Consider the following 72,089-nt stretch of genomic DNA (forward strand, 5'->3'; position numbering starts at 1 on the left):
CTCCCCCAAACCCCTCCAAATACTCATAAAAAATGGCTCGAAACAAATTCTAAAGCAGCAGAACCCACAAAAAGACAGAGTGAAACAAATGTCCAGCCCAAGACAGCATGGATGATCGATCAGAAAGGTGTTATCGCGCCGGGCTGGGAGCGCAGCACAGCGCGGCGTGGGCGCGCAGGCAGCACCAAACCTGGAGCAGGCCTCAGAGGACTGAATTGCTGGCAGCTGTGGAGGGTTCCAGACTCCTCAATCCACGAATGTCAAAGACAACTTAGAAGGTCAGTGGGAAAAGTCTGTTTCTGTTGGTGGTCAGAAGAAGGCGTCTCAGCTCCATTCCCCAAGAGCCGTGGCGGGGGGGGGGGCAGCTGCTTCCCGAGCTTTGGCCCACAGACTGAGGGGGAATCCAGTGGCTGATCAGAGAGGGACGGCAGGGATCTCTTTGCCAGTGCTGAGGCAGGAATCTCTTGCTTTGCCCGTGTGTGGATCTGGGTCACAGTCCTGGGCGGCAGTGCTGGAGTGAGGAAGAGCGCTGGCATGGTGGAGCTTGTAGTGGCTGTGGAGAGAACCCCTCCTCACAGTTACAGGACAGAAAGGAATACTGTGTCACAGGCCAGGAAAGGAGTAAACACCTCACCCCTTATCATACCACCTTGGAAGAACTGAAAATTTACAGGTCCCTACAAGTATCTCTGAAAACAGCTACACAAACCCCTGAAGCTTGGGACAGTACACTCTCCACATTGGAAGCAGACTCTTACCTTAACAAGAGTTTAAAACTCAAGTAATTGGCGGGATCATGAGCAAGCAGCAAAAAGAGTCAGACTATATTATCTTACTTTGGTGAAAAAGAAGATCAAAATATACAACCAGAAGAAGACAACAAAGTCAAAGCTCCTACATCCAAAGCCTCCAAGAAAAATATGAATCAGTCCCAGGCCTTGGAAGAGCTCAAAAGGGATTTTGAGAAGCAAGTAAGGGAAGTAGAGGAAAAACTGGGAAGAGAAATGAGAGTGATGCAAGAAAATCATGAAAAACAAGTCAACAGCTTGCTAAAGGAGACCCAAAAAAATACTGAAGAAAATAACACTTAAAAAACAGCCTAACCCAAATGGCAAAAGAGGTCCAAAAAGCCAATGAGGAGAAAAATGCCCTAAAAAGAAAAATTGGCCAAGTGGAAAAGGAAGTCCAAAAGATTACTGAAGAAAATACTTCCTTAAAAATTAGACAAGAGCAATTGGAAGCTAATGACTTCATGAGAAATCAAGATAATGTAAAACAAATCTAAAAAAAGTGAAAAATTAGAAAACAATGTGAAATATCTCATTGGAAACACAATTGACCTAGAAAATAGATCCAGGAGAGAGAATTTAAAAATTATTGGACTATCTGAAAGCCATGATCAAAAAAAGAGCCTAGACATCATCTTTCAAGAAATTATCAAGGAAAACTGCCCTGATATATTAGAACCAGAGGGCAAAATAGAAATTGAAAGAATCCACAGATCTCCTCCTGAAAGAGATCCCCAAAGGAAAACTCCTAGGAATATTGTAGCCAAATTCCAGAGTTCCCAGGTCAAGGAGAAAATATTACAAGCTGCCAGAAGGAAACAATTCAAGTACTGTGGAAACACAATCAGGATAACACAAGATTTAGCAGCTTCTACATTAAAGGACGCAGGGCATGGAATATAATATTCCGGAGGGCAAAGGAGATAGGATTACAACCAAGAATCACCTACCCAGCAAAACTGAGTATAATCCTTCAGGGGAAAAAATGGTCATTCAGTGAAATAGAGGACTTTCAAGCATTCCTGATGAAAAGACCAGAGCTAAACAGAAAATTTGACTTTCAAATACAGGACTCCAGTGGAACATGAAGAGGTAAACAGGAAAGAGAAATCATAAGAGACTTATTAAGATTGAACTGTTTACATTCCTGCATGGAAAGATGATATTTGTAACTCATGAGAACTTTGTCAGTATTAGGGTAGTTGAAGGAAAAAAATTTATGTATGTATATATAGATAGATAGAGGGCACAGGGTGAGTTGAAGATTAAGGGGTCATATCTGGAGAATAAAATTAAGGGATGAGAGAGGATGATACTGGAGAAGAAAGGGAGAGGTAGAAGGGGGTAAATTATCTCACAAAAAAAAACAGAAAAGAAAAGTCTCTCACAGTGGAGGGGAAACAGGGGAAGGTGAGAGGGAATGAGGGAATCTTATTCTCATAGGATTTGGCTTAAGGAGAATAACATACACATTCAATTGGTATGGAAATCTGTCTTACCCTACAGGAAAATAGGGGGAGAAGGGGACAAGAGAGCAGGGGGTGATAGAGAGGAGGGCAGATTGGGAAAGAGGTAATCAGAAGCAAATACTTCTGAGGAGGGACAGGGGTCAAAAGAAAGAATAGAATAAATGGGAGGGCAGGATAGGATTAAGGGAAATAGAGTTAGTTTTTCACAACATGCCTACTAAGGAAGTGTTTTGCATAACTGCACATATACAACCTATATTGAGTTGTTTGCCTTTTCAATGAGGTGGGTGGGGAGGGAGGAAGGGAGAAAATTTGGAACTCAAAGTTTTAAAAACACATTTTAAAAAAATGTTTTCACATGCAACTGGGAAATAAGAAATACAGGAAATGGGTACAGAAGTCTATCCTGCTCTACAGGAAAATAGAAGGGAAGGGGATAAGAGAAGGGAGGGGAGAGATAGAAGAGAAGGCAGACCAGGGAAGGGTATTCAGAATGCATGCCATCTTGGGGTGGGGGGAGGGGTGAGAAATTTGGAACTCAAAAACTTGTGGAAGTGAATATTGAAAACTAAAAAATAAATAAATTCATATTAAGAGAAAAAAAATTCCCCTTAGTTGACACTAATATGTGGTCTCTGAAATTACCTCCAAAATATCCTGTATACAGCATGTCCCAAAAGACTTAGCAGTTTTAAAGCTGTAAAAGCTTGTTTCTTCATAGTTTTTTGCATGCATGTTGACTCCTTCATTGGATTGTTAGCTCCTTTAAAGCAAGGGTTGTTTTTGTCTTTCTTTTATTCCTGCTACAAAGGAACTAATGTGGGCAAGTCCATACACAGTGATGACAATTGGGTCTTAAACATAACCATTTATTTAAAAATAAGGTGAAAGAAATAATATCATGGGTACTTATGAGACAAATGAGAACAGAAAGTTAATATCTTTATATAAAAACAGCAAGACCAATGACCCCTGCTAAAGTAATAAAAAAAAAATTCATCATCCTTCACTTATAAATATCTTATGTACTGTCTTATATGGTTGATGTATGTATCTTCATTCTATCAATCGCATCTCACACCATTAGTTTTCTTATAAGGCTGCTTTTTAGTTTGTATAGCATAAGCTCTCATAGCCCTCATAATCATCACATCACTGTAGTAGTGTATAGCCTTCTTGGGCTAGATGTTGGCACACTAATATTAATATTTTACAGTTTTGCCAGCTCTGGCTGATTCAGAAGCAAAATATCTGTTCTCAAATGGCAGAGTCATGCCAATGACAGTGACAGGAGTCAGTGAAGTTCATTTTGGTCTAAAATTATAAGGTCAGATCAAAGTGCTTCCCCTAGCCTAAGAACAGTTATATACTCCAGAATCTCAGTGGCCTTTGGCAATCACATATCCTTCACTAATCTGTTTAGAATGGCATTTTGCCAAAAGTTACTAAACTGCATGTTCTTAAGACTCAGTAATATCACTGATGGGCCTGCAACTCAATGAGATCAAAAAAAGTGGGAAAGGTTCCATACATAAAGTATTTATAGCAGCTACCTTTTTTTAATGTGACTGCAAAAAATAAAAACTGAAAACTAAGGGGATGACCATCAATTAGCAAATGGCTGAACAAACTGTGATATATAAATATGAGACAATACTATTGTGCTGTAAGAAATGAGGAAGAAGATGGTTTCAGATGAGACGGGAAAAGACTTGTTTAATGTGTTGATGCAGAGTGAAGTGAGCAAAACTAAAGGAACAATTTATACAATAATATCTGGATTATAAAAATGAATTTGAAAAGACGAGAACTATGATCGACCAAATGATTAACCATGATTCTAGAGGACTAATAAGGGAGAACACTGCCTACCTCATGACAAAGAAATGATGGACTAATATGCAGAATAAAAAATATATTTTACATGACCAGTAAAGTAATATATTTTGTTTGACTGGGCTTATGTGATACAAGAATTTTTGCTTCCTTGTGGGTAGGAGAAAAATGCATGATAGGTGAATAAAATTTATTTTTTAAGTCACATTGTGTGCATCAGGGATAGTACTGAATGTCTCCCTTCATGAGTTGCATACACAAAGGTGCTGCTATTCCTGTAACTATTCAAAACACCCAACAGAGAATGTTCTTGGCGCCAGTTTCTTTTCTGAAACTAAAGTGGGTCAGGGGAAGGTGGGATTGGGGTAGAGCCAAGATGGCAGAGAAAAGGCAAGGACTCAGCTGAACTCTCCCCCAAACCCTTTCAAACAACTTTAAATGATGCCCCAAAACAAATTCTGGAACAGTAGAACCCACAAAAGGATGGGTTCAATACCCATCAACACCCAATACCAGATCAGTACCACTGAAAAGAAAGGTCTGTTGCACCAGAGTGAGAGTGGAATGCAATCCAGCATAGGCCACACCCAGCAAACAAGTAGTAGGTCTTGGGAACTACTGGTTCAGTGACTGCAGTGGCTAATTCTGAACCTCTGAGCTAACAGTTGGTAGGGAGATAGACATCTTGTCAGAAGAAGGTTACAGTGGTCCCCTTTGCTGGCACCAGGGCAGGACTTCGTTGCATTGCCCCTACATGTATCTGGGTCTCTGTTCTGGGTCTGAGTACCAGGTCCAGGAGGAGCACTAGCACATCAGAGCTTGCAGCCCCTGGTCACAGTTTCAGTGCAGAAAAAAGAGCTTTTGGTCCCTAACAGATCAGAGCATAGGTCAGGAGAGTAGTAAATACACCTCTCAAGTCATGCCACCTTGGAAGAGCCAAAAACTTACAGGTCACCAGAGTTATCATTGCTGCACAAAAACCATGAAACTTGGGACAGAACCCCACTTTAGCATACAGTTAAAAGTCAAGAAATAGGCTGGAAAAATGAACAAAGAGCAGAAAAAGTTCCTGACTATAGAAAGTTACTATGGTGACAGAGAAGATCAAAACACAAACTCAGAAGAAGATAACAAAGTCAAAACTAATACATTAAAAACCTCAAAGAAAACTATGAATTGGCCCCAGGCCATCGAAGAACTCAAAAAAAAGATTTTAAAAATCAAGTAAGAGAGGTAGAGAAAAAGATAGAAAGACTAGTGAGAGTGATGCAAGAAAATCATGAAAAAACAATCAACAGCTTGGTAAAGAAGGCACAAAAATACTGAAGAAAATAACACCTTAAAAAACAGATTAGGCCAAGTGGTAAAAGAGACTCAAAAATACCGTGAAGAGGAAAATGCTTTGAAAAGCAGAATTGGCTAAATGGATGGAAAAGGGGGAAGATACAAAAATCCACTGAAGAAAAGAACTTAAAAAGTGGAATTGGTCAAATGGAAAAGGAGGTATTAAAGGTCAATGAAGAAAATAGTTCCTTAAAAATAAGAATCAGGCAAGTGGAAGCTAATGACTTTATGAAACAGAAAAAACAAAACAAAATCAAAGGATTAAAAAAAAATAGAAGAAAATGTGAAATATCTCATTGGAAAAAGAACCAACCTGGAAAAAAAGGTCCAGGAGAGATAATTTAAGAATTGTTGGACTCCCTGAAAGCCATGATCAAAAAAGGAGCTTACACATGATCTTTCAAGAAATTATTGAGGAAGACAGAACCAGAAGGCAAAATAGGAATTGAAAGAATCACCTCCTAAAAGAGATCCCAAAATGAAAACTCCCAGGAATATTATAGCCAAACTCCAGAACTCCCAGGTTAAGAGAAAATATTTCATACAGCCAAAAAGAAATGATTCTAATATCATGGAGCCACAGTTAGGAAAGGACAAGATTTAGCAGTTTCTATGTTAAAGAATGGGAGGGGTTGGAATATGATATTCCAGAGGACAAACGAGTAAGGATTGCAACCCAAGAATCACCTACCAGCAAAAATGAGTATAATTCTTCAGGGGAAAAAATGAATATTCAGTGAAATAGAGGACTTCAAGCATTCCTGATGAAAAGGCCACAGCTGAATAGAAAATTTGACCTTCAAATAAAAGACTCAAGAGAAGCATGAGAAATTATAAGGGATTCATTAAACTTAAACTGTTTATATTCTTACATGGGAAAATAATGCTTGTAAATCCTAAAAATTTTCTCATTAAGGGAGTTAAAAGGAGTATACATAGAGGGCACAGGTGCGAGTTGAATATAATGGGATAATTATCTGAAAAAATAAAATTAAGGCTTGAGAAAGGTGAATGGACTGGAGAAGGGGAAGGGGAGAGGTAGAATGAAGTAAATTATCTGACATAAAGTAGCAAGAAAGCTTTTACAGTGGAGGGGAAAATGGGAGATTGGGGGTAGGGAATGCATGAGCCTTACTCTCATTGGAATTGGCTCAAAGAGGCAATAACATACACACTCGTTTGGGTATAGAAATCTATCTTACCATACAGGGAATTAGGAGAGGAAGGTGATAATGTGGGGCGTTAGAGGCGGCTGAAAGAAGGGAGGGCAGATTGTGGAAGGTAAAAGTCAGAAGCAAAATACTTTTGAGAATGGACAGGGTGAAAGGAGAGAGAGACAGTAGGATGAACTGGGAAAAATAGAATGGAGAGAAATACATAGTAATCATAAGACTGAAAAAAATTACAGCAAATTTCTCTGAAAAAGACCTTATTTTTCAAATCTTTAAAGAAGTGAGTCAAATTTATAGAAATAAGAGCCATCCCTCAATTGATGCATGGCCAAAGGATATGAACAGGCAGTTTTCAGATAAAGTAATCAAAGCTATCTATAGTCATATGAAAAATGCTTTAAATCACTAATGATTAGAGAAATGCAAATTCAAACAACTCTGAGGTACCATCCCACACCTATCAGATTGGCTAATATGACAGATTAGGAAAATGACAAATGTTGGAGGGGATGTAGGAAAATTGAGACACTAAGGCACTACTGGTGAAGTGGTATACTGATTCAAACGTTCTGTACAGCAATTTGGAACTCTGCCCAAAGAACAAACCATGCATATGCTTTGACCAAGCAGTACCACTACTGGGACTATATCACAAGGAGATAAAAAACTAGAAGAAAGAGGACCTATATGTACAAAAAAAAATGATAATAGCTCTTTTAGTGGTGGCAAAGAATTGGAAATTGAGGTGTGGATGTTCATCAGTTGGGAAATGGCTGAGCAAGTTGTATATGATTGCGATGGAATACTATTGTGCTATAAGAAATGATGAGCAGGAAACACTCAGAAAAACCTGGAAAGACTTACATGAACTGATGCAGAGTGAAATGAGCAGAATGGGGAGAACATTGTGTACAGTAACAGCAATATTGTGTGATGATTAATCATGAATGATTTAGCTATTCTCATCAATACAATAATTCAAGAGAATTCTGAAGGACTTGTGAAAAATGCTTATCCATCTCCAGAGAAAGAACTGATGGAGTCTGAATACAGATAGAAGCATACTTTTTCTTTACTTTCTTTATATTTCTTTTTTTTAAATCTGTTTTCTTTCACAGCATGACTAACTTGGAAATATGTTTTGTATGACTGCACATGTATAATCTATATCAAATTGCTTGCCTTCCCAATCGGGGGAGGAGGGAAGAAAGCTAAGGAGAGAATTTGGAATTAATTTTTTAAAAATGAATGTTAAAATTGTTTTTACAAGTAATTGGGGAAACATAAAATGTTATTTAAAAAATAAATACATAAAGTGGGTCAGGCTGGTAATCTGGGATTTCACCAAACCATTGCATATGCTTTAAGGGTTTTGCTTACATTTATGCCTTGACATTTCCATGGGATAGCTCATAGTTCTCTACAGCTTATATGCTTGCTCAACTGACAGGACCTCAGCCCTCTTAGGCCCAAGTGCCAAAAGATAGACTCAATCTTTGCTTCTTTACTTCAAACTAAATATAAATTTGAAACTGTCACCCACAGCATTTTGACAATTAGGCTGTTAATCATTTCATAGGGATTCAAACACATGGTCTACTCTAGAGATTGACCTATAGGAGAAGAATGAACCCATAATGCAGCTCTTGTACAAGATTGCTCATTCTACTAAATGAAACCCACCTGCCTGCTGAGTTATGTCAGCAGCTTTATAAAACATAGAGAGATTACTCTCTCGTGTATGTTGCATTGTTCACTATCATGATTCAGAAAAAAGAGGCTGATGTCTTTCTATTGGAGATGCAGAGGACTTAGGAAGGTGACTAGGATAGTGAGGGAACTGGAGGAACAACTGCAGGAAGTAGATGGTTAGCCTGGACAAGAGGGGTGGATTAGGGAATCATGATAACTGTATTCAAGTATTTGAAGAGCTGTCCAGTGGAAGAGGGATTTGCTTTGTTCTGCTTGGCACTAGGGGGCAGAAAGAGAAGCAATGGGTAGAAACTACAGAGACAGTTTTTATCCCAGGATAAGAAAAAAAAAATACAGCTTTCCAATGCTAGAGTGACAGCATCAGGATGTTATCGGCTCCCCTTCACCAGAGGTATTCAAGCAGAGGTGACCTGATCACTTCCGTATTGTAGATGGAATTCCTCTTCAGGTATCAGTTAGATTAAATGTCTTCAGAGGTCCCATTAAAGTCTGAGATTCTTTTAATATCAGTGACTTAATTCTGATTGCCTCTTCTGAAGATAGCTCACAGACATAGTATACAACATAAGTGGGGAACTTGGAATTACTAGCTGAGATTGGAGATGAAGAAATCCCTGGCCATAGTCCTTCCTTGCTAGATCCCAAGGTACCACAGACCCCTCCTTCCCTTCATGCTTATTTCCTGATCTATTCCTTAAGTGCCTATGTAATTATGGAACCTAGGGACTCCCTAGAGGCATCCCTATAAAGCTTAGGGCAGTCAGAGCCAGCAGAGTCTGAGGAGTGTTGATTTGGACAATTGCAGACCCTCTATTCCTTATCAGAACTGTCTTGATGAAGTAGGTAAGTCCTGGGTCTCCAAACCGCCTACCCCCCACTAACCACAGGATCACTGACCCCTTTCTAGGGAACTTCAGTTCCATCTTCCCAAACTGACATGAGACAGTCTTGGAGGTTACTAAGGAGGAAGACCTTCTCTATCATCACAGAATGACATAATAAAAGCTCAAAAGGCCCTTAATGGTCATCTAGATCAGCCCCTAACCAATGCAAAATTCCCCTCTGGGTTCTCATCCAACCTCTTCTCACAGTGATAGAGAGCTCACTATTGAAGTAGCCAATTCCATTCTTGCACAACACTAATAGTTACAGGATTACTCTTATGTCAAGCCAAAAAACAAACTCTTACAGCTTGGACCCAGAGGTCCTATTTCTCCCATCCAGAGCCTGAGAAAATGTCTACTGCCTCTTTCTCATGAAAGCCCTTCACATATTTGAAGGCAAGTATCATGGATTGTCAAGGACTGGTCTTTTGCAGATTAAAGCACCCCAGCTCTTCAGTGTTATTCCTGCCATGACAGCATTTTCCGGGACATCTTTGCTCTAATTGCCCTCCCTTGGTCATATTAGTTTGTCATCATGGGTCTTAAAATGTAGTGCCCATAACTGAAAACAGTACTCCCCAGAGCTCTGGCCAGTGGGACCATTTACCTCCCTGGATCGGGTCCTATGGATGTAAGTCTTGTCTGCTACTCCTGCTTAGTCTCTCAGCAGACTCATCTGGATTGTAAGTTCTCTATTAATGTGGGGAGTTTCATATGTGTCTAGATGGCAATGATAGAATTGAGTATATGTAGCAATGGGTCAAAAGATTTCTGCTTCACCTCAGGGGAATTGACTGTAGCAATTGATGGATCAATAACATTTACCAATTTCCTACTATGTGCCAGGCACTGTGCTAAATGCTGAGGAGACAAAGGCTGTGGAAGTAAGGGAGGATCCAATTCATTGGTACCTGTAGATGAAGGGTAAAGGAAGCTAGAAGACCAGGAATCTTCCACATCCCTCATAGCCTAAAAGTAAGAAATATTCTTCTGATAACGAGAGAAATTTCTATTGTGCTCCATGGTAATAAGAAAGAGGAGACAATGTGGTTGATAACTGAAAGAACACTGGCTTTGGAGTCACAGGCTTTTGGTTCAAATCCTGCCTCCAATGCACACTACCTCTCTGACCCTGGACCAGTCAGTTTGACTCCTTGGATTTAGTCTCCTCACCTAAAAAATGAGATTAGATGGCTTCTGAGGTTCCTTTGGCTTTACATCTACTATTCGGTGAAAGAATCTGCATCAGACATCCCTCTCTTGTTTGCCTCCAGCTCCCATAGCATGCTCAAGACAGCTGGACCTGGAGGCAGGAAGACCTGAGCTGAAATTCTGAACCAGACACTTACCAGCTATGTAACCCTGAGCTTAAACTGTTCACTGTTAACTTCTCTGGTTCTTCCTTTCCTTATCTGTTAAATGGCATTTAAGATCTCTCTCAGCTCTAAATCTATGATCCTGTGATCCTCCAAGCACTTAACCCTGTGATGTTCTCCTTTAGTAAAGCATTGGACCTCTTCCTCTGAAGCCCAATCCTGCCTCCACAAGATTAGCATCCTTCAGTCAGAGAGTCAGAGACCACATTTTGCGGAGTCATTAGAGGAATTAGAAAAAAAAAAGAGCCTCCTATCTAAAGCTACATCTGATCTCACTACTCTAATACCTGAGGCCTTATAGGATGAAGTGATTCTCATTTCTCTGTCGCTGTCTCTGTCTCTCTCTGTCTCTCTCTGTCTCTGTTTCTGTCTCTATCTCCATCTATCTATCTATCTGTCTCTCTTTCTCACACACACATATCAGGTGGGAAGGAAAATGAAAACCTATTTTTTTGTATGTCTGGTTCCTAATACAATTCCAGGCATATAATGTTTGCTTAACATAAATTAGAGTTGATTTGTTAATTATCTAATGCATTTAATGATCTTGTAGCTCATACTTCTGTCCTCAGAGTCATAAAGGTTCCAAATCTCAGGATTGTCTTTTATAGTCCTGCCAGCCCAGCTTACATTGCATAAGGCTACCCTACTTTTCTGTATGCCTCTACATCCTCACCATCCCCATTGCCACCAGCCTAGCTTGAACTGTTCACTGACATTAACCTGAGTTACTGGGATGGCTTCCTAACAAGTATCCCTGGCTCCATTCTGACTTTCTTTCACCTCTTCAATGCACACTGCACATTCTACCAGAGCTGCCTTCCTAAAGGACAGGTCTGCTTATTCTGGCATCTGAAGGGTTTGCCTTAATGCTCTTGAAAAATTGCTCATCATCTTTGGTCCGTAGCCTCCTCATCTATGAGATAGAGATAGTAATACTTCTGCAGTTCCCATTATGAGAAAGGCCTTTTGAATTCTAACATGCTATGTAAATGTGAGATAATGGTGATGTCCATATACTATTCAAAAACCTAGCCAAAGCTGTAAGGAAAGTTTTTTTGTAATCTTAAACCACACTACAAATGTGATTTATTATTAGCAAAGCATTATATGACTCACTCCCCTGTTCAAAAGCTTTGTATTCAGTTCACTGTGTCCACTATCCTTTACTGGGCAGTAGGGGAGATTTGAAGATGTACAAGAAATGGTCCCCGTCCACGTGGAGCTAACAGCCTAGTGAATGGCAGAAAACAGGGATAGATTTGAGGAGAAAACAGGGAAAGATGTGATGAAAAGTCATAACTAGTGGAAATTTGTATGAGAGAACATAGGAGGGTGAGAATACTTCAGGTTAGAGAGGCATGGAAGGCTTCAAAGGTAAAGATGCATTTGACCTAAGCCTTAAGTTAATCATGGATGTTGACAAGTAGAAAAGTGGGTGGGAACTGAGGGCATTCTAGGGATAAGGAATAGCTGGAATGAAGGCCAAGGATTGGGCAAGTATAGACTATGTTCACAGAATTTAAAGTTGTCCAGTTTGACTTGTGTTAAAAATGAAAAGCCATTTCTGAAGTCTTCCCAGTAAGGGAACCATAGAAAAATTTGGCTCTAAATCTCCAAAATATAGCAGCTGTTTTTATCTATATGAACCAGGCAGAAGCCGTGCTGAAATAATACCTAAAGGAAAAAGAGGCTGAACTTCCTTAGAAATGAAGATGAAGCCTTATCTATTCTATGAATGTGGAGAAACACTGTATGTCCAGACTGAAAGAGAAGGAAGGAGGTGGCATTGAGATCCTGAAGATACGGTGAAACAGCAGTTAAAGGAGATAAAAATCTCTTCATTTCAGTAAATTGAAATAACTTCATTTCTGGGCACCATATTTGAGGCAGGACATCAAGAAGATGGAGCTTATTCAGGTGGGGATTATATCTTGGAAGATGGGTGGATAGCAACCATGATATATGAGGATTCATTGAAGCAAATGTGGATTGTGAGTTTGGAGAAGACTTGGGGTGGTGGGGAAAGGGTGGAAAAGATTGCTTTCTTCAGACATTAGACGTATTGTTCTGTGCAAAAGGGATTAGATTTATCCTCTTTGACAGCACAGGACAGAACTGGAAAAAGTTGGTGGAAGTTGCAGAAAGAGGGATTTCAGTTCAATGTAGGGCATACTTGTAAATAATGATAATTTTCCAAAACTGAAATGAATTGACTCTGGAAACAGTCATTTCTCTATATTAGGGAGATTTAAGCAAAAGTTGCATAACAACTTGGGGTTGTTCTGGAGGTGATTCTTGTTCATGCACCAGTTACACTAGATTATCTGTAAGGCCTCATAGCATTTTACATTTGAATAAAGCAAGGGCAGGTAACATACCAGGAATAGGGATACTAAAGAAGATGAGAGTAGTAACCCCCAAAATGACATGAGCATGATGAAGAAAACTAAGGATAACAAAGGGGGTTTTGTCCACTGTTAGATTTCTGTGTTTTGGGTTATATTGAAGGAAAAAAGAGGATCAAGGAAGGGATAACTAACAAGAGAGAAAACTCAGAGATGCTCAATTTTAGTTTTGCTTCTGCTTTCTCTGTCAAGGAGAATATCTTTGGACAGGAAAAAAAAGAAGACAAGAAGTATCTAGATAGTATGTAGCTTCTATTTATGAACTGAAGTTGTTTAACACACATAATGGAATATAAGATTGATTTGACCAGATTGTAGAATGTGAGAAAGGGAATGATGTGCTAATGAGGTTGGGGCTACAGTGTAAAGGACTTTAAAACAAAAGAGTATGCATTTCCTTCTAGAGCAGGGGTTCTTAACCTGGGAGCCATGAATTTGTTATTTTAGGAAATGTTTTCTAACTGTGTTTCAGTATCAGTGCTTTTATTTTTAATCCTACTTTTTTTTATTTTCTACATTTAAAATCATTACTTAGGGAAGGGTAAATAGGCTTGACCAGAGTACCGAAAGTGTTTGTGACAGAAAAAAGTTAAAGAAGCATGTTCTAGAGGTAATGGATGACCTGTGGAGTTTAATGAGAAGAATAATGGCATGGCTAGAAATGAGTTTTAGAAAAATCACTTTGATAACTGAGTAGAGCAATTAATTATAGTGGAAAGAGATATGACACAAGGAAATCCAATAAGAGGCTGTTGGATAAGTCCACGTGGATAGAGGTCTCCAGTGGAGTGATCCATGGATCTATGCTTGGCTCTGACCTGTTGAACATTTTAATCAGTGTTATAGATATAAGTGTAGATGAAATGTTTATCCAACTTACAAGTGACACAAAGCAAGAAAGGATAACTACCAATATGCATAACAGTCAGAATCCAAAAGAAAATTTGATGGACAAAAATGTTGATCCAAATAAAATGAGATAAAGATAAAGAATAAATAAATTAATAAAATAAGATAAAATAATTTAATGAGGGAAACACTTTCACACTTGGTTTAAAAATATTTTCACAAGTAAATGTGGATGAAATATTGTTAAACAACAATTCATGTGAAAAAATCTGGGGTTTTAATAGACTTCAAGCTCAATATGAGTCAACAGTGTGATACAACAACCAAGAAAGTTAATGTGACTGTAGCGTACATTATGAGGGGCATAGTGTCCTAGGAAGGAGGGGATGATACTCCTGTTCCCTGGTTAGATTATATCATGAATACTGTGTTGAGCTCTGTCCATTACAACTTACTAAAGACATTCACAAGCTATATATTGAATCCAGAAAAGGACAACCAGGAGGGGTAATAACCTCAAGTTCAAGCCATTGGAGGTTCAGTTTAAAATCTAGGGGTGTTTACCTAGAGAAGAAAAAACCTAGGTGTGATAGCTGTCTTAAAATGATCAAGCGGTGGGCTGTCATGTGGAAGAGGCATTATCTTTGTTTGACTTAGTCCAGGAAGCAAGGCATAATGGATGGAAGACATAATGCTTGGTATAAGGAAAAATCATCATTGAAGTTATCCCAAAATGCTGGAAATAATGGGGTTCTCCTCATTAGGCATCTTCAAGTAACAGTTGAATGGTGACTTTTCAAGTATGGTGAAGAGGAGATTCATTTGGGACTATGGTTTACTATTTAGTAAAATAGTTACTAAAGTCCCTTCCAGATCTAAAATTCTGAGATTCTATGATTCCTGTTCTAAGATTCAGTAATTATATTTTTCTGAACCTTAACTTTTCAGGCTATTTCTCATAAGTTTATGAGTAAAGTTTTTTAGACATAACTAACTCAGTTCATTAAGAGTTTTGACCACATCCTAGTTTTGGAGATTGCAGAAGGAAGGAAGCCTCCATTCTCAGAGAGGATTTGAAGTAAGGGTCTATTAGAGAGTAAGGAAACAGTCAAGGTGTGATTTTCTGTGGTTATGAGGGCAGCAGAGGAAAGAAGGACAAAAAGCACAGAAGGTAAAGAAAAGAGTAAGGGAATAATAGGAGGGAGAGGAAACAAGCAGGGCAAGGTGAACAGGAATGAAATGCTAACTGGGAGAAAGGGGGAAGGGAAGAAGAATGAAGAAAAGGAGGAAAAGGAGGAGATGGTGGGAAAGGAGGAGGCGGAGGAGGAAAAGGAGAAAGAAAAATAGGAGGAAGCAGAAGAGGAGAAGGGAGAAGAAAGAAGAACAAGAAGAACAAGAACAAGAAGAATGTAAAGAAAAAGAGGGGAAGAAATTGAGAATTTGCTGCTCCCTGTTCTTGAGTGTTTATTTGTAGTGTCAAGGGGGTTTAGTAGTAGTAGTAGCATGAGGAAGCTGGGGGAATGTAAGGATATAGGCAATGCACTAAACTAATAATTTAACATTGTTTTCATTTACTATTATTAATCAGGAAGGGCAAAAGATCCACACAGGTTAGTTAGGGTTAACAAGAAAGACTTCCTATATGAGTTGAGTTGTAAATCTGTCTGAAAGAAGGTAATGAACAAGGATTAACTGAAAGATTAAGGGAAGTTATTCTAAGTGTTGGCAAGACATGAAAGATAGATGTCCAGGAGACATACCTCATTAGAACAGAAGGTACATGCTGAGCAATAGAGTAGTTTTAGATTGTGGTGATCTTGAATGCCAGACTGAGGGATTTGATCAACAATAATCTACCCCTTCCTTTTCTTTCCATGAAATTTGACTGTATAGCTTGAAAAAAACTCCCAGGATGGGAAGTTCTTCCACTAATGGCACAGGGTCACCTCTCTTCACTCTAACAGGCCTCCCAGGGCTTGAAGACTCCCAACACTGGATGTTCCTTCTCCTTGGAGTCCTCTACACTGTCTCTATTGTGGGAAATAGCCTAATTCTCTTCATTGTCAAAGAGGAGCAGAGTCTGCACCAACCCATGTACTATTTCTTGTCCCTGCTTTCAGTCAATGACATTGGTGTGTCTTTGTCCACATTGCCCTCAGTGTTAGCCACTTTCTGCTTCCATACCAAGGAGATTGCCTTTGATGCCTGCATGGCACAGATGTTCTTCATTCACTTCTTCTCTTTTACGGAGTCTGGTATCTTACTGGCCATGAGCTTTGATCGTTATGTGGCTATCTGCAACCCACTGAGGTATTCTACCATTCTCACTGATGCTCGAGTTGCACAAATGAGCCTGTTCATTGGTATCCGAAGCTTCTGTGTGGATTTTCCAATGCCTTTCCTCTTGAAACGTCTGCCTTTCTGTAAAGCCAACATCTTGTCCCATGCTTACTGCCTTCACCCAGACCTGATCCGTCTACCCTGTGGGGATATTACTATCAATAACATCTTTGGTCTGTGTATTGTCATCTGTACTTTTGTCCTGGATTCTGTACTCATCCTCCTTTCTTACATTCTCATCCTTCACTCTGTGCTGGCTATTGCCTCCCAAGAAGAGCGGCTTAAAACTCTCAACACTTGTGTGTCTCACATATGCGCAGTACTAATCTTCTATGTGCCTATGTTGGGTGTATCCATGGTTCACCGATATGGGAGATATGCACCACCATATGTGTATACACTGATGTCCCTGGTTTACCTCTTTGTCCCTCCCATGCTAAATCCTGTCATCTATTCCATCAAGACAAAGGAGATCCATAGAAGGCTAATCAGGTTATTCTTTGGGGTTAACTCTGAAGAGTAGAAGCTGGGGGAAAAAAAACACCAGCATCAGCCTATCAAGTTCACTGTGACTTTAAGTCTTGGTTTTATAAGCTTTGCACAAAGATACTAGTGGGAGTCATTTGTGTAAACTCTAATATACTCTGGTTTTTGGAGACTATGGGTCATGACATCATGTTCTGAGCAGACAAACTTCTCATATTGGTAATTCTCTGAGTCATAGCCTCTTGTACTCATTTCCACTGTATTCCGCTTTTTTTCTCTATATGTACCATGAGTTTCATGCCAGTTCAGCATTTTTCAGCCACTTAATCTTAGAAACAATCCTGATGTGAATTACATCATTGACAAGATTGTATTTTCTCATAGAAATAAATTTCCCAACAGGGAAGTTCCTGGGCAAGGTCTTGATTTCAAAAAAAAATGTATTCATTAACAACTTTTTTTTTTCTTTTAAGCAAAAAGAGAATAACTTTAGTATAGTTTTAGCTTCCAAATACCACACTTATGTTAGGGATTAGAGGACTGACTGACATCTTGGGATTTATAGTTCAAAGGGACAAGCATTTCCCTATTGAGACAAAAGTCAGAATAAAGTCATACCCCAGAGCTCTTAATGAGATACACACAGGTAAGGAAAGTGAATAAGAGGAATCAATCAATCAGTTAATCAATAAACATTTATTAAGTGCCTACCATTTTATGTACTTAGGTTTATGTGCCAGACACTGTGGTAATTGCTAGAGGGAAGGGGATCTTAATAGCTTTCTTTCAGGAACAAAGAGTCAACCTTCCCAGTTCTGCTCAAGCCTTAGAGAGCTTAGCCAGAATCATTCTGGTACAGAGGAAACAAGGAAGAGATGAAAGAGAAAGTAGGGCTGAGCTGTGGTAGAAAAGGGAGAAATCAAGGAGGACCATCGGCTGCTTTTGGAGCCAAGGAAGGAGCCAAGAAGCTCATAGGTAGAATCTACCAATTGTACCCACCTCTTCAAGGATTCAGGGAAGTTCTAAGAACAGGTCTGCTCTTCCCCTACTCTCCCTCATGATACCTGTCTGTTAATAGACTCTATGAAATATCTGCTGGCTTTTTTACCCAAACATTTCCATAACTTGAATGCTGCTTTAGCCTTTATCAAAGGGTCATGGTTTATTTAGAGATAAACAAAAATTTAAATTAGGACAGAGCCACACCCCTAGGTAAACACGAGGAACTTTTCGTAATTGGGTACTCTAAACTACTGAGGTGGTGCATCTGACTTTTCCTAGAATAGAAACTTTGGAAAGTAATAGAAAGCTTAGAGTAGGCAATTAAAAAATGTTTATTGGCTGTCTGACCAGATGGGGCTGAGAGGCCTGGGGGAAGAGAAAAGAAAGCAGTGATATGGAGTGCCTGCAGTTCAGCTAAACCCTCCACATCAACCCTACCCAACCACCATTGTTACAAAGTTATAAACTTAAGTACATGAAATGGGCATAACCACAATAATATATGTGTAATGAATAGGTGATGGGACTTGGAATCCAGAAGGCCTGGAGTTTAATTTGTCTCTGATACTAACTATTGTTACTGTTTTACCAAGAGGGAAATATTATACATCTCTGGGTATTCAGGAAGACTAGCATCTCTGGTGTGAGGGCTTGCTGAGCCATTTTCAGGTCTGCTTTCTACCTCTACTGTCCACCTGCCACCCAACACTCACCTGTGACTCCAAGAAGCTGTAGTATCTATATCCTCCACATGTCAGTAAAACCATTTCCACAAATTGACTAAACAAGGTTGAGGGTAACTGACAGGCCTCAAACCCAATGATGAGGTAGGGGGAATTTCTATCCCAAGCATATGAAAACTTTCCCTGGGGGAGTGTATTGAATCATAGATGAGAATAATTTGTTCCACTGGAACATAAAGCAGGATCTGTGGAGCACTTCGAGAGAGCATCGAGTATGTCAAGGTCATCCACTATTTCCCTAAACCATCGCCAGCCATCTTGGCTTTTGCTCTGCCACTGGACTTTGATGATTCTGGAAGAGAGAGTGAGGCTGAAGACTTCTCCCCACTATGCCTCATTTAAATCCAATTTACATGCAAATCAAAAAGTCATTATACATTTCTGAGACTTGGTTCCTCATCTATAAACTGGGAATAGTAATTATCTCACAAGAGTTTTGTGGAAACTAAAATGCAATAATAAATGTAAAGTGTTTTATAAACTATAAATTGACCTAAAAATGTACACTATTATCATTCTACAAAGTATGTAAAAACTAATGAAATATACAAGTAGATTATCATAAAACATATGTGTTTATAGTGAAATCTTGCACAATCCTGGGAAAAGCTTCATGAGCTGCAAAGCCTGATAGACTAGTTAGGCAGAATTATTAACAGTGTATGGACATTGAGCTCTATGTCTTCAAAGAACTGTGAGGCTGTTGTGGCATCAGGGAGGGGAAGGAGAAATGGAGGCATCAAGGAATTCTGAGGGAGAAGAGAGGCAGGTCTAAAGGCCAGGACCCATAGCCTTCCTCCATTCCTTTCCCAGTGTAGATTCTAGGCAAGTCAACAAGCATGAATTACTTACTAGGTTCCAGGCACTGTACTAAGTGCTGGGAATAAAAATACAAGTAAATAAGACATTCCTAACCCTCAAGGAGCTTACATTCTAAAGAAATAAGACAACCTACAAAATGAAGCAGTAAAAGGTAGGAGAAGGTATGCATTTGGGGGCATGGTAAAGTCTGAAGAGTCAGGAGTGGAGCCTGGAGAGGAAGGAAGACATGACTGGCCTGGCACAATATTAAAATGGAGTTTCTGGGAGGAAGCAACCAATCAGAGTAAGGGGCTCCAGGGAGAAGGTAATTCTAGCGTGAGAAGTCCAGAAGTGGAGCGAACTTCCAGGATGAGGAGGCTTCTGTAGAGGCATGGTAGAGAAGGACCAGAGAGTCAGGAGTAGAGTAAATGGAGAGGAGGAGGGTAATGAGGCTTGTTCATTGTTTTGGTCCTGACCCTCTCTATTTCTGGCTGACTCTGTGACCTAGGACAAGTCACTTTTCCTTCTCTGAGCATTGATTTCCTCGTTTGTACATGTAAAATCAATAAATGAGTCCCAAGGTCCTTTTTAGCTCTTAGAGTTTAGGGTCTAACATGGATTCAGTAGTGGAAAGAAGTCTGAATTTGTACTTAGATGACCTGATATCCTGTGTTGGCTGTGCTACTTACTACATGTATGACCTCACGCAAATCCACTCACTCCTCTGGGTGTCAGTTTCATTACCTGTAAAATGAAGGCTTTGGGCTAAATGGAGTCTAAGGTCACTTCAAGCTCAACCTGGGAACCTGGGAACTTGTGACGTTCATTCATATCTTGGTTATTTACTGTGTAACCTGGGACAAATCATTTCACATCTTAGGTTATCAGTTTCTTCTTATGAAAAATGAGAGAGAAAGTCTGTAAGAACTCTTGAGTTCTTCATTTATGATCCAATGACAACTCTTGTTAAAGAGAAATGATTAAAAAAGTATGCATCTTCTTCTCTGTGAGGACATGGTGAACTCTTTGGATGTGTCTAGAGTATTGGATAAGATGTGGGACACAGTTGCTGTGTTGGTTGGTTTTCCTTACCTTATTGTTATTTTTTTTAATGTTGCAAGAAATAGTTCAAGTGGCTTGGGGGCAGGAGAAGGGTATATCAGAAATGACTAGGATATAAGAAATAAAGCATATCAATAAAAAAAAACTTTTGGAAAAATGACCCAGAATGGGCATAAGTAGGCAGCTACATATTACCAGTGACAATTTCTGTGCAAAAAAGCAGAATGTGAGACATGAATGACATGTGTGATTGAGAATGGAGATAAACCAGTCCTGCAGTAAGTCATGCACACATTTAGTAAGCACCCATTGTTCACATGTCACTGTGACAGACACTAGCAGGGATATAAAGTTTAATTATGGCAAGTTCTTATCTAAAGAGGAATTTGTAAATGGAGCCATTACACAGAATTCCTCATGTGGTTGGATCCTATCTATAGTAGCAAGAAGAACTGGTTTGAGATACAAGTTGGATTATTAGAATAGTCACATTAAACACCAAGGTGGATATCATACTTGCTTTTGTTATAGAATAATTCTATTGTTCGTTGTTCCAAATTCATACTAACAAAAAAAAAGCAGGATGTGTTTATCTTTTCTAAAACTATGTAAAGCACTCTGATCTAGCCTATCAGCCACCCCAATGGCATTGGCACAAAGTGAAGGTGACTGAAAGAAGTGGTTTAGAAGCAGTAAATTCCATGGATGGCATTGTGAGCTCCCAACTCTGATCCTATATTCTCTATTGTCTTGTTAATGCTTCCATGCTTAGTATCCCAATTTATTTACAAGCCTAATAATTTTTATACTCTTATAGGGCCTTTGGGCTTAGTGTCAGTTTTTTATTTAATGACCCTTGGTTGTCAAGGAATCCATCAATATGCTGCCATTACTGTGAAAAGATTGTTCATATTTAAAATTCTTGGAAATTTAAATCATGCCTGAAATTTAGTAAGCTCTTCATAAATGCTTGTCTACTGAATAAGAAGTCCATTAAAAAAAAAACAACTTTCCAATGCACTTTTTGGTCTTCTTCAATGGTAGGATTTCAACTTACACTGATTCACTTTGTATGTCCTCTGCATACAAAGCTGTACCTGTGTCTTTGCTAACGAGCTTTGGAAGCATATGAAGAATCAGGTCTGGCTTATACTTTTTGTGAAAAGTCCAGCATTGTGTTAGGGATCTATAAGGATATAGAGGGCCACAGGCTGCTCAACAGGTCTCACTGATGGGTGAAGGCCCCTCTCGGGTGTTGATCTTTGAGCAAAGGTCACCTGGTTCGGAGCTCCATTGTATGGATCTGTAACAATCTTTAACTCCCCTAGTTATTGTATGGTCATTAGCAGTCTATTCTGGAGTTGGAGTCAGATAAGAGCACAGGACGTGCATGCACTGTCCTTGAGCACAGCATGGGCTATATGTCATTGTAACTTGAGAAAGAGTTCCTGTTATTTTACTATATAAATAAGTGCTTTGCTAAAAATAAACGGAGTTGTTTCCATTTTGTCTCCCGCCTCATCAATGCGCATTCGAGATAGAAGGTTAAGCTGGTCTTATTCCTTCAAAGTTAGGATCCTGGCTCCAGTGGTGAGCTGAGTTAGCTGTGCACAAGCAGCATTGTCCTGCAGATGTGTGTCAGCTCTCAATGATGCTGGAGCTAATTATGATGTCAATGAATATCGACAAGTGATAGTGTGGGATAAAATATGTTAAGGAGAAAGAAACTCTTCAGCACACTAATCACAAAGATTGAATCGTTTAATGGGTGTATTAGAGAAAGGGTACAAAAGTATTTGAGACCCATTCTGAGTGCCATCATACTCAAGTCTTATGTATACAGTAGGCACATCCAACTGGTGGCAGTGGGTTGGTACCTACATTTTTAACTCAAAAACTTGTAATGTAATAGCTCCCTTCTTTTGCTCAGCACTACTATAGTGTTACTAGAGGAAAAAGTGCCCATGCTGACTCCATATTAAGCCTTTGTCTATCATGTACCTTGATCCCTAGGCCAGTAGGAGAAGTGGACTTCTTCCTTTCTTTCTTCTGGACAGCCAGATGAGCAAATACATAAATTGTTTGGTTGTATTACTTACTACAAATGAAAAAGTACAAACTATAGGAAAATGGAAAAAGACAATGGAAAAAAGCAAATAATACATAAAGTCCACCTAGCTAACTACCTATAATATAGATAGATAGTTGGGAATACACTTTAGCAGCTAATTGGAGAACAGGATATGCTCCTATTTACATAAGTGCATATGTAATCATATACATATTATATATGCATAACAAGACAGGAAAATTAAATCACTTGCTACAGTGGAGAAAAATAGTACTGTCATTCACCATTCCAATCAAAGATTCATTGAACACACCTTTATTTGTAATGGGAGCTAATAATTTTGTACCTGTTCTAAATGCATGTCAAGTGGCAATTCTCTTGAGACAGTCTCTCAGTTTCAACATTTGCTATACACACCATGAAAAAGATTGTGATATTGATATAAGGGTGATTATGATAACTGATATGATGATGGTGATGATGGTGATGGTGATGGTGATAGTGGCCAGGTACTCTATTTCTCCAGAACGTCTTCCCCTACTATTCCTTTCTCTGAAGACCTGAAGCACTTATTTTTTGTATCACTAATATGACATTTTCTTATGCTCCCTTGTGTGACTAATTATTCATTTATACACATATCCTACTTCCTCTATTAAACTATAAGCTCATCCAAAGATGTCTATACTGTATGAGTCTTTCTTTCCCTAGTATCCTACACAGAATAAGCACTTATCAATGTTTATGGATTATAATGATGACAGTGTTACTAATGACCTCCAAAGCAGTCAGTCCCACAACATTTAAATCAAGTAAGTCACATGCCTAATTGGTGAAACATTAGAACAATATTTTGTCTGATATCCTTTGTTTTGGCATTATAGATAATGGAATTTGGAACAGGACAGAAAAAAGGTAGATGTTTGACATGAGCACATGCTCATACCAAGGAGCATGTTTGCCAAAGCAATGCACAGTGGAGATACAAATCATGGGTATGTAGAAGATAAGCACAGCACAGGTGTGTGACACACTTGTGTTGAGAGCCTTGAACATCTCGTGGAAGGCAATGATCAGCACAAAGTGAAGGATCATAACATAGGAGATGATAATGAAGGATAGATCCAGTTCAAACAGAAACATCCCAGAAATTCTGTTGAAAGTTATATCAGCATAGGCTAACTTCATCATGTCTGGGTACAGACAGTAGGAATGGGAGAGTATATGGGATCTGCAAATGGGCAGCCTCCTGACGAGGAAAGGGAAGGGAAAGAGGGTTGTAAAGCTTTGAGTTGTCACAGCCAGGCCCATCCCAGCAATCACCTGGTTAGTGAGGACAGGGGCATAGCACAGTGGATTGCAGATGGCTACATAGCTGTCAAAATTCATGGCCAACAGAATGCCAGACTCCATCCTGGAGAATGAGTGAATGAGGAATATTTGTGCAAGGCAGGCATCAAAAGAATGGCCCAGCACTGAGGCAGAAGGTTCTAAATCCAGTGGGAAGTATAGCCAAGGGCATGGCCACATCACTGAAGGAAAGCATGGACAGGAAATACTACATGGCTGCATGGAGGCTGGACCCCACCCAGACTACCAACAGGATTATGATATTGCCCCCAAAAGCCACTGTGTACATTATGCACAGGGGCCTAGCCAATCACTTCTGAGTGCTCTCTAGGCCAGGGATCCCTGTCAAGAGAAATAAAGTGGGTTGTGAGACACTGAACAGTTCATGGTGAGAGACCAGGAAAATCTTCATTGTCAGATCTTCTGTTACAGAGACATCAGAGTAACCCTTTTAGAGGAGAATCAAGAGATAGGGAAATTATAGGCTTACATTCAGAATTATAGAGCTCTAAAGAATTTAGCTATTCTCTAGCTATTTGCACACCTCCAAAACCTAATCAGAGCTTATTTTACTGCATTTAGTGGTCACAAGTTGCCTGTCCCCTTCATTTCCTCTCTCCCAGTGCAATTGTTATAAAATCACTTGGCTTTACATCCTGTGGAAAAAGAACAATGTACTCAAACAATAAAGAGTCATTGTGAAAATACTGTAACACATAGCATAAAAATATATTAAACATAATGACAAGTCAATATATCTTCAAAATGTTTCTGATTACCAAATAACTAGGACTATGAGTTCATAGCTCCCCAGAAGCACCTTATTATGTAGTGGTGTGGGGTAGGGAATTGACAGAATGTTAGACACACTCATGTAGTGAACACAAATGATGTTTGTACCTCACTGCTTGGGGTAGCAGTGTGTCTTGTCACTAGATGAGTACATTATACAAAGGGCTGCATTCATAGAATGTATCAGTAAGGGTGCAGGCTCTCATGCTCCATAGTGATATAAACTCCTCAGGTTCAGATGAGACATGATTCATGAAGCACCAGTCACCACTGCTCACTGTTCTTTCTGTCAAGTTTCATCTTTTCTTAAAAATTCCTTTGTCTCTCCTCTTTTAAAACCTTTCATGAGTAGAGACATTCCTCATGTATATCCCTAAGAAAAGTCATCTTCTGGTTTCTTTCTCAGTAATCATGCCCATTGTCCCAAAGCATTCTGGGAAATAGTCCAAATAGAGTACTTGTCTACCTATTCACAAATCTGCCTGGAAGCCACATGGAACTCTTTACAGAAGTAGAGGAAATCAAAAGAAGTATGATCATAAGGTCAAAGAGGCATAGATTTTAAATTGGAAGAAATCTCAGAGGTCTTCTAGTCAAGCCATTTCATTTTACAGCTAAGGCAACTGAGCCCTCAGAAGGATAAGTGACTTGTAAAAGGTTGTAAAGGTAATAAGCTTCAGAGGCAAGTTTGGAATCTAGGTCCTTGAACTCCAGCAGTGGTGCTCATTCCATTAGACCTTCTAGTACAAACCATAGATTAATAAATTGAGTCTGAGAGAAATAAAGAAAATTCCCAATTGTATGTGGCAGAACCAATACTAGAACTCAGGACTCTTGATTCCCATTTCAATACACTTACTTCACTAAGTATCTAATTGGAAAAGGACATTTAATAAATTTATTAAACGCATGGAATGCTTTATAAATACCTTGTGTCACCGAATTTATCACCAGCTCCAAGCAAATAGATATCCACTACAGGTCCCCATTTCACTGATAAATCATGGTTCATTGTTCTCTGTGAGCTTCATCATACTCAACCAATAATCTCATTTGAATACACACACATACACACACACTTCTTTATGGTCCTCAACACTTGACACTCTATCACTGTAACCAAGGAAAGGCTTCTGCCCAGCATCCCTACTACTTCTTACTACTGATAGTCAATTCTCAGGAAATACAATATTTCCATCCCCAGGAGAGCCTAAGGTCAAAATGCAAGTGACCTAGGAACATTAGCCCAGCAACAGTCATTAAATTAGATTGTAGATGGACTTTTTAAAAAGAAGTGCCCTGGGAGTAGTATGAGGGTCAAACAATAATAAGCACTGTGCAATCTTCTCTAGTATTCTTCTTTAAGTAAACTCTACCATCTACATTGTCCTACTTGCTATTCTTTGCCCTCAGTACTCTATTTCTTCTACTCTATGCCAGTTTACTAACTGTCATGAAAGAAATGATTATTCCTCTCTTATTTTAATAATTAATTACTCAGTTAGGACCAGGATTTTTTTCAGACACCCATATGTTGTTCAGACTCTGAAGGTCATTGTTGATGGATGAGATTGTCCAAATCCCTGTGTGTGCCACCTTGGCCAACTAGAGAACCTTACAAATAATTTAATGTAAGGTGAATTCTGGCCCATTTTGTTCCACTCAGGCAGACTCTGATGAGGGGGTGGGGTAAGATCCTTTGTCTAGGTTGTCCTAGGGTAGAAGTGTTGGGAAGCTGTCTGACAGTGAGAGTCATCAAAGTCACATTCCCCAACTCTCATTAGAATGGGTCTACCTCTCAGTATAATATTCATTCTTTTCATTAATTGCTAACCAATCAGAGTTGATTACCACCCTCAGGAACAAACACTCTTCCAAGGGTTCAATGTGTTCCATGAGGGATCTTTGGCATTTAAAAGTGCTACTGATCCCTTTCATTAATTATCCAGTAGCATAATTAATAAAATAATTAATTCCCCAGAAATGATGTTTCTGGAATGTTTTATACATTGCAGTCACCTGTGCCTGGAATGCTCTCCCCCCTCACTTGAGTCTCCAGGCTTCCCTTGTCTCCTTGAAGACTCATCCTAAATCCCACCTTTTGGAAGAGACCTCTCCAGTCTCTCCCTGCTCCCCTGCCCCCCCCCACAGTAGACCTCACTGCCAGTCACCTCCTCTCTAAGATTACCTTCCTTTGACATTGTAGATATCTTGTGTATATGTTTTTCTTTGCATTTTGTCTTCCCCATTCAAACATGAGCTCCTTGAGGATATTGTTAATTCTTACCACAGGAAGGAGGCACTTAGTAAACACATCATAAATGCCTACTGATTGGCTGCCTAAGCAGAATTTAGAAGTTTGAGGAAGACACACTTTGTCAGTCAAAATATGGCTGCCCATATACCTGTCCCTCAGCTATGGCTTGGATGTAGTACATTTCACAGAAAGGACAAAGCTTGTGGCTTGAAAACCAAGGATCCAAAAGGTCCCAGGAAATACTTTACCTAGAAAGTTGGTTATGTTACAGAGTGCTTGGTATCTCAAAGTAAAGGGGTGATTTGCCAGCAGGAATGCTGGGTAGTGGCCACAAAAGGAGAAAATTAAAAGATGCACACTACATCAGAACTGGAAGATACCTTAGGAGCATCTAGATAGAGCAGGAGCTCTCAAAATGTCTTCTGGGTAATGAAGATTTTCAAGACCCTCTCAGGATGTCCAAAAGGTCAGGACTATTTTAACAATAATACTAAGATGTTTTAATTTCTAATACATTCATCCTTAATAGACATAACACACACAAACAATAGTTGGGTTTTTTTTGGGGGGGTCAATAATTTTTAAGAATTTTAAGAAAAAAAAAGAAATAAATTGGTCCTGGGACCAAAAAACATTGAGAACCCCTGATATAGATTTATTTCACAGAGGAGCAAAGTCATGCCCCAAAATCATGCAGCTAAGTTATAGAAGATTCAAGATATGAATCCTAACTTTCTGACCCCCAATGCCATGTTCTTTGTGCCACACCAAGCTGCCCTGTTCAAGATGCTATCCTACCATCCCACCCAGGCTCTATCTTTGACCCTTCCTGAACTTTAGTGGAAGTTATCTTAGGAGTGATGAAGGAGACCAGCCCAGAGGGAAACCTAGGACTTAAGAACCAAATTATCTTCTGTCTATAATCAGGTAAGATGACATGTTTCATAACTGTAGAGCAGTTCTGATTTCCCTATTTCCCCAGTTATTAACCTAAAAGTTCTCTAAGTTCTTCATCTATGCAAATCACCGAAGAATTCTTTGTTTTCTATTCACTCTACTATTCTACAGCTTGTTATATTCAAAAGAGCAACTTCTCTCACTCTTCAATAGTGCTGAATATTACTTGGCATTTAAAAACAAGCCAGTGATACATTCTAATGTACATATATGGGTAATGGAGCTCATATCTGACACCTAAAATATATGACCAGTGGTTAATATCCCATGTAATTTTCCAGAAAAAATTATCCTCTTTGTTTGGTACCAGTCAAGAGTCAATTTAAATTTAAAATCTAACTTTAAAATATTAAAAATATAACTCCCTAATACTAATTCTTACCATATCACCAATGCTTACCTAAATCTATATTTACTTAATCCTAAAACTCTTCCTAGCATTAAAATTTACCCTTAATCTAAAAAAAGAATTCTATCCTCATTAATCCTATTCTTTCTCGAAACTTAGCTTCTCATAAAAAAGTAGCTATTTCATAACTATCTCAACCTCAGCCTCACACTATATGTACATATTTATGTATGTCCATATATACATATATATGTAATAAAAACATTTTTTAAAAGAGGAAATGGAGAAAAGGGAAATAATAAGATAAAGCCTAGTCTAAGAGATGTGGTTTGTAGGTGCTGTTTTGTTTTTGCCTGTGTATGCTGTGTTTGCCCACATAGATCTGTGTAGATGTGACCCACAGGGAGGCAAAAATATTTATTTTTGGCATCTGCCCTGCCCTTTCCAATCCTTCTCCAAGGAAGTCTAGTGAAAGTAAATTTTAAGTTCAAGCTTCATTCTGATGCATTTCTCCTTAGAAAGGAAAAAGTATCCCAATCTATATATTTAAGGCTTGACTCTTTTCCCACCAAATACCAGTTCTACAATGAACACAACATGTAGCAAATAACCAATACACCCATTTATCCAAGTCAATGGCAAAAAATAAATCATAGAAACAATATGTAGGAAAATATATACCAGACAACATAAAGTGAATGAGCTCTCCCATTAGAAGCTAGATAACACAACTTAGCCAAGACACTAAGTCTCAAATCTTACCCAAGAGTAAATTCCTCAAATAATAAGCTGAGGATAGGGATGATACAGAGATAGCCAACTATTCTACATGTTGGCTTCTTCCCAGAGTATCCTTCTTTCCTTTTTTGGGACCTAAAGAGAAATTGGAATTGCATATTTTCTTTCTGCCACCTGAAATCCAGAAAAATAGAGCTCTCTCCTCTCTAGCTCTCACTAACTCTGCCTGCCCATGTCAAAGGCACAGGGTACTGACTAATCAGTCTACTCTAATGAGGAGAGAGTCCCATGCAATTGGTCCTTTGAGCCAAGTTTTACACCAGAATGGGGCACAGTTAAATAGTAGCAGTATTAGACACCAAAAAGGAAGAATACCAATATTTTGAAATAAAGTAGAAAAAAGGTCATGAATTAAAAAAAAATAAAAATAAATACCTATGAAATAAAAAAGAAACCTTTAATCACTGATTAAAACCATATCTTGAAAAAAAGTCAACCAGGAGAAGTGGATTAAAAAGAGAAACTGAAGTAAAATTTCTGAATCAAGTTTTCAAAAAAGGAGAGAAAAAAAGCATCCAGAAGAAAATATGGTGACCAGAATAATAAAAAAAAAAGAAAACAAAGAATTTACCATCACAACAGTAGAAAGCCTCCAAAAACAAAAGCAAGCAAGCAAACAAAAAAAAAAATACAAGGGAAAGGAAGAGGCAGGAATCATAGATTCAAGGTGATGATTGCAGGTCCAGGATACAATAATGGGTCCAGAGCAGAATGTACAGTTAAATATAACAGCTATAAAACAGCCCTCTTTCTGACAGGAACATCCACAAGAGTTCCACATGAGGAACTTTAGTAGCTTCCATTTTGAGCAGATGTTTCCATTACTGGGCTGAACAGACCCATGATGTGTTTGACGAAGCACCACTTTGGGCATGATATGTCAGCCAGCTAATCTGCTTGGTGACTTTTCTGATTTTCTCCTTCCAAACTTCTCCTCTGATCAGCTAGTCCTCAATAGCAACTAACTTCAGGCTTAGCTGATGTCTTCAGCTGGTATGGTGTTAAGCTTTTGTAGGAAAAGGGGACAATCTTTAAGCTCTTGTAGGAAAAGGGGACAATCTTTATCCTAAAGTAGGCCAAGAAAACCAACAGGCATCAGTTGAGAGAAAAATCTCTTGTCTTTTTTTTCTTCTCTTCATTTTTTTTTAGCAAAAGTTCATAATAGAGAAGAAAGTATGTTTTTATTCTTTACCTCAAGCATCAAGTCATAATTGAGAGCATAATACATTCTCTCTAGTCATTTTCTTCTCAACAGCAGATGGTAGCAGAGAGTATCCCAGGCTTTTATTGGTCAAGCAATCTGCCAAGCAACAAGTGACTCTGGAGATTAAGCATTAAGGTCTTTCTTTAATGCAGTTCTGAAATCTACCCTTTCACTTCTCTTTTCTTTCTCTCTGGGTTAAGACTCTGGATCCTTTCTGTAAACAAATCAACCTTCCTTTATGGCTGGTAACCAAATTCTTATCTTCTTTCTATAATCGGGTGATATGACATGTTTCATAACTGTAGAGCAGTTCTGATATCCCTATTTCCCCAGTTATTAACCTAAAAGTTCTCTAATCCTTAAGTTCTTCATCTATGCAAATCACTGAAGAATTCTTTGTTTTCTATTCACTCTGCTATTCTACAGCTTGTTACATTCAAAAGAGCAATTTCTCTCTCAGAATCCTGAATGAAATTGAACTTCAGTAAATGTTTCTCTCAGAACTATAGGCAAAGCTGTGACCCAGACCAGTGAAAGGTCAAGACATATTTAGTTCTCAGCAACTGGTTTTCTCAGAAATAGACACGCCCCCAGAAAAATGATTTCATTCCCTTAAAAGAGTCACTTCATTAAATGTTTAATTGATCATTATATTAAATATGATGATGGAGATTAGTCATTATTACTATTATTATGCTTTGTACTTTTAATAAGGCAATTAATCCTTACTTCACATGTCAGCACTCTACTTAAATGAGAATGCTTAGTAATAAATAAGTGACCTTTGGAATATCTTCCAAATATACGATATTGTTGTTCCAAGATCTCTATTTCACTTCTGATTGAATGTTTGTTGTATTTTACTGCTGCTTGACATTAACTTACTTTTGCTTTATTCCAATTTCAATTTTCTTCCATTCTCTGATAAAATGAGTATAAGACCCACTACTGCTGCTTTTGGGGAGTGACTCAGACTGTGGGGAAGGGGGAAGGTGGCAAAGGGGGCAAGGAAATGATTTTTGCACTAGTGATAAGGAAAGCCATACATTTATAGCCAGGAAGTTGCCCATGTCCTAAAGTTCCCCAAGACAAGGGAATATTCCTTCCCTTTCCCTGTTCCCTTATAACTCTTAGCCAGCTGTTTTGGAACTTTTTCCCTCCTTCATGGGTTACATTCATGAAGGTGCTGCTAGACCTATAACCACTCAAACCACCCAGCAGAGAATGTTCTTCTGTGAAACTAAAGTGGGCCAGGCTGGTGATCTGGGATTTCACCAAGCCATTTTTCATGCTTTGAGATTTCTGTGAAGTATCTCATAGTTCTCTACAGCCTATATCATGTTCAACTACCAGGAACTCAGCCCCTCTTAGGCTAAGATGCCAACAGATAGACTCAATCTTTACTTCAAACTAAGTATAAATTCCAAATTGTCACCCACATAGTTTTTTGAAATGTCAGATTTTCATTAAGCTGTTGATCATTTTGTTGGGATTCAAAAATATGGTGTACTCACAGATTGGCCTATAGTAGAAGAAAGAACCATTAATGCAGCTCCTGTACAATATTGTTCTTTCTTCTAAATGAAACTCACCTGCCTGATGAGTTATAGCAATAGCCTCTTAAAACACAGTCTAACCTCTCTTACATGTGTTCCATTGGTCACTATCAGGACTCAGCAAAAGAAGCTGAAGCATGTCTACAGGAGATGCAGAGGACTGCAGCAGGGTGACTAGGACAGCTGAAAGAAGTGGGTGGTTAGCCTGGAGAAGAGGGGTGTGTTGGGGAAACATGGTAATTGTATTTGTTTATTTGAAGAGCTGCCTAGTGGAAGAAACAATTGCTTTGTTCTGCTTGGCACCAGAGGTCAGAATGAGAAACAATCAGTAGGAACTACAGAAGCAGTTTTTATCTCAGTATAAGGAAAAAATATATATATAAACATACACACACACACATATATACATACATATACATATATATCTATCTATATCATCTCTTTCTATATCTGTACCATCTATATTTGTATCATCTATATCTATCTTTCCAATGATGGAATGGCTGCATCAGGACACTATGGGTTCCCCTTCACCAGAGGTACTCAAGCAGAGGTGACCTGATCACATCCATATTGTAGATGGAATTCCTCTTCAGGGATGGATTAGACTAAATGTCCTCAGAGATCCCATTAAATTCTGAGATCTTTTGAATATCATTGGTTTAATTCTGCCTGGCTCTTCTGAAGAAGACACAGCTCAGAGAGAGAGTACATTACCTGACTGGGGGATTTAGGATTATGAGCTGGGATTGGAGACTAAGAAGTCCCTGGTCATAGTTCTTTACCCTGATAGATCTCAAGGTACCACAAACTCCTCCCTCCTTCCCTCCATATTTATTTCTTGATTTATTTGTTAAGTGCCTGCTTAATTGCAGAGCCTGGGGACTCCCTAGAGGCATCCCTATAAAACTCAGGGCATTTAGAGCCAGCAGTCTGAGGAGTGTTGGTTTCAACAATTGCACACCCTGCTTCCCTTGCCATAGTGGTTCCAATGAAGTAGGTAAGTCCTGGGATCCCAAACTCCCTAACCATAGGATCACTGACCTTTGCCTGGGGAACCTCAGTCCATCTTCCCAGACTGACAAGAGATAGTTTTGGAGGTTACTAGTGAGAAAGACTTCTCCACATCATCAAAGAATGGCATGATAAAAGTTCAGAAGGCCCTTAATGTCATCTAGATTAGTTCCTAACCAATGCAAAGCTCCCCTCTGCAGGACCCCTCCTGGGTTCTCATCCAATCTCTACTCACAGTGATGGATAGCTCACTCACTATTGAAGGAGTCAATTCCATTCATGAACAACACCAATAGTTACAGGTTTGCTTTTAGGTCAAGCCAAAAAAAAATAATCTTATAACTCTGACCTAGAGGTTCTATTTCTCCCATCCAGAGCCTCACAAAATATTTACTTCCTCTTTGACATGAAAGTCCTTTACATATTTGGAGCCATGTACCATAGACTGCCAAAGGCTGGTCTTCACCAGATAAAGGCACTCCCTTGGTCATATAAGTTTTTCACCATCTATCTTAAAATATAGTGCCCAGAATTGAAAACAGCACTCCCAAGAGCTCTGGCCAGTGGGACCATTTACCTCCCTGGATCTGGGTCCTATAGATGTGAGTGTTGCCTGCTACTCCTGCCTAGTCTCTCAGCAAACTCCTCCAGAGTATACATTTTCTGTTAATGTGGGGAGTTTTGCATGTGTCTGGATGGCAATGACAGAATTAGCATATGAGGCAATGGGTTAAAATATTTCTGCTTCACTCAGGAGAATGACTGTAGTAATTGATCGATCAGTAGCATTTATTAATTTCCTACTATGTGCCAGGCACCGTGCTTAATGCTGGGAGACAAATGCTATAGAAGTTAGGGAGAATCCAATTCATTAGTGCCTGTTGATGAAGGGACCAGGAATCTTCCACATCCTCATAGCCTAAAAATAAGAAATATTATTGTGACAGAGAAATTTCTGTTGTGCTGTATGGTAACAAGAAAGAGGGGACAATGTGGTTGGTAGTTGAAAGAACACTAGACTTTGGAGTCAGAGGCTGTTGGTTCAAATCCTGTCTCCAATTCATACTACCTCTTTGACCTGGACAACTCAATTTGACTCCTTGGATTTAGTCTCCTCACCTGTAAAATGAGATTAGATGGTTTCTGAGGCTCCATCTAGCTTTACATCTATTGTTCTGTGAAAGAATCTGCATCATACATCCTCTCTTGTTTTCCTCCAGCTCTCATAGCATGCTCAAGACATCTGGACTTGGAGGCAGAAAGACCTGAGCTGAAATTCTGAACCAGACACTTACCAGCTATGTAACCCTGAACAAGTATGTAACTTCTCTGGGCCTTAGTTTCCTGATCTGTTAAATGGTATTTAAGATCTCTCTCAGCTCTAAATCTATTACCCTATGATCCTCCAAGCACTTAACCCTGTGATGTTCTCCTTTAGAAAAGCATTGGACCTCTTCCTCTGAAGCCCAATCCTGCCCCCATAAGATTAGCATCCTTCAGTTATGGAGTCAGAGATCATGTTTTGCAGAATCATTCTAGGAATTGGAAAGAGCCTCCTATATAAAGCTGTCTTCCACCTCTACATCCACATTGCACATTCTACCAGAGCTGTCTTCCTAAAAGATAGGTCTGCTTATCCTGGCACCTGAAGGATTAGCCTTAGCACTGTGGAAAAATTGCTCATCATCTCCTCATATGTGGGATGAAGATAATAAAACTTCTGCTGCTCCTATTATGAGAAAGGACTTCTGAACTCTAATGTGCTATATTAAAATGAGATAATGATGATGTCCATATGGTATTCAAAAATCTAGTCATAGTTGTAAGGAAAGCTTTTTGTAACCTCAAAGCATCATAGAAATGTGAATTATTATTAGCAAAGCATTATATCACTCTGTCCCTTACTCAGAGGTTTTCCATTCAGTTCATTGTGTGCACTGTCCTTTGCTGGGTACTAGGAGAGATTTGGAGATATACAAAAAATGGTCCCTGTCCACATGGAGCTTACAGCCTAGTAGATGGGAGAAAGCAGGAATAGATTTGAGGAGAAAACAAGGAAAGATGTGATTAAAAAGTCATAATTAACGGAAAGAGTTATGGGAGAATATAGGAGGGTGAGAATACTGCTGGTTAGAGAGTCATGGAAGGTTTCAAAGGTAAAGGAGCATTTGAACTGAGACCTAAATAAATCATGGATTTTGACCAGTACAGAAATGGGTGGGCACTGAGGACCTTCCAGGGATAAGGAATAGCTGGAATAAAGGCTAAGGATTGGGCAAGTATCGACTACATTCACAGAATTTAGAGTTGTCCAGTCTGACTTGTGTTAAAAATGAAAAGCCCTTTCTGAAGTCTTCCCAGTAAGGGAACCATAGAAAAGTTTAGCTCTAAATCTCCAAAATATAGCAGCTGTTTTTATCCATATGAACCAGGCAGAGTCTATGCTGAAATAATACCTAAAGGAAAAAGAGGCTGAAATGATATGAAGATGAAACTTTATCTATATTCTGTGAATATAAAGAAATACTATAGTACCAGCCTGAAAGAGAGAGAAGGAGGTGGGAATGAGATTCATAAGCAGTTAAAGGAGAGGAAAAGCTCTATGTTTTAGTAAATTGAAATATCTTCATTTCTGGGCACCACGTTTGAGGATGGACATTGAGAAGATGGAGCATATTCAGATGGGGAAGATGTCTAGGGTAATGAGCACACTAGCAGCCATGATATGGTAGGATGCATTGAAGCAAATGGGGATTGTGTGGTTGGAGAAGACTTGGGGTAGTGGGAAGAGGGTAGAAAAGATCGCTTTCTGCAAACATTAGAAGTATTGTTCTGTGCAGGAGGGATTAGATTTATCCTCTTTGACTGCACAGGACAGAACTGGAAAAAATTGGTGGAAGTTGCAGAAAGAAAAGGGGATTTTATTTCAATATAAGGAATACTCAGAAACAATAATAATTGTCCAAAATTGAAATGAATTGGCTCTGGAATCAGTCATTTCTCTATATTAGGGAGATTTAAGTAGCAGTTTCATGACAACTTGGAGTTATTCTGGAGGTGATTCTTGTTCATGAACCAGTTGGACTAGATTACTTCTAAGGTGCCAAAGATTTTATATATGAATAAAAGAAGGAGAGATAACATAACAGGAATATGGAGACTAAAAAAAAAGAAAGAAGAATACTAATGCCCCAAATGAGATGAGCATGATGAAGAAAACTAAGGACAACTCAAGTTGTTTTTTTTTTGGTCTACTGCTGATTTCTGTGTTTTGGGTTATATTGGACGAAAAAGGAGGATTGAGAAAGGAATAACTGGCAACAGAGAAAACTCGGAGATGTTCAATTTTAGTTTTGCTTCTTCTTTCTCTGCCAAGATGAATGTCTTTGGACAGGAAAAAAAGTACAAAACAAGTAGGGACATAATTAGAGAGCACTCAACTTCCATTTATGAATTCAAGTTCCTTGCCATGCATAAGGGAAAGTAAGATCAGTTTGATTAGATTACAATTCACCTTGTAAAAAAATGAAAAATGATGTGCCAATTAGGTTGGCGCTAGATTGTAGAGGACTTTAACTGTAAAACAAAGGAGCATATATTTCCTTCTAGAGCAGGACTTCTTAACCTGGGAGCTATAAACTTGTTATTTTATGAAGTGTTTCCTAACTATATTTCAGTATCAATGGTCTTATTTGTAATGCTACATTTTTTAACTTTTCTGCATTTAAAAACATCACTCAGAGAAGTGTCCATAAGCTTGACCAGACTACAAAAAGGATCTGTGACAGAAAAAAAAGTTAAGAATCTCTGTTCTAGAGGTATTTGGTGATGAATGGATTTTAATGAAGAGTGGCATGGCTAGATATGAGTTTTAGGAAAATCATTTTGATAACTAAGAAGAGGAATTAATTGTAGTGGGAAGAGATATGACACAAGGAAATCAATTAAGAGGTTGTTGCATTAGTCCACATGGACTACAAAGTTTGCAGTGGAGTGATCCATGGATCTATGCTTGTCTCTGTACTGTTTAACATTTTAATCAGTGTCATAGATAAAAGCATAGATGAAATGCTTATCCATCATACAAATGACACAAAGCAGTAACGGATAACTACCAGTATGCATAATAGAATTAAAAAAAAGAGGCAGCTAGGTGGCGCAGCGGATAGAGCACCAGCCCTGAAGTCAGGAGGACCTGAGTTCAAATCCAGCCTCAGACCAAACACTTAACACTTATTAGCCGTGTGACTCTGGGCAAGTCACTTACCCCCAGTTGCCTAAAAATTAAAAAAAAAACCTAAAAATAATAAAAAAAGAATCAAAACCAGAATTTGATGGACAAAAATGTTGATCCAAATAAAGATAAATAAATATAAATAAAATACAATAAAAGAAAATAGTTTAATAAGGGAAAAATAGTTTCACACAAGGATTAAAATTACCTTCACAAGTATATGATGTATGAAACATCATTAAACAGTAATTCATTTGAAAAAAATCTGGGGTTTTAGTAGACTTCAAGCTCAACCGGCACAGTGTACTAGGAAGAAGGAGGTGATATTCTTGTTCCCTGATTAGGTTATATCATGAGTACTGTGTTCAGCTCTATACATCATAGCTTACTAAAGATATTGTTAAGCTGTATATTGTGTCCAGAAAAGGACAACCAGGATGGTTAATGGCCTCAAGTTCAGGCCATGGGAGGTTCAGTTTAAAATCTAGAAGTGTTTACCTAGACAAGAGAAAATGTAAGCATGATATCTGTCTTAAAATGATCAAGAGACTGGGTCATGTGGAAGAGGCATTAGCTGTGTTTGGCTTGGCCCAGAAAGCAGGAATAGTGGATGGAAGATGCAATGCTTGGTATAAGGAAAAATTTCATCATTCAAGTTATCGAAAAACTGCTGGAGGTAATGGGGTTCTCCTCATTACACATCTTTACATAACACTTGGATGATTACTTTTCAAGTATGGTGAAGAGGAGATTCATTTGGGGCTATGGCTTGGGTAAAATGGTTACTAAGGTCCCTACCAGCTCAAAAATCTGAGATCCTATGATTCCAGCTCTGAGATTGAATAACTATAATTTTCTGAGCCTTACTTTTGAGGCTATTTCTCCTAAGTTTAGGAGTAATGCTTTTTAGACATAACTAACTCAGTTCGCTAAAGAGGTTTTTTAATTTGTTTGTTTTTGTTTGTTTGTTTGTTTGTTTTTAGCACATTCTAGTTTGGAGACTGCAGAAATTCTGGCAGCAGAGGAAGTCTTCACTCTCCTCAGCTTCAGAGAGGGTTTGAGGTAAAGGTCAATTAGAGAGTGAGAAAACAGTCAAGGTGTGGCTTTCTGTGGTTCAGGAAGGAGCTGAGGAAAGAAGGAAGAGAAAAAAAGGAGTAAGGGAGTAACAGGAGGAAGAGAAGACAAGGAGGGCAAGGGGAACAAGAATGAAGTGCTAACTAGGAGAAAAGGGAAAGAAAGGGAGAAACAGGAAGGCCACAAGATCCACAGAGGATAGTTAGAGTGAACAAGAAAGACTTCCTACATGAGTTGAGTTGTAAATCTGCCTTAAAGAAGGTAATCAACAAGGATTGACTGAAAGATTAAGGGAAATTATTCTAAGTGTTGGCAAAAAGTGAAAGATAGGACATATTGCGGAGATTGACTTCACTAGAATAGAAGGTATATGCTGAGCAACACAATGAGATATAAATTTAAATAGAGTAGTTTTAGATTATAGCAGTCTTTAACGCCAGACTGAGGGATCTGATCAACAATGACCTACCTTTCCTTTTCTTTCCATGAAATCTGACTGTATAGCTTGAACAAAACTCCCAGGATGGGAAGTTCTTCCACTAATGGCACAGGTCACCTCTCTTCACTCTAACAGGCCTCCCAGGGCTTGAAGACTCCCAACACTGGATGTTCCTTCTCCTTGGAGTCCTCTACACTGTCTCTATTGTGGGAAATAGCCTAATTCTCTTCATTGTCAAAGAGGAGCAAAGTCTGCACCAACCCATGTACTATTTCTTGTCCCTGCTTTCAGTCAATGATCTTGGTGTGTCCTTGTCCACACTGCCCTCAGTGTTAGCCACTTTCTGCTTCCATACCCAGGAGATTGCATTTGATGTCTGCATGGCACAGATGTTCTTCATCCACCTCTTCTCTTTCATGGAGTCTGGGATCTTACTAGCCATGAGCTTTGATCGTTATGTGGCTATCTGCAACCCACTGAGATATTCTACCATTCTCACTGATGCTCGAGTTGCACAAACATGCCTGTTCATTGGTATCCGAAGCTTCTGTGTGGTTTTTCCTTTGCCCTTCCTTCTGAAGCGTCTGCCTTTCTGTAAAGCCAACATCTTGTCCCATGCTTACTGCCTTCACCCAGACCTGATCCGTCTACCCTGTGGGGATATTACTATCAATAACATCTTTGGTCTGTCGTTGTCATCTGTACTTTTGCCCTGGATTCTGCACTCATCCTCCTCTCTTACCTTCTCATCCTCCGCTCTGTGCTGGCCATTGCCTCCCAAGAAGAGCGGCTTAAAACTCTCAACACTTGTGTGTCTCACATATGTGCAGTACTTATTTTCTATGTGCCCATGGTGGGTATCCATGGTTCATCGATATGGGAGATATGCACCACCATATGTGTATACACTAATGTCCCTTGTCTACCTCTTTGTCCCTCCCATGCTCAATCCTGTCATCTATTCCATCAAGACAAAGGAGATCCGTAGAAGGCTTATCAGGGTATTCTCTATGATTGAATGCTGAACAGGAGAAGCTAGAAAAAGAACACTAGCCACACACAGCAACATCCTATCACGTTCACTGTGACTTTAAGTGTTGGTTTTATAAGATTTGCACAAAGATACTAGTGTCTGTCATTTGGGTAAGCTCTAATATACTGAATATTTTAGAGAATCAGGGTCATGATGTCATATTCTGAGCAGACAGACTTCTCATACTAGTTTAATTCTCTGAGTCATAGCCTCTTGCAGTCATTTCCATTAGGTTCTACTTGTTCTCTATATGTACTATGCATTTCACATCAGTTCAGCTTTTACAGCAACTTAATCTTAGAAATGATCATAATGTAAATTATATCATAGACCAGATTCATTTTTTTTTTCATGGAAATAAAGTTCTTATCAGGGAAGTTCCTGGGCATAGACTTGGTTTCAAAGACATTGTAATTATTAACAACTTTTTTTTCTTTTAAGCAAAAAGAGAATAACTTTAATCTACTTTAAGCTACCAAATACCGCTCATGTTAGGGATTGGAGGACTGACTGACATCTTGGGATTTACAGTTCAAAGGGAAAAGCATTCACTTCTTAGTTTTGAGAGCAATTGGGCACTATGGGGATCCTTGAGACAGATGACAGAATAAAGTCATACCCCAGAGTTCTTAAAGAGATACGTACAGGTAAAGAAAGTGACTAAGAGGAATCAATCAACAGTCAATCAATAAACATTTATTAAATGCCTGCCCTGTGCCAGACACTGTGGTAATTGCTAGAAGAAAAGAGGTCTCAACGTCTGACTTTCAGGAAGAAACTTTTAACCTTCCCAGTCCTGCCTAAGCCTTAGAGAGCTTAGCCAGAAACATTCTGGTAAAGGGGACATAAGGAAAAGATGAAAGAGAAGGAAGGGCTGAATTGTGGTAGAAAAAGGCTGCTATAGGAGCCAAGAGGCCTTAAGTAGAATCCACCAGTTGTACCCACCTCTTCAAGGATTCAGGGAAGTTCCATAAGAGGTCTACTCTTCCCCTACTCTCCCTCATGATACCTGTCTGTTAATAGACTATGGAAAATCTACTGGCTTTTTTACCCAAACATTTCCATAACCTGAATTCTGCTTTATCTTTTATCATCAGGTGATGGGTTATTAAGAGATAAACATAAATTTAAATCAGGACAGAGCCAAACCTCTTTGTAAACATTAGAAAATTTTCTTAATTGGGACATCTAAATTACTGAGGTTGTGCTCCTGACTTTTCCTAGAATGGAAACTTTGGAAAGTAATAGAAGGCTTAGAGTAGGCAATTAAAAAATGTTTATTGACTGACTGACCACATGGAGCTGAGAGGCCTAGTCTAAGAAAGTAGCATACCACACTAGTAGTATCATAATGTGGCTTGATAAAATCTATAGACTGAAAGGAGGAAGAGAAAAGAATGCAGTGATATGAAGTGTCTGCAGTACAGTTACACCTTCCACATCAACGCTACCCAACCACTATTGTTACAAACTTAAGTACGTGAAATGGGCATAAAGACAACAATATATGTGTAATGAACAGAGTATTAGACTTGGAGTCCAGAAGGCCTTGATTTTCATCTATCTATGACACTAATTATTCTTAACTGTTTTACCATGAGTAAAATATTATACAACTCTGGGTGTTAAGGAGGACTAGCATCTCTGGTGCAAGGGCTTGTTGAGGCTTTTTCAGGCCTGCTTTCTGCCTTTGCTCTCCACCTGCCCCCCAACACTCACCTGTGGCTCCAAGAGGCTATAGCACATACACCAGCCACACCCCAGTAAAACCATTTCCACAGATTGACTAAACCACATTGAGGGTAACTGACAGGCCTCAAACCCAATGATGAGGTAGGGGGAATGTCTACCACAAGCATGTGAAGACTTCATCCGGGGGAGTGGATGGAATCCCAGATAAGAATAATTTGTTCCAATGGGACATGAAGGCGGCTGAAGCAGGAGCTGTGGAGCACTTAGAGCACTGTCAGGCATAGAAGATGCCATGGTCATCTACTGCATCCTGAACCATCCCCAGCTATCTTGACTTTTGCCCTGCCACTGGACTTTGATGACTGGAGGAAAGAGTGAGGCTGATGACTTCTCCCCACTCTGCCTCATTTAAATCCAATTTACATGCAAGTCAAAACATCATTATACATTTCTGAGACTTGGTTTCCTCATCTATAAAGTGGGAATAATAATTACCTTACAAGAGTTTTATGGAGACTAAAATGAAATAATAAATATAAAGTGTTTTATTAACTTAAAATTGACCTAAAACATACACTATTATTATTCTACAAAAAGTAGATAAATAACTAATAAAATATACAAGTAGATTATCATAAAACTTATGTGTTTATAGTGAAATCTTGCACAATCCTGGGAAAAGCTTCATGAGCTGCAAAGCCTGATAGACTAGTTAGGCAGAATTATTAACAGTGTATGGACATTGAGCTCTATGTCTTCAAAGAACTGTGAGGCTGTTGTGGCATCAGGGAGGGGAAGGAGAAATGGAGGCATCAAGGAATTCTGAGGGAGAAGAGAGGCAAGTCTAAAGGCCAGGACCCATAGCTTCCTCCATTCCTTTCCCAGTGTAGATTCTAGGCAAGTCAACAAGCATGAATTACTTACTAGGTTCCAGGCACTGTACTAAGCACTGGGAATAAAAATACAAGTAAATAAGACATTCCTAACCCTCAAGGAGCTTACATTCTAAAGAAGTAAGACAACCTACAAAATGAAGCAGTAAAAGGTAGGAGAAGGTATGCATTTGGGGGCATGGTAAAGAAAGTCTGAAGAGTCAGGAGTGGAGCCTGGAGAGAAAGGAAGACATGACTGGCCTGGGCACATTATTAAAATGGAGTTTCTGGGAGGAAGCAACCAATCAGAGTAAGGGGCTCCAGGGAGAAGGTAATTCTAGCATGAGAAGTCCAGAAGTGGAGCGAACTTCCAGGATGAGGAGGCTTCTGTAGAGGCATGGTAGAGAAGGACCAGAGAGTCAGGAGTAGAGTAAATGGAGAGGAGGAGGGTAATGAGGCTTGTTCATTGTTTTGGTCCTGACCCTCTCTATTTCTGGCTGACTCTGTGACCTAGGACAAGTCACTTTTCCTTCTCTGAGCATTGATTCCCCTGTTTGTACATGCAAAATCAATAAAAGTCTGACTAAATGAACTCCAAGGTCCTTTTTAGCTCTTAGAGTTTAGGGTCTAACATGGCATTCAGTAGTGGAAAGAAGTCTGAATTTGTACTTAGATGACCTGCTGTCCTGTGCTGGCTGTGCTACTTACTACATGTATGACCTCACAAATCCACTCACCTCTTTGGGTCTCAGTTTCCTTATCTGTAAAAAAGAAAGCTCCAATCTAAGTGGAATCTAAAGTCCCTTCAGGCTCCAAACCTGTGAACCTATGAACCTGTGACTTTGGGTCAAATCTTTGCTACTTACTGTGTAATCTGGGATAAATCACTTCACATCTCAGGTTCTCAGTTACTTCTCATGTAAAATAAGAGTGAAACACTAAGAACTCCGAGTTCTTCATTTATGATCCAGTGACAAATCTTGTTACAGAGAAGAGATTTTAAAAAAAAATGCACCTCCCTCTTCTCAGTGAGAAGGTGGTGAATTCTTTGGGTGGGTCCAAAGTATTGGGTAAGATGTCAGACACAGTTGCTGTGTTGGTTGGTTTTCCTTACCTTTTTTTTTTTTAATGTTACAAGGAATAGTTCAAAGGGCTTGGAGGCAGAAGAAGGGTATGTCAGAAATGACTATGAAATAAAAATAGCACATCAATAATTTTTTGGAAGAATGACACAGAATGGGCATAAGGAGGCAGCTACATATTACCAGTGACAATTTCTGTACAAAAAAGTAGAATATGAGACATGAATGTCATGTGTGATTGAGAATGGAGATAAATCAATCCTGTAGTAAGTACTAAGCACACACTTAGTAGGGACCCATTGCTCACATGCCACTGTGGTAGGCACTAGCAGGGATATAAAGTTTAGTCACTACAAGCTCTTATCTAAAGAGGAATTTGTAGATGGGGCCATTACACAGAATTCCTCATGCAGTTGAATTCTATCTATAGCAGCAAGAAGAACTGATGTGAGATGCATACTGGATTATTAGAATAGTCACGTTAAACACCAAGGTGGATGTTATGATTGCCTTTGTTATAGAATAATTGTTTGTTGTTCAGAATTCAGACTAACAACAATAACATAAAAAAAAAGTATGATGTGTTTGTCTTTGCCAAAACTATGGAAACCACTCTGGTATACCCAGCCAGCTATGACATTTGCATTAGCAAAAGGTCAAAGTGACTGAAAGAAGTGGTTTAGAAGGAGTAAATTCTAAGGCATGGCATTGTAAGCTCAACTCTGATCCTATCTTCTGTATTGTCTTGTTAACGCTTCTTAAGTAACCCAATTTAACTATAGGACTAATAATTTGGTTGTGCTCTAGTAGGGCCTTTGGATTTAGTGTCAGTTTTTTTTTAATTCCCCTTAGTTATCAAGGAATTCTTCACTACAGTGCCATTACTTGTGAAAAGATTGTTCACATTTAAAATCTGTAGGAATTTAAATTCATGCCTGAAATGTAGTAAGCACTACATAAATACTTATTTACTGAATAAGAAGTCCTTTAAAAAAAACTTTACAATGCATTTTTTGTTCTCCTTCAATAGTAGGATTTTACTTATGCTGTTCACTTTGTCCATCCATACAAAGCTGCATTAGTATCTTTGCTAATGAACTTTGGAAACACATGAAGAATAGGATCTAACTTATTCTTTTTTAAGTGTTGTAACATTGTCCTACAGACATTCATCAGCTCTCAGTGATGCTGGAATTATTGTGGTATCAATGAATATGGCAATTATCTTGACACGTGATAGTGATTGTACAGGTGTGGGATAAAACATGTTAAGGAGAAAGGAACTCTTCAGCACACTAATCACAAAGATTGAATCATTTAATGGACATAGTAAAGAAAGCATACAGAAGTATTTGAGACCCATTCTGAGCCATGATACTCAACTCTTGTGTATATAGTAGGCACATCCAACCAGTGGCAGGGGGTTGGTGCCTACATTTTTAACTCAAAAACTTGGAATGTAGTGGTTCCCTCCTTTTGCTCAGCACTACTATAATGTTACTAGAGGAAAAAGTGCCCATCTGGGAAGGATTGATTGGTCAAGATTGTGGGTTAGTCCACTCATTACAGTAGTGACTGGTAAATCTCTTTATAAAGGACTCACAATCTTGAACTCTGTGCCCTATGCTGACTCCATGCCAAGCCTTTGTCTAACATGTGAATTGATCCCTAGCACAGTAGGAGAGGTAGACTTCTTCCTCTGAATGGCCAGATGAGCATATACATAAGTCATTTGGTTGTATTGCTTACTACAAATGAAAATGTACAAACTATAAGAAAATGGAAAAAGGTAATGGAAAAAGGGAAATAACTACATAAAATATACTAAGCTAACTAAATACAATATTGAAAGATAGATGAGAATATACTTTAGAAGCTAATTGAAGAACAGGATATATTCCTATTCCCACAATTACATATTTAATCACATACATATAATATGCATAACAAGATAGGAAAATTAAATCACTTGCTACATGGGGAAATATATATATATATATATATATATATATATATATATATATATATAATCTGTCCTTCCAAAGATTCATTGAAGACTTCTTGATTTGTAATGGAAAACACTAAGTTTGTACCTATTCTAAGCACATTGTTATCTGACAGTTCTCCTGAGGCAGCCTTTAAATTTCAACACTTGTTATACAAATCACCAGAAAGATGGTGGTATTGATGTGATGATGGCGATTATGATAGCCAATGGTGATGATGATGATAACAATGATGGTGATGGTGATAATGGACCATTTCTCTCCTCCTCCAGAAGGTCTGCCCCTACCATTCCTGTCTTCCTTAACTGAAGATCTCAGGCATCTGTTTTTTTTTGTATCACTCGTGATATTTTTGTATTCTCCCTCATATGGTTAAGCATTAATTTATATGTATATCCTGCCTCCCCATATGACTATAAGCTCAATCAAAGCAGTCTATATTGTATAGCTCTTTCTTTCCTAGTTTCCTACACAGAATAAACACTAAACAATGCTTATGGATTATAATGATGACAGTGATAATAATGACTTTCAGAGTAGTACCACAACCCCCAGATCCAAGTGGGTCACATACATAGTCGGCGAAACATGCGGACAATACTTCGTCTGATCTCCTTTGTTTTGGCACTATAGATAATGGGGTTGAGAACAGGGGGCACAAAAAGGTAGATATTTGACATGAGCACATGCACATATTGAGGGGCATGTTTGCCAAAGCGATGCACAATGGAGACACCAATCAGGGGTATGTAGAAGATGAGCACAGCACAGATGTGTGACACACATGTGTTAAGAGCCTTGAGCCTCTCCTCACGGGAGGCAATGGCCAGCACAGAGCGAAGGATCAGAACATAAGAGAGAATAATAAAGAAAAGGTCCAGGCCAATAGTAGATATAAGCACAAACATCCCCATAAACGCTGTTGACAGTAATATCAGCACAGGCTAATTTCATCACGTCTGGGTGCAGGCAATAGGAATGGGACAGCACATTGGGTCTACAAATGGGCAGCCTCGTGATGAGGAAAGGGAGGGGAAAGAGGGTTGTGAAGCTTCGGGCTGTCACAGCCAGGCCCATCCCTGCAATCACCTGGTTGGTGAGGACAGAGGCATAGCGCAGTGGGTTGCAGATGGCTACATAGCGATCAAAACTCATGGCCAGCAGAATGCCAGACTCCATCATGGAGAATGAGTGAATGAGGAACATTTGAGCAAGGCAGGCATCAAAAAGAATGGCCCGGGCATTGAGGCAGAAGGTTCTGAATACAGTGGGAAGTGTAGCCAGGGACATGGCCACATCACTGAAAGACAGCATGGACAGGAAATAGTACATGGGTGCATGGAGTCTAGACTCTCCCCATACTGCCAACAGTATCATTGTATTGCCCCCAAGAGCCACTGTGTACATCATGCAGAGGGGCCCAGCCAGCCACTTCTGAGTGCCCTCTAGACCAGGGATCCCTGTCAGGAGAAATACAGTGGGGTGTGAGACATTGAACAGTCCCATGGTGAGAGATCAGGAAAATCTTCACTCTCAGGTCTTCTGGCGCAGAGACATCAGAAGAACCCTTTTAGAGGAGAATCAAGAGATAGGGAAATTAAAGGCTTACGTTCAGAATTAGAGAGCTCTAAAGACTTTAGCTATTCCCTAACTATTTGCCCACCTGCAAAACCTCATTGGGTCTTATTTTACTCCATTCAGTGATCACAAGTCTCTGGCCCCCTTCAATTTCCCTCTCCAAGTCAAAGTGTTATAAAATCACTTGGCTTTACCTCCTATGGAAAGTGAACAATGTACTCAAAAGATAAAGAATCATGATACTGTAAAAATATTGTAACAGCCTCAGACACGTGATACTTACTAGCTGTGTGACCCTAGACAAGTCACTTAACCCTGATTGCCTCACCAAAAAAAAAAGAAAAAGAAAAAAATGAAATACTGTAACAAATATCATAAAATATATTAAACATAGTGACATTTCAACAGAATCTCTCAAAATGTTCCTGATTACTAGGTAACTAGGACTATGAGTTTGTAGCTCCCCAGAAATACCTTATTATATAGTGCTGTGGGACAGAGAATTGACAGAATGTTGGACACACTCATCAAGTGAACACAAATAGTTTCTGTACCTCACTGCTTGGGGTAGCAGTGTCTCTTGTCACTAGATGGGTACATTCTACAAAGGGCTGTAATCAGAGAATGTATCAGCAAGGGTGCAGGCTCCCATGCTTTATAGTGATATCAACTCCTCAGGCTTAGATGGGTCATGACTCATAGGGCACCACTCACCACTGGTCACTGTTCTTTCTGTTAAGTTTCATCTGTTTTTTTCTTCCTCTGTCTCCCCTCTCTTAAAAACTCTCATGACAGGAGACATTCCACATGTATAGCCCTAAGAAATGTTAACTTCTGGTTTCTTTCTCAGACATCATGCCCTTTGGCCCAAATCATTCTGGGAAATGTAGTCCCAAAAGAGTTTTTGTCTGTCTAGACAAAATATGCCTGGAAGCCACATGGAACTCCTTACAGAAGGAGAGGAGATGCAAAGGAATATGATCATAGGTTCAAAGAGGCATAGATTATAAATTGGAAGAAATTTAAGAGGTCATCTAGTTCAGACTTTTCATTTTACAGATAAGGCAACTGAGACCTCAGAAGGATAAGTGACTTGCCCAAGGTCATAGAGGTAGTAAGCTTCAGAGGCAAGTTTGGATCCCAGGACCTCCAACTCCAACAGTGGTGCTCATTCCATTAGACCTTCTAGTACAAAACATAAATAAATAAACGGAGTCTGAGAGAAATAAAGAAAATTCCTCATTGTATGTGGCAGAACCAATAGTAGAACCCAGGACTCTTGATTCCCATTTCAGTGTACTTACTTCACTAAGCATCTGATTGGAAAAGGACATTTAATCAATTTGCTAAATGTGTGGAATGCTTTATAGAATACCTTGAGTCACTGAATTTATTGCCAACTCCAAGCAAATAGATACCCACTACAGGTCCCTACTTCACTGGTAAATCATGGTGAATTGTTCATTGTGAGATTTATCATAGTGAATGATTAATCTCATTTGAATACACACACAATTCTCTATGTTCCTCAGCACTGGACTGTCTATCATTTTATCACTTGGACACAAGGAAAGGCTTCTGCCCAGCATCCCTCCTACTTCTTACTACTGCCAGAGCCAATTCTCAGGAGATATAATCTTTTCCTCCCCAGAAGAGCCCAAACTCAATATGCAGGTGCCTTGGGAGCATCAGCCCAGTGACAGTCAGGACATCTTAGGGATTGGTTATCAACTTGGAGCCTTTTCCAAAAGCAGAGTTAGATTATGGACAGACTTTCAGAAAGGAGTGCCCTGGGAGGTGGGGTGAGGGTCAAATAATACTGACCACTTTCCCGTCTTCCCTAGCATACTCCCTTAGGTAAACTCTGTCATCTACATTGTCCTATTTGCTATTCTTTGCCCTCAGTACTCCATTTCTTCCACTTTCTGCCTTTTTACTAATTGTTGCCCATACCTTGAATATTCTTCCATCTCACCTCAATCTCCAGGCTTCCCTAGTCTCCTTCAAGACTCAGCTTAAATGCCTTTAGACTGACTTCCTGAACACAGATTAGGGGCTTGAAGAAGATATCTTTACCAGTCAAAATATGGCTGCCCATATACCTTATCCTCCATTATGGATTGATTGTATTACCGCTTATGGGAAGGAAAGGGCTTGTGGCTTGACAACCAAGGATCCAAAAGGTCCCAGGAAATGCTTTCCCCAGAAGATCTCTTTATGCTGCAGGGTCCTTGATACCTAGAAGTGAAGGGGTGATTTGCCAGTAGGAATGCAGGGTAGTGGCCACAAAAGGAGAAAATTAACAGATGTGCAGTATATCAGAACTGGAAGGTATCTTAGGATGATCTAGAGCAGAGGTTCTAAAAACATCTGAGGGGAACCTCTGAATGTACTCAAGACTCTTTCAGGATGTCCAAAAGATCAGAACTATTTTCACAATAACATTAAGATGTTTTAATTTCTAATGCAATCCATATCAATAGACATAACATTCACAAACAAAAGCTTTTTTGGGGGGAGCTGTGCTCAATAATTTTTAGGAGAGTAAATTTGTCCTGAGACCTAAAAATTTGAGGACTCCTGATCTAGACCAATTTAGTTATTTAACAGAGGAAAGTCATGCTCCTAGATCATGCAGCTAATTTGTAGCAGATTCCAGATTTGAATCCTAGCCTTCAGATTCTCTATATGCCATGCTATTTGTGCCACATCAAGATGCCCTGTCTGAGATGCCATCCTACCAAATCACCCAGGCCTTATCCTTGACTCTTCCTGACCTTCACTGGAAGTTATCTTAGAAGGGATGAAGAGGACAAGCCCAGAAGGAAACTTAAGAATTTTGTGAAGAAAGAATCAAAGTGAATGAAAGATCAGTTAATCAATCAGCAAGGGAATTTGCAGGCACTCTTTGGTACTAGAAATACAGGCAAAAATAAAGCAGACCCCCATCTTCAAGGAATTTATGTACATGTGTCTTTCGAAAGAATAGAAATATATTCAAAATATTTACAAAATAAATAAAAGACAATTTTAGAGTGGAGTCACCAGCATCTGTGAGTGGAGCATTGGGGTGAAGGTGGGGGAAGGGTGGGGGGGGGAGTAGAAATGGCCCTGAATGGGTTATGAATCCAGAAAATCTTCCTGGGTTACTTTTTTTCTTGCTGCACCTACTTTCTTCCTCCCAAAAACGATATTTTTTGACGTGATGATTTCATAGCTTGGCAAAAGTCAACAGACATTTATTTAGCACCTCCTGTGTTCCAGGAACATTGCTGAGTGCTGGAGATACAAATGAAGACAGAAGACAGTCTCTAATCTCAAGGAACTCTCAGTCTAATGACAGAGCTTAGTGGCAAAAAGCTTGAACCTTCAAGCTCAAATCATTGGGCTTGAACCCTGGTTCTGACCCTTCTTAATCTATGTGACTTCAGCTGAGAGTTACTTAACTTATTTGGGTCTCACTTTCCTCATCTGTAAAAGCTGGATAAAATTTAATCTACTTGTTAGGATCATTGTAAGGGAAGTGCTTTGTAAACCTTCAAGCACTATGGAAATAGGAATTACTTGTTTAAAGCCTCTTCCAGCTCTGATTATGGGTGACTGGAGAAAAGCAGTAAGATGCTGACCAAGATTGGACTCATTTGGGCTGAAGTGCTCTGATCCCCAGACTGGCAGAGAGCCTGCATTTGTAGCATGTTCCTGGATTCCCTCAGAGGGCAAAGTGCCTGCCTCTGTGGTTATCATGATGACAGCAAGGAACTGGAAATGTGTTCCCCTCCACACACACCTCATTCTTTATCTGACATCTTCTCTAAGCCCTCAGGTGCTAACTTTAAAGCAGAATTCTTAGCTTGAAGTCAGTCCTCTGTAGTTCTAGCTTTCTAGGAGTGTTGTTCCCTATCACCATGTCTGTGTCTTCTGTTCCTTCTCAAGGCTACAGAGCCCTGTTCTGTCCATCCCACTGTCTCTGTGCTGAACAGCCTTAGACCTGACCTGAATTCCAGCTTTTATGAAAGAAATCCCAGAGACCAGCTATGTGGTCCTAAGAGACAGCTGTGGTAGAATGCAAATGTTCCTGAATGCTGAGTCAAGAACACCTGGATTTAAATCCTGGCTCTGACATTAACTAGTGTTTAACCATGGACATATCACTTAAGCTCTCAACCTCAGTTCAGCTATAAAATGAGAGTGATAATATCTCTGCTACTTACCTTACAGGAGTGTTGTCATGAAAGCATTTTGTTTAGGGTAATGCAAATGTCTTTTATTAAGGATTCTGGGAGGATGGATTTCATACCCAATCCTCTTTCCACTTTCAGTTCCTTCCCTCTGGGAAACTGATGCCTTCAGAACCTAAATTATCCTCTAGACATTCAACTCTTTCTGCCTATTTGCCTCTTCAACCTCTTTCAATTATGTCCCAGCTCAGAGGAATAGTACACACACACACACACACACACACACACACACACACACACACACACACGGAAACAAAAGCCCAGAGAGGGAAAGGGATTTACCAAAGGTCACACAATTAATTGCTGACAAAAATGGAGTTCCACCAGTGTTCCCAGCATCCAATCCAGTGTTCATTACTTTCTTTGAGTTCCTATTATGTCTATGTCCATAACATTGCTCCATCCCTGAGACTTACCCTATGTAGTCATAGGACCAGAAGAAAATAGAAGAGACAAGTTGCTCATCAGCCCAGAAAGATCCCAGAACTCGCCAGACCCATCCAGAAAAGTAGACTGATGGAAAGATAGCCTTATACACAGAACTGTGTGCATCCTTCTCCCTGCCTGTCACAATGTGAGCAGGTCTATAGTCACTCTATTCATGGCCTCATCTGAGACTCCAGGGAAGGGACAGAGAGGAACAGGTGGAAGTGAGTGATGAGATGAGGCTCAGGACCCTCTTGGGGCTTCATACCCTCCTCCCTGAGTGCACAAGTATGTGCTAGACCAGCAGTGGGGAACCTCCAGTTTTGAGGCCACATGTAGCCTTCTAGATCCTTCAGTGTGGCCTTTTGACTGAGTCTAAGTTTTACAGAACAAATCCTTTCATTAAGGGGATCTGTTCTGTGAAGTTTGCATGCAGTCAAAGGGCTGCACTTGAGCAGCCTCGAGGCCACAGGTTCCCCACCCCTGCTCTAGGCTCAAAGTTCCAAATGAGAGAGTAGAATATCATTGTGACATTTATGACACCATTCTTTTCCTGTCTGAATGTGGTCAGGTCATGGTTTTCATCACAGTTTGGAGGTGAATATAGAATATAGAATCCATTCCAAAACAGTTTCAAGCACATGTCTTCAGCTGTTTCCCATGAAACACTGAGGCAGAGAAAAGAAGGATGAAATACAACATTCATTTCTATTAAAACACTTGAAAGTGTTTTAATAGAAATGAATGTTGAAAAATCCATTTATACCTATGCTTTCAAGCATAGGTATAAATGGATTTTTCCTTAAATTGATAGAAAGTATTTATCTAAAACCATCAATAAGCATTATTTGTAGAGGGATAAAGCAGATGCCTTCCCAGTAAGATCTGGTGTGAAACAGGGATGGCCAATGTCACCAAAATGATTCACTATTGTATGGGAAATCCTAGCAATAGCAATAAGAGAAGAAAAAGAACCAGAAGGAATCCAGATAGGCAATGAAGTAACAAATCTATCTCTTTTTATAGAGAATATGATGATATACTTGTAAAATCCCAAAGACTCACCAAAACATTAGCTGAAAAAATTAATAATATTAGCAAAGTAACAAGACATAAAGCAAATCCACGTAACTCACTAGCATTCCTATATATCACACAAAAAAACCCCTACAATAAGAGATAGTAAGAGATACTCCATTTAAAATAACTCTGGAGTATATAAAATACCTGGGAGCATACCTGCGGAAAACAATCCTTTATAAAGAAAATTATAAAATTACAAAAAATAAAAAGTTTTTATACAAATATAATCAGATTTAAATAATTGGAGAAATATTAATTGTTCAAAGGTAGGGGAAGGCCAATATTTAAAAAATGACAATTTTACCTAAACTAATTTATATATTCAATGCCATTCCAATTAAATTACCAAAAAAAATTTACTGAATTATAAAAAAAAATAACTAAATTCATTTTTACAAAAAGTCAAGAATGTCAGAGTAACTAATGAAAAAATTGTAAAGGAAAGAGGCTTACCATTCCTTCTCTGGAGACCTGAAGCACTTATTAATGTTATTATTATAATTTAGGATATACTATACATATGTTGTCATGCAAAACATATGCATAACAGTCATGTTGCAAAAGAAAAAAATAGATAAAAAGAACTTAAGAAAAATAAATAAAGTAAAGAAAACTATACTTCAGTCTGTATTCAGACATCATCAGTTCTTTCTCTGGGAATGGATAACATTTTTTTTCATAAGTCCTTCAAAGTTGTCTTGGATTGCTGTATTGCTGAGAATAGCTAAGTCATGCACAGCTGATCATCTTACAATATTGCTGTTATTTTATACACAGTACATTTCACTTTGCATCAGCCCACGCAAGTCTTTCCAGGTTTTTCTGAGAGGATCCTGCCCGTCATTTCCAATAGTACAGTAGTATTCCATCATAATCTCATACCACAACTTGTTCAGCTATAAACGCAACTGATGGGCTTCCCCTCAACTTCTAATTCTTTATCCCCAGAAAAGAGCTGCTATAAATATTTTTGTACCTGTTTAGGTCCCTTTCCTTTTTGTTTTTATCTCTTTTAGGATACAGACCTAGTAGTGGTATTGCTAGGACAAAGGGTATGTATGTATGTGTTTTTAACTTTTTGGGCATACTTCTAAATTGCTCCAGAGAATATCTGAATCAGTTCAAAACTCCACCAACAGTGTATTAAAATCTCATTTTTCCCACATCCCCTCCAACATTTGTCATTTACCTTTTCTATCCTATTAGGCAATCTAATAGTTATAAGGTAGTACCCTTAGAATTGTTTTAATTTGCATTTCTCCAATCAGTAGTGAGTTAGAGTATTTTTTCATTTGGCTATAAATAGCTTTGATTACTTCATTTGAAAATTGATATCTTTTGATAATTTATCAGTTAGGGAATGGCTCTTATCTTTATAAATTTGACTCAGTTTTCTATATGTTTGAGAAATGAGGCCTTTATCAGAGAAAATTGCTTCAAAACTTTTTTTTCACCGTTACTATTACTAACTGTATTTTCCCTCCATCCTATTCCTCCACCCCATCTATTCTATTCTCTCTCTTTTCATCCTGTCCTCCTCAAAAGTATTTTGCTTCTGGCTACCCCTTCCCCCAATCTGTGCTCCCTTCCATAACCTCCCCCCTCCACTTTCTCTTATCTCTTTCTCCTCCTGCTTTCCTATAGAGTAAGATAGATTTCTGTACCCATTTGACTGTGCATGTTATTCCTTCTTTGAGCCACTCACTTCTCCTCAACTCCCCCTTCTTCCTTGCCACTGTAAAAGCTTTTTCTTGCCTCTTTTATGCAAGATAATTTATACCATTCTATCTGTCCCTTTCTCTTTCTCCTAGTATATTCCTCTCTCACCCCTTAATTTTATTTTTTAGATATCATCCCCTCATATTCAACTCACATCTGCCCTCTGTCTATATATATCCTTCTAGCTATCCCAAGGTCTTATGAGTTACAAATATCATCTTCCCATGCAGGAATGTAAACAGTTTAAAATTATTATGTCCCTTATGATTTCCCTTTCCTGTTTACCTTCTCTTGAGTGTTGTATAAGAGTCAAATTTTTAATTCAGCTCTGGTCTTTTCATCAAGAATGATGAAAGCTCCTTTGTCTTGTGGAATATCATCTTCCAAATCCTCTGGTCCTTTAATATAGAAGCTGCTAAATCTTGTGCTATCCTGAATGTGGCTCCATATTTGAATTGTTTCTTTCTGGCTGCTTGCAATATTTTCTCCTTGACCTAGGAACTCTGGAATTTTGCTCTAATATTCCTGGGAATTTTCTTTTTGAGATCTCTTTCAGGAGGGGAGGTGATCAGTGGATTCCTTCAATTTCTATTTCACCCTGTGCTTCTAGAATATCAGGGCAGTTTTCCTTGATGATTTCTTAAAAGATGATGTCTAGGCTCTTTTGTTCATCATGGCTTTCAGTAAGGCCAATAATTTTTAATTATCTCTCCTGAATCCATTTTCCAGGGCAGTTATTTTTCCAAAGAAATATTTCACATTGTCTTCTTTTTTTTATTGTTTTGTTTTTCTTTTAATGTTCCTTGATTTTTCATAAAGTTATTAGCTTCCATTTGTTGCATTCTAATTTTTAAGGAATTATTTTCTTCAGTGAGCTTTTGTACCTCATTTTCCATTTGGCCAATTCTGCTTTTTAAGGCATTCTTCTCCTCATTGGCTTTTTGGACCTCTTTCAGCATTTGGTGTAGTCTGTTTTTTTTTTCTTTTGTTTTTTGCTCTTTGGTTAGGCAATTGGGGTTCAGTGACTTGCCTAGGATCACACAGGGAGTACATGTCAAGTGTCTGAGGCCCTATTTGAACTCAGGTCTTCCTGACCCCAAGGCCGGCCTCTATCCACTGTACCACCTATCTGCCCCTTAGTCTGTTTTTAAGGTGTTATTTTCTTCAGTATTTTTTTGTGTTTCTTTAGCAAGCTGTTGGTTCATTTTTTCATGATTTTCTTGCATCACTCATTTCTTTTCCCAATTTTTCTTTACCTCTCTTATTTGATTTTCATAATTCCTTTTAAGCTCTTTCATGGCCAGAGACCAATTCATATTTTTCCTTGGAGGCTTTGGATGTAGGAGCTTTGACTTTGTTGTGTACTTCTGAGTATGCATTTTTTTAAAATATAAATTTATTTATTATTAGTTTTCAACATTCACTTCCACAGGTTTTTGTGCTCCAAATTTTTGCCCCATCTCATCCCTTCCCTCACCCCAAGATGGCATGCATTCTGAATATCCCTTCCCCTAGTCTTCCTCTCTTCTCTCTCTCCCCCCTTCTCTTATCCCCTTCCCCTTCTATTTTCCTGTAGGGCAGGATAGACTTCTGTACCCCATTTCCTGTATTTCTTATTTCCCAGTTGCATGTGAAAACTTTTTTTTAAAACATATGTTTTTAAAACTTTAGGTTCAAATTTTCTCTTCCTCCCCCCCACCCACCCTCATTGAAAAGGCAAGCAACTCAACAAAGGTTGCAGGTGCAGTTATGCAAAACACTTCTATAGTAGACATGTTGTGAAAAACTAGCTCTATTTCCCTTAATGCTATCCTGCCCTCCCATTTATTCTATTCTTTCTTTTGACCCTGTCCCTCCTCAGAAGTATTTACTTCTGATTACCCTTTCCCAATCTGCCCTCTCTCTATCATCCCCGCTCTCTTGTCCCCTTCTCCCCCTATTTTCCTGTAGGGTAAGACAGATTTCCATACCCAATTGAATGTGTATGTTATTCCCTCCTTAAGCCAAATCCTATGAGAATAAGATTCATCATTCCCTCACCTTCCCCTGTTTCCCCTCCACTGTAGAGACTTTTCTTTCTGTTTTTTTTTGTGAGATAATTTACCCCATTCTACCTCTCCCTTTCTTCTTCTCTGAGTATATCCTCTCTCATCCCTTAATTTTATTCTCCAGATATGACCCCTTAATCTTCAACTCACCCTGTGCCTATCTATCTATCTATCTATCTATCTATCTATCTATCTATCTATCTATCTATACATACACATAATTTTTTTCCTTCAACTACCCTAATACTGACAAAGTTCTCATGTGTTATAAATATCATCTTTCCATGCAGGAATGTAAACAGTTCAATCTTAATAAGTCTCTTATGATTTCTCTTTCCTGTTTACCTCTTCATGTTCCACTTGAGTCTGTATTTGAAAGTCAAATTTTCTATTCAGCTCTGGTCTTTTCATCAGGAATGCTTGAAAGTCCTCTATTTCACTGAATGACCATTTTTTCCCCTGAAGGATTATACTCAGTTTTGCTGGGTAGGTGATTCTTGGTTGTAATCCTATCTCCTTTGCCCTCCGGAATATTATATTCCATGCCCTGCGTCCTTTAATGTAGAAGCTGCTAAATCTTGTGTTATCCTGATTGTGTTTCCACAGTACTTGAATTGTTTCTTTCTGGCAGCTTGTAATATTTTCTCCTTGACCTGGGAACTCTGGAATTTGGCTACAATATTCCTAGGAGTTTTCCTTTGGGGATCTCTTTCAGGAGGAGATCTGTGGATTCTTTCAATTTCTATTTTGCCCTCTGGTTCTACTATATCAGGGCAGTTTTCCTTGATAATTTCTTGAAAGATGATGTCTAGCCTCTTTTTTTGTTATCATGGCTTTCAGATAGTCCAATAATTTTTAAATTATCTCTCCTGGATCTATTTTCCAGGTCAGTTGTTTTTCCAATGAGATATTTCACATTGTTTTCTAATTTTTCATTCTTTTGGATTTGTTTTACAGTGTCTTGATTTCTCATAAAGTCACTAGCTTCCAATTGCTCTATTCTAATTTTTAAGGAAGTATTTTCTTCAGTAATCTTTTGGACTTCCTTTTCCATTTGGCCAATTTTTCTTTTTAGGGCATTTTTCCTCATTGGCTTTTTAGACCTCTTTTGCCATTTGGGTTAGGCTATTTTTTAAGGTGTTATTTTCTTCAGTATTTTTTGGGGTCTCCTTTAGCAAGCTGTTGACTTGTTTTTCATGATTTTCTTTCATCACTCTCATTTCTCTTCCCAGTTTTTCCTCTACTTTCCTTACTTGCTTCTCAAAATCCCTTTTGAGCTCTTCCAAGGCCTGGGACTGATTCCTATTTTTCTTGGAGGCTTTGGATGTAGGAGCTTTGACTTTGTTGTCTTCTTCTGGTTGTATGTTTTGATTTTCTTTTTCACCAAAGTAAGATAATATAGTCTGACTCTTTTTGCGCTGCTTGCTCATGATCCCGGCCAATTACTTGAGTTTTAAAGTCTTTGTTAAGGTAAGAGTCTGCTTCCAATGTGGAGAGTATTGTCCCAAGTTTCAGGGGTTTGTATAGCTGTTTTCAGAGATACTTGTAGGGACCTGTAAATTTTCAGTTCTTCCAAGGTGGTACGAGAAGGGGCGAGGTGTTTACTTCTTTTCTGGCCTGTGACCACAAGTATTCCTTTCTGTCCTGTACCTATGAGGAGGGGTTCTTCTCATAGCCACCACAAGCTCCACCATGCCAGCACTCCTCCTCACCCCAGCACTGCCGCCCAGAATTGTGACCCACATCCAAGCAGGGGCAAAGCAAGAGATTCCTGCCTCAGCACTGGCAAAGAGATCCCTGCAATCCCTCTGTGATCAGCCACTGGATTCCCCCTCAGTCTGTGGGCCAGAAGCTTGGGAAGCAGCTGCCCCTCCCAGGGCCACGCTCTTGGGGAATGGAGCTGAAACCCAGCTTTCCTCTCTGAGCACCGCAGAAACTGACTTTTCCTACTGACCTTCTAAGTTGTCTTTGGCATTGGTGGATTGAGGAGTCTGGAAATCTCCACAGCTGCCCGGATTCAGTCCTCTGAGGCCTGCTCCAGGTTTGTTGTGGCCTGTGTGCCCACGCTGTGCTGCGCTGAGCTCCCAGCCCAGCGCGATACACCTTTCTTATCAATCATCCAGGTTGTCTTGGACTAGAAATTTGTTTCACTCTGTCTTTTTGTGGGTTCTCCTGCTTCAGAATTTATTTAGAGCCATTTTTTATGAGTATTTGGAGGGGTTTGGGGGAGAGCTCAAGCAAGTCACTGCTTTCACTCTGCCATCTTGGCTCCGCCCCCTCTGAGTATGTGTTTTGATCTTTCTTGTCACCACAGTAACTTTCAAGTCAAGAGGTTTTTTTTCCTGTTGTTTTCCCATTTGTTTAGATAAGGATAGCTAAAATTTAGGTTATTGTTGTTCCTAACAACAATCTGGTGAGGCTTTTTATCCCCCTTGTCCACACACAGAGTATCAATATCTATTTTTTCTTCTTCTTGTCTCCACATTTTGGTAGTTATGTGGAGAGTCCTCTGTGCAATTCGCCCATCTCCTTTATTTTTTTTTTCGTATTTTGCCCTTCCTGGACATAACCAGCACAACATTTCCAGCCACAAGTGCCAGAACTACAACTACAATGACAGCCATAATACCAGCTTTTAGTCTTTGCATTGAAAATTCAGGTGCCTTTCCATCAAGATAATAGATTAAGTTTTAGCAGGATTCAGATCAAGCATTTCACCATTTATGTCAAGATTAATTTTACTGGAATAAAAGAGAAATCACTTTTTACATCTTTCTCAAAATAATAAGCCACATCAGCTGTGTCCACATCATTAGTGCTTTTCTGGGTACTATTTTGCATCAGGTCAATAGTGCTATCCTCTTCAAACAAAAATCTTTTGATGTATTTAGGGTTCAGTTAATAACGATGATGAATTTCCTGTTTGATGGCATTTTCTAAGATAGTACTATTAAAAGGTTTTTCTCTTGTTTTGTGTTTCAGTTCAATGATGAACCAGTATGTTCTTGCTAGTTTACTGCATGGTATTTCACTATCCTTATCTTACTCCAGCTGTATTCACACACCAGCAAAGAGCAGTACCATTACACTGGCAAGGATGAAGTGACCATGGGCGTCACAATCAGGATCATATATTCCATCCATTATCTTTAATAGCTCCTTCTGGTTTATTTCTCAGTCCACTCTTTGAATTAATCATTTTTGCCTTCCTCACCAAACATTTTGTAGCCAGTTTTGAACAGGTGACTATATTTGGTGAACCAATAGCCTGACATTGGCACGCATCAGGTGATATTTCAGTGCATTTTTTAAACTTGTTTGTTTCACAGAAACAAACTTTCTGTCCTGGAGCAGCAGCGGAGCGCAAGAGCTGGTGGGGAGAGCCATGGAGAGCTCACCAGAAGGAGCTAAAAGGTACAGGGGCGCGGAGCTCCTCCCGCCCCTCTGATAAGCAGAGTGGGTCGGACCCACGCAAGGACCTCAAGGCCTCGGGCTAGGGGGAGGGAGCGAGGTCTCGTGCCCCTTGAAACTGGGAGACGCGAAGAGGGAAGGTCACCTGTTCCCAAGCGCGAAGAGGACCCGGAGGTGAGCTTGAAGAGGTCTGGAAGTCAGCCAGACTTGCGGAGGGCCAGAGCGAGTCTAGGGCTGTGGGCTGGTGTCTGGAGCCGCGCCAAGACCAGCCCTACCGCCCTAGTCTCTGCCTCTCTCTGAACCCCACCCTCAGCGCTGTGGTACCCCTGCCTTTCACGCCCACCTGTCCTAAGGCTTACGGGGTAGAGTCACTAGCTGTCTTCTCCTCCCACTCCCCTTCTCTCCTCTCCCCTCCTCTGGCGTCCCTGGCCATCTAGAGTCATTTTATGAAAGTATTTGGAGGGGTTTGGGGAAGACCTCCGGCTACTCCCTGCCTTTACCATCTTGGCTCAGCCTGAAGCAGTTATTTTTTTGTATCATCATGTTACATTTTCTTATGCTCCCTTATTTGATTGAATATATGTCTATCCTGCCTGTCCTATTAGACTATAAGCTCATCCAAAGCAGTCTATATTGTATGACTCTTTCTTTCCCTAGTATTCTACACAGAATAGTTAATTAACAATATTTATTGGATTATAATGATGACAGTGGTACTAAGGACTTCCACAGCAGTACCACAACATCTAAATCCAAGTAGGTCACATGCCTAGGTGAGTGAAATATATGTATTATATGTTCCCACAAAGATCTCTCTAGATGTTGCTCACAGGAAGGCAAATATATACACACACGTATATTTACATATATATGTATATATGTATATATATTATATATGTGTATATTTACATATTTACATATATGTATATATGTATATATGTATATATTATATATATATAATATGTATGTATGTATGTATATGTATGTATGTATATGTATGTATACACACGTAGGCATCTACCCTGCCCCTCCTAACCCTTTCCCAATTTTTTAGTTCAAGCTTCACTCTGATCACTACACCTTAGAAAGGAAGGAATGTCTTAATCTATATATTTAAATCTTGACTCCCTATCAAATGCCAATGACACAATTAACACACGTACAGCAAATAGCCAATAAATCCATTTATCCTAGATGACAGAAAAAAAAGAAATGAGAGGAAGGATGTTCAGGAGTACATAGGGTGAATAAGCTTTCCCATTAGAATCTAGATAACACAGCTTAACCAATACACAGTCTCAAATCTTACCCAAGAGGAAATTCCTGAAAGCCCCTATTATAATAATAGGCTGAGGACAGGGATGATATAGAAATTGCCAACTATTCTACATGTTGGCATCTTCTCACAGTATCTTTCTTTCCTTTCAGGGACCTAAAGAGAAATTGTAATTACATATTTTCTCTCTCCCAGCTGAAAGCCAGAAAAATAGAGCTCTCTCCTCTCTAGCTTTCACTAATTCTGCCTGCCTCTATCAAAGGCACAGGGTATTGACTATCAGTCTTCTCTAATGGGCCAAGGTTTACACTAGAATGTGCACAGTTAAGTAGTAGCAATATTAGGCACCAGAAGGAAAGAGTCATCTCATGAATTAAAAAAATAGAAAATAGAAAAATGATTTGATTCCCTTAAAGGAGATTCATTAAACATATTTAATGAAATCTATTATTATTTAAATATATTTCACTAAATATATTTAATGAAGATCATATTAAATGTGATGACAGATCTGTCATTACTACATTATTATACTTTGTAGTTTTAATAAGGCAATTAATCCTTACTTCCCATTTCAACACTCTACTGAATTGAGAATGCTTTAGTAATAAATAAGTGACCTTTGGAATACCTTCCAAATGTGAGATATTGTGATTCCAAGACATTTATTTCACTTATTGAATATTTGCTGTATTTTACTACTACTTGACATTAACTTTTGCTTTATTCCAATTTCAATTTTCTTCCATTCTCTGATAAAATGAGCATAGGATGCGCTACTGCTGCTTTTGGGGAATGACTCAGACTGTGGGGAAGGGGGAAGGTGGCAAAGGGGCAAGGAAATGATTCTTGCACTGGTGATAAGGAAACCCATAGATTTATAGCCAGGAAGTTGCCCATGTCTTAAAGTTCCCCAAGCCAAAGGAATGTTCCTTCCCTTTCCCTGTTCCCTTATAACTCTTAGCCTGCTGTTTTGGAACTTTTTGCCCTCCTTCATGGGTAACATACATGAAGGTGCTGCTATTCCTGTAACTACTCAAACCACCCAGCAGAGAATATTGTTGGCCCCCCCCTTTTTTTTTTTGTGAAACTAAAGTGGGCCAGGCTGGTAATCTGGAATTTCAACAAACCATTGCTCATGCCAAAGTTGCTGACATTCATGCTTTGAGATTTCCACCAAGTAGTTCTCTATAGCTTGCTCAACTGACAGGAACTCAGTTCCTCTTAGGCTCAGGTGCCAACAGATAGATTCAATCTTTACTTCAAACTAAGTATACATTCCAAACTGTCACCCATGTAGCATTTTGAAATGTCAGACTTTCATTAGGCTGTTGATCATTTCATAGGGATTCAAAAACATGGTGTACCCACAGATTGGACTATAGTAGAAGAAAGAACCCCTAATGCAGCTCCTGTACAAGACTGCTCATTCTTCTAAATGAAACCCACCTGCCTGCTGAGTTATGTCAGAAGCCTTATAAAACACAATCTGACCTCTCTCACATGCGTTCCATTGGTCACTATCAGGACTCAGCAAAAGAGGCTGAAGCTTGTCTACAGGAGATGCAGAGGACTGCAGCAGGGTGACTAGTACAGTGAGGAAACTGGAACAGCTGAAGGAAGTGGTTGGTTAGCCTGGAGAAGAGGGATGGGTTGGGGAAACATAATAACTGTATTCGTTTATTTGAAGAGCTGTCCAGTGGAAGAAGGATTTGTTTTGTTCTGCTTGGTGCCAAAGGACAGAATGAGAAGCAATGAGTAGAAACTACAGAAGCAGTCTTTATCTTAGTATGAGAAAAAAAAATACATACATATATATATAATATATATATATATATATATACACACACACATACATACATATACATATATCTATATCATTTCTATATATCTCTATCTATAACATCTATATCTATATCTATCTTTCCAATGCTGGAATGGCTGCATCAGGACACTGTGGGTTCCCCTTTACCAGAGGTATTCAAGCAGAGGTGACCTCATCACATCCATATTGTAGATGGAATTCCTCTTCAGGGATGGATTAGACTAAATGTCCTCAGAGATCCCATTAAATTCTGAGATCATTTGAATATAATTGGTTTAATTCTGCCTGGCTCTTCTGAAGAAGACATAGCTTAGAGACACAGTATATTACCTAACTGGGGAATTTAGGGTTATGAACTGGGATTGGAGACTAAGAAATCCCTGGCCATAGTTCTACCCTGATAGATCTCAAGATACCACAGACCCCTCCATCCCTCCCTCCACATTTATTTCCTGATTTATTCCTTAAGTGGCTGTTTAACTGCAGTGCCTGGGCACTCCCTAGAGTAATCCCTATAAAACTCAGGGCATTTACAGCCAGCAGTCTGAGGAGTGTTGGTTTTATCAATTGCAGACCCTCCTTCCCTTGCCATAGTGGTTCCAATGAAGTAGGTAAGTCCTGGGTCCCCAAACCCTCTAACCACAGGATCACTGAGCTGGGGAACCTCAGTCCCATCTTCCCAGACTGACATGAGATCGTTTTGGATGTTACTAGGGAGAAAGATTTCCCTCCATCATCAAAAAATGGCATGATAAAAGTTCAAAAGGCCCTTAATGATCATCTAGATTAGTCCCTAACTATTGCAAAGTTCCCCTCTGCAGGACCCCTCATGGGTTCTCCTCCAATCTCTACTCACAGTGGTGGATAGCTCACTCACTATTAAAGTAATCAATTCCATTCATGCACAACACCAATAATTACAGGGTTATTCTTATGTCAAGCTAAAAAAAATGATCTTATAACTTTGACCTAGAGAACCTATTTGTCCCATCCAGGGTCTCGCAAAATATCTACTTCCTCTTTCACATGAAAGCACTTTACATATTTGAAGGTATGTACCATGGACTGCCAAAGGCTGATCTTTTCCAGGTAAAGACACTCCCTTGGTCACGTTAGTGTGACGCTATCTCTCTTAAAATGTAGTGCCCAGAGCTGAAAACGGTACTCTCCAGAGCTCTGGCCAGTGGGGCCATTTACCTCCCTGGACCTGGATTCTGTGGATGTGGGTTCTTGCCTGCTACTCCTGCCTAGTATCTCGGCAGACCCCTCCAGATTGTAAATTCTTCGTTTGTGTGGTGAGTTTTGCATGTGTCTAGATGGCAGTGACAGAATTGAGCATATGAGGTAACGGGTCAAAAGATCTCTGCTTCACCTCAGGGGAACTGACTGTAGCAATTCATCAATCACGTTTCTTAATTTCCTGCTGTGTGCCAGGCACCGTGCTTAATGCTGGGGAGACAAATGCTATAGAAGTTAGGGAGAATCCAATTCATTAGTGCCTGCTGATGAAGGGACCAGGAACCTTCCACATCCCTCATAGCCTAAAATAAGAAATATTCTTGTGACAGACGGAGAAATTTCTGTCATGCTCCATGTTAACAAGAAAGGGGACAATGTGGTTGGTAGTTGAAAGAACACCGGCTTTGGAGTCACAGGCTATTGGTTCAAATCCTGCCTCCAATGCATACTACCTCTCTCACCCTGGACCAGTCAGTTTGACTCCTTGGATTTAGTCTCTTCACCTGTAAAATGAGATTAGATGGCTTCTGAGATTCCTTCTAGCTTTACATCTATTATTCTGTGAAAGAATCTGCATCATATATCCCTCTCTTTTTTGCCTTCAGTTCTCATAGCATACTCAAGACAGCTGGACCTGGAGGCAGGAAGACCTGAGCTGAAATTCAGACCCTGACACTTACAAGCTATGTAACCCTGAGCAAGTTATGTAACTTCTCTGGGCCTTAGTTTCCTTATCTGTTAAATGGCATTCAAGATCTCTCTCAGCTCTAAATCTATGATCCTATGATCCCCCAAGCACTTAACCCTGTGACGTTCTCCTTTAGTAAAGCATTGGACCTTTTCCTCTGAAGTCCCAACCTGCCCCCACAAGATTAACATCCTTTAGTCAAGGAGGCAGAGACCACCTTTTGCAGAGTCATTCTAAGAATTGGAAAGAGCCTTCTATCTAAAGCTATATCTGATCTCACTACTCTTAATTCCTGAGGCCTGATAGGATGAAATAGCTCTCATTTTTCTGTCCCTCCCCCTCCCTCTATTTTTCTCTGGGTCTCTGCGTCTCTGTTCTTCTGTCTCCATCTCTTTTTCTCTGTCGTATACATACATTCATGTGCACACACACACACACACCAGGTGGGAAGGAAAAATGAAAACCTACTTTTTTGTATGCCTGGTTCCTAACACAATTCCAGGCACATAGTATTTGCTTAACATAAATGTTATTTGATTTGTTGATTACCTAATTCAGTTAATGATCATGTGGCTAATACTGCTGTCCTCCTACTCATCCAGGTTCCAAATCCTAAGATTGTCTTTTATAACACTCCCCAGCTTCCACTGAATCAGACTACACTACTGCTACCCCCATTGCCACAAGCCTAGCTTAAACTGTTCACAGCCACCAACCTGAGTTACTGGAATGGCTTCCTAACAATTATCCCTGGCTCCATTCAGTCTGTCTTCCACCTCTTCATTCCACACTGCACACTCTACCAGAACTGCCTTCCTAAAGGACAGGTCTGCATATCTTGGCACCTGAAGGATTAGCCTTAGCACTGTGGAAAAATAGCTCATTGTCTCTGGGCTTTAGCCTCCTCTTCTATGGGATGGAGATAATAAAACTTCTGCAGTTCCTGTTATAAGAAAGGACTTCTGAACTCTAATGTGCTATATTAAAGTGAGATAATGATGATATCCATATGTTATTCAAAAACCTAGTCATAGCTGTAAGGAAAGCTTTTTGTAACCTTAAAGCATCATAAAAATGTGAATTATTATTAGCAAAGTATTATATCACTCACTCCCCTACTCAAAAGTTTTCTGTTCTGTTCATTGTGCGTCCTTTGCTGGGCACTAGGAGAGATTTGAAGATATACAAGAAATGGTCCCTGTCCACATGGAGCTTACAGCCTAGTGGATGGGAGAAACCAGGAACAGATTTGAGGAGAAAACAAGGAAAGATGTGACAAAAAGTTATAATTAATGGAAAGAGTTATATCGGAGAACATAGGAGGGTGAGAATACTGCTGGTTAGAGAGTCATGGAAGGGTTCAAAGGTAAAGAAGCATTTCAACTAAGCCTTAAATAAATCATGGATTTTGACCAGTAGAGAAATTGTTGGGCACTGAGGGCCTTCCAGGGATAAGGAATAGCTGGAATAAAGGCCAAGGATTTGGCAAGTATAGACTATGTTCACAGAATTTAGACTTGTCCAGTTTGACTTGTGTTAAAAATGAAAAGCCCTTTCTGAAGTCTTCCCAGTAAGGGAACCATAGAAAAGTTTAGCTCTAAACCTCCAAAATATAGCAGCTGTTTTTATCCATATGAACCAGGCAGAGGCCATGCTGAAATAATACCTAAAGGAAAAAGAGGCTGAATCTTACTTAGAAATGAAGATGAAACCATTATGTACATTCTGTGAATGTAGAGAAATAGTATAGGTCCAGAATGAAGCGGAGACAAGGGGGTGGGAATGAGATTCATAAGACAGAGTCAAACAGCACTTAAAGGAGAGGAAAATCTCTATAAGTAAATTGAAATATCTTTATTTCATTTATTTTTGAGGAAGGACATTGAGAAATGTGACATATTCATGGGAGGAAGATGTCTAGGATACTGAGGGCACTAGCAACTATGATATGTTAGGATTCATTGAAGCACGTGGGGGTTGTGTGCTTGGAGAAGACTTGGGGTGGTGGGAGACGGTAGAAAAGATTGTTTTCTGCAAACATTAGAAGTGTTTTCCTGTGCAAGAAGGACTAGATTTATCTTGTTTGACTGCACAGGACAGAACTGGGAAAATTTGGTAGAAGTGGAAGAAAGAAAGGGGGATTTTAGTCCAATGTAAGGAATATTTGGAAACAGTAATAATTGTCCAAACTTGGAATGAATTGACTCTAAAATCAATCATTTCTCCATATTATGGAGATTTAAGTAAGCATAAGTTCCGTGACAACTTAAAGTTGTTGTGGAGGTGCTACTTGTTCATGCACCAGTTGGACTACTTTACTTCTAAAGTCATTGACACACATGTACATAAATACACACATATGTACACATGTGTACATGCTTTATATATACATACTTATATATGTGTATGTGTGCATATATAGATTTATATGTATTTGTGTGTATATATGTGTGCATATCTATCTCTCTTTCTATATCTAAATTTATTTATCTATATTTATCTGTATAAAACAAGGTCAGGTAACATACCAGGAATACAAAAACTAGACACTAAAATTAGAGTTGAGTACTAACCCTCAGAATGAGATGACCCTGATGAGGAAAGCTAAGGACAACAGATGTCTTTGTTTTTATTTGCATTGGAGGGAAAAGGAGGATTAAAGAAGGGATAACTGACAACAGAGAAAACTCAGAGATGCTCAATTTCCATTTTGTATCTGCTTCCTCTGCCAAGATGAATATCTTTGGACAGGGAGGAAAAAGAACAAAAGGAGTAGGGAGATAGTCAGAGAGCCCTTAATTTACATTTATGTGCTCACGTTGCTTGCCACACATAAGGGAAAATAATATCAGTTTGACTGGATTGAGGAAGGGGATGATGTGCTTTAGGTTGGGGCTCAGTTTTAAAGGACCTTAAATGTTAAACAAAGAAAATTTATATTTCCTTCTAAGCCAGAGATTGTTAACAAAGGAGCCGTAAACTTGGTTTTTGTTTTGTTTTGTTTGCTTTTAGGCAATTGGGGTTAAGTGACTTGCCCAGGGTCACACAGCTAGTAAGTGTCAGGTGTTTGGTCTGAGGTCGAATTTGAACTCAGGTCCTCCTGACTTCAGGGCCGGTGCTGTATCCACTGCGCCACCTAGCTGCCCCTTGTAAACTTGTTATTTTAAGAAATGTTTTCTTAACTATATTTCACTATCAGTGGTTTATTTAAGTTTCCAAAGTTTATTTATTATCTGTCATTTAAGTTATTCAAATGCTCCTAGAGGTGATGAGGTTCCCCTCATCAGGCATCTTTAAGCAATACTGAGATAATAGTTTTCATGTTTGGTGAAGGAGAGATTCATTTGGGACCATACCTTACATTATATGGCCACTAAGGTCCCTCCCAACTCTAAAATTCTGAGATTTTATGATTCCAGCTCTGAGATCCAACAACTATATTTTTGAACCTTATTCTTGAGGTTATTTCTCATAAATTTATGAATAAAGCTTTTTAGACATGAACTCAGCTTGTTTAAGAATTTCTACCTCTTCCCAGTCTTGTAGATTACATAAATTCAGGCAGCAAAGGAGCCTTCATTCTCCCCGATCTCAAAGAGGATTTGTGATTAAGGTCTACTGGAAAGTAAATAAACGTCAAGATGTGGCTTTCTGTGCTTTGAGGAGAAACATGAGGAAAGAAAGAGGAAAAGCAATAAAGGAAGAAAAAAAGTAAGGAAGCAATATGGGGGTGCAGGAGAGGAAGAAGAAGAAGAATCGAGGAGGGTATGTAACAGGAAAAAAGGGGGAGGACATATGATGTAGAGAAAAAGTTAGGGGAGAAATTTCTGTTCCCTGTTCTTTGGTGGGAGTGAGGTAGCTGGGAAAATGTGAGGACATATGCTATGGTTGCAAACAAAGAACTAAATTGATAAACTGACATTATTATCATTTACTGTTATCAATCAGGAAGGCCAAGAGATCCACAGAGGTTAGGGTTAGCAAGAAAGACTTCCTCCATGAGTTAAGTTATAAATCTGCCTTAAAAAATGTTATGGACAAAGATTAACCAAAAGGCTAAGGGAAGTTATTCCAAGTGTTGGCAAGGAACAAAGAACAAGAGACATTTAGGAGACCTACCTCATTAGAATAGAAGATATATGCTGAAAAATAGAGTGACATAGAACTCTGAATGGAGTGGTTTGAGATTACAGAGGACTGAATGCCAAACTGAGAGATTTGATCAACAATGACCTACCCTTTCCTTTCCATGAAATTTGCCTGCATAGCCTGAACAAAATTCCCGGATGGGAAGTTCTTCACTAATGGCACAGGGTCACCTCTCTTCACTCTGACTGGTCTCCCAGGGCTTGAAGACTCCAACACTGGATGTTTCTTCTGTTTGGAGTCCTCTACACTGTCTCTGTTGTGGAAAATAGCCTAATTCTCTTCATTGTCAAAGAGGAGCAAAGTCTGCACCAATCCATGTACTATTTCTTATCCATGCTTTCAGTCAATGACCTTGGTGTGTCCTTGTCCACACTGCCCTCAGTGTTAGCTACTTTGTGTTTCCATACCAAGAAGATAGCCTTTGATGCCTGCATGGCACAGATGTTCTTCATTCATTTCTTCTCCTTCATGGAGTCTGGGATCTTACTGGCCATGAGCTTTGATCGTTATGTGGCTATCTGCAACCCACTGAGGTATTCTACCATTCTCACTGATGCTCAAGTTACACAAATGAGTCTGTTCATTAGTATCCGCTGTTTCTGTGTGGATTTTCCATTGCCCTTCCTTCTGAAACATCTGCCCTTTTGCAAAGCCAACATTTTGTCCCATGCATACCGCCTATACCCTGACCTGATCCATCTACCCTGTGGGGACATCACTATCAATAGCATCTTTGGCCTGTGTGTTATCATCTGTACCTTTGTCCTGGATTCTGTACTCATCCTCCTCTCTTACATTCTCATCCTCCACTCTGTGCTGGCTATTGGCTCCCAAGAAGAGAAGCTTAAAGCTCTCAACACTTGTGTGTCTCATATATGTGCAGTACTAATCTTCTATGTGCCCATGTTGGGTTTATCCATGGATCACCGCTATGGAAAATATGCACCAACATACGTGTACATATTAATGTCACTTATCTACCTCTTTGTCCCTCCCATGCTCAATCCTGTCATCTATTCTATCAAGACAAAGGAAATTCATAGGAGGCTCATCAGGTTATTCTCTGGGACTAAACTCTGAACGAGGAAGCTGGAAAAATAAAACACCAATTACACACAACATCATTCCATCAAGTTCACTGTGACTTTAAATGTTGGTTTTACATTATCTACACAAACATATTGGTGAAGCTCTAACATACTGGGTGTTTTTGATATATTTTTTTTAAGTTTTGAGTTCTAAATTATATCTCTCTCTCCCTCCCTCCAGTTCTTCTTCCCTGAGATAGTAAGCAACCTGATAGAAATTATATATATGCAATTATGTAAAACATTTACACGTTATTCATTTTGTACAAGAAGACTTGAAGAAAAAAAAGAAAATTAAAAATAATATGCATCAGTCTGTATTCAGAAACATTAGTTCTTTCTCTGGGGGCAGAGAAAATGTTTCATCATGAGTCCTTTGGGATTGACTTGGATCATTGTACTGCTGAGAATAGCTAAGTCATTCATAGTTGTTTGTTATATGATATTGCTGTTACTGCGTACAATGCTCTCTTGGTTCTGTTCACTTCATTTTCTATCAGTTCATGCAAGCCTCTCTAGGTCTTTCTGAAATCAGCATGCTCGTCATTTCTTATAGCACAGTAATATTCCATCACATCATATGCCACAGCTTGTTCAACCATTCCTCAATTGATAGGCATCCCCTCAATTTCCAATTTTTAGCCAATACGAAAAGAGCTGGTATAAATATTTTTGTTCAAATAAGTCCTTTACTCTTTTTTAAAAATCTCTTTGGGATACACACCTATTGTGGTATTGCTGGGTCAAAGGATATGTACAGTTTTGCAGACCTTTGGGCATAGTTCCAAATTACTCTCTAGAATGTCAACCACCATTGTTACACAATTACAAACCCAGGCACAAAATATGGCTACAAATACAATAGTACATGTGTAGTGAATAGAATGTTGGACTTAGATTCTGGAAGACCTGGATTTGAATCCTTCTCTGACATTAATAATTCCTGAGTACACTCCAGTGTGAAAATTATTATACATCTCTAGGGTATTCCGGAGGACTAGTACATCTGATGTAAGGGCTTGCTGAGCCCTTTTCAGAGTTGCTCTCCACCTTTGGTGTCTACCTGCCACTCAGCTTTCAACTATGGCTCCAGGAAGCTGTAGCATGTGCCACAGACACATGCTAGTAAAACTGTCTCCATAGAAGGGCTAAACCAAAGGGTAACCAAAGGGTCTTAAACTTGATGATTATTTAGGGAATATCTACCCCAAGTAGGTGAAGACTTTCCTGGCAAAATAGATAGAGGAGAACAATTTATTCCAATGACACATAAAGGAGGTGGAAACAGGCCCTGTGGAGAGCTTAGAACTTTACCAGACATTGAACATGCAAGGTCATTTACTGCATCCTGAGGCATCACCAAGCATCTTGACCTTTGTCTTGCCACTAGACTGTAATGACTCTCAAAGAGAGAGAGGCTGATATACAATTCTGCCTCACTTAAATCCAATTCACATGCAGGTCAAGAAGATATTATACATCTCTGAGCCTTTGTTTCCTGGGAACAATAATTATCTCTCTGAGTTTAGTGGAAGCTAGAATGAAATAATGAGTATAAAGAGTTTTGCTAAATTTAAATTGACCTAAAAATGACCACTATTATTATTCTGGAAAGGGTATGTAAATAATTAATAAAATATATAACTGGACTAGTATAAAATTTATATATCTAAAATGAATCTAATATAGTCCTGGGAAAAGCGTCATGAGCTGCAAAGCTTGATAGACTAGTTATGCAGAACTATCACCAATGTAGAAATATTGAGCTCTGTGCCTGTGAGGCTGCTCTGGGGTCGAGGAGGGGAAGGAGAAATGAAGGTATCAAGGAATTCTGCAGAAGAAAAGAAGAGAGGTAAGCTTTAAATTCAGGACCCATAGTCTTCCTCCATTCCTTTCAGGTGCAGATCCTAGTCAAGTTAAGTCAACAAGCATGAACCACTGTACTAAGCACTGGGAATAAAAATATAAGTCAAAAAGATGTTCCCTACTCTCAAGGAGCTTATATTCTAATGAGGGAAGACAACCCATAAAATGAAACAGTAAAAGGCTAGAGAGGGAGGATAAGGCATCCCTTTAGGGGCATGGTAAAGAAAGTCTGAAGAGTCAGGAGTGGAGCCTAGAGAGATAGGAAGATGTGACTGCCTTAGACATTTGTTAAAATGAAGGTCTTGAGGGGTCAGAGCCAAGATGGCAGAGTAAAAGCATTGCTTGAGCTCTCCTCCAAACCCCTCCAAATACTTGTAAATATCTCTAAAAAAATTCTAGAGG

The 72,089-nt window shown here is 39.2% G+C and overlaps 3 protein-coding genes and 3 pseudogenes across 3 annotated transcripts; 3 read left to right on the forward strand and 3 right to left on the reverse strand.

The window, feature by feature from the left end:
* The first annotated feature begins 15,721 nt into the window (after positions 1-15,721).
* LOC110195059 (olfactory receptor 51I2-like) lies at positions 15,722-16,702 on the forward strand. The gene has a single exon (XM_020967714.2). It carries the CDS (start codon positions 15,752-15,754, stop codon positions 16,700-16,702), a length of 951 nt encoding a protein of 316 aa, XP_020823373.1. The 5' UTR covers positions 15,722-15,751.
* Positions 16,703-23,161: 6,459 nt separating this feature from the next.
* Positions 23,162-24,106, reverse strand: LOC110195058 (olfactory receptor 51I2-like; annotated as a pseudogene).
* Positions 24,107-38,452: 14,346 nt separating this feature from the next.
* Positions 38,453-39,393, forward strand: LOC110195057 (olfactory receptor 51I1-like; annotated as a pseudogene).
* Positions 39,394-45,619: 6,226 nt separating this feature from the next.
* On the reverse strand, positions 45,620-46,562 carry LOC110195197 (olfactory receptor 51I2-like). The gene is given in 2 exon segments (XM_020967823.2): positions 45,620-45,964; positions 45,966-46,562. Coding segments are annotated over 2 exon segments (939 nt in total). The 5' UTR covers positions 46,560-46,562.
* Positions 46,563-58,638: 12,076 nt separating this feature from the next.
* LOC110195056 (epithelial cell adhesion molecule pseudogene) lies at positions 58,639-63,348 on the reverse strand (annotated as a pseudogene).
* Positions 63,349-63,710: 362 nt separating this feature from the next.
* LOC110195055 (olfactory receptor 51I2-like) lies at positions 63,711-69,813 on the forward strand. Its single transcript, XM_020967711.1, is given in 3 exon segments — positions 63,711-63,746; positions 68,879-68,942; positions 68,945-69,813. Coding segments are annotated over 3 exon segments (969 nt in total).
* Positions 69,814-72,089: the final 2,276 nt, after the last annotated feature.

This window comes from Phascolarctos cinereus, unplaced genomic scaffold, assembly GCF_003287225.1.
Source record: "Phascolarctos cinereus isolate Bilbo 61053 unplaced genomic scaffold, phaCin_HiC Scaffold_726;HRSCAF=1367, whole genome shotgun sequence".
Taxonomy (NCBI): domain Eukaryota; kingdom Metazoa; phylum Chordata; class Mammalia; order Diprotodontia; family Phascolarctidae; genus Phascolarctos; species Phascolarctos cinereus.

Coding starts and splice junctions, on each gene's coding strand:
- LOC110195059 (XM_020967714.2), top strand. CDS start 15,752: ATGGGAAGTTCTTCCACTAATGGCACAGGGTCACCTCTCTTCACTCTA.